This window comes from Sorex araneus, chromosome 2 (genome assembly GCF_027595985.1).
Source record: "Sorex araneus isolate mSorAra2 chromosome 2, mSorAra2.pri, whole genome shotgun sequence".
In the NCBI taxonomy this organism is placed as follows: domain Eukaryota; kingdom Metazoa; phylum Chordata; class Mammalia; order Eulipotyphla; family Soricidae; genus Sorex; species Sorex araneus.
The window spans coordinates 123,457,994-123,529,665 of NC_073303.1; the positions used below are offsets into that span (position 1 = coordinate 123,457,994).

The following is a 71,672-nucleotide window of genomic DNA, read 5'->3' on the forward strand; positions in this document are numbered from 1 at the left end:
TCGAACCCTGGCACCCTACAGGCCTCCCCCCCCCCCCCGAAGTCTGCCAGAGTGAACCCTGAGCACAGAGCCAGGAGTAAGCTCTGAGCACAAATGCAAATAGTATTTTTAAAGGGAGGGGCAGAGAGACAGTATGGCAGGTAGGGAGCTTGCCCTGCATCCCATATGGTCCCCAAGGCCAATGGGAGTGATTCCTGAGTGCAGAGCCAGTAGCTGGGTGTGGCCCAATGCTTCCCCTCCCCCCAAACAACAAAAAATTAATAACAGATGGGGCCAGGGATGTGACTCAGCATCTTTCTGTGGAGGAGGCCCGAGCCCTTGACAAGATGAGCAACTGAACAGTCAGGAGCTCCAAGCCCTGGAGGCCGCGGTGCCACTAGGAACAGGCTGGCCTGCACTCACACAGCCGGAGACGCTGGCGGACCTCGGTGCACTGCCGGCTGACCTCAGAGACTCACCCCTGCCGCCCCCCCCACCCAGGCGAGGGTCCCATCTGGGCCCAGCGCTCTCTCTCTCTCTCTCTCTCTCTCTCTCTCTCCCTCCCTCCCTCCCCCCCCCCCATCTCTGAGGGGACAGCCCTTCTCGGGCTTCTAGGTGGCCGGAATGGGTCAAACACTGATGGGTAAGCCCAGGCTGGCCAGACTCCAGACTCCTTCCCACCTTGCCTTGCCCTTGGCCTGTACCCGGCGGTCAGCAAATGTCGTCTGCAAGGGAGGTAGATGGCTGGAGAATGAGAATTTGCCCAAGTAACTTGGGGTCCAGGTTCTCAGTGAGCAGAGTTTGCACAGACCCCTGGACGCGAGTCCTTTCGCCTCCTCCACTGCAGGGACAGATGCTAAAGCCAGAGAAGTTTCTCTGGCTTTCCAGGGCGCTGAGAGTGAATGCTGGCTGCTGCTGGGACCACCAGCCCCTGGGCAACTGGGGCTGTCACAGCTGCGTCACTTATTTTGGAAATGGAGGGGGCCGCAGTAGCATCTTTATATGAAGCCGACCCCGTTAGATCCCGAGCACCACTTATGGTCCCCCGAGCACAGAGCCAAGAATAATCCCTAAGCATCACTGGGTGTGGCTCAAACCACCTCCTTACCCCACACTTAAAAAGGTAAGAGGAACCTGAGAGATAAAGAGGGCTTCCAAACGAAGAGTAGTATGGAAAGGATCAAATTTTAAGGCACAAACACCCAACCTTCCCTACCCCTCAAAGAAAATTCAAATGAATTTGTGAGAGAATAGAATGTAAGCAAAGACCTGAATTTGTAGATCTGAGATCATCTCTGTTAGAGAAATAATTCACATCTTATAAAACTCATCTATTCTGCTTATTTGATGGGGGCAGTGCTGGGTCATAGCCAGCAGCACTCAGGGGCTACAAGCCCAGGGTTGGCCACTTGGGTTGCAGGAATGGAAAGCCAGCCCTAGCCTTCACCAGGCATTCTGGGCCCTTTCAGAAGAATTTTGAAAGGTGGGCAGTGAAGTAAAAAGGTTTTCAGAAGGGGAAGGAAAGAGAAAGAGCACCCCAGTACGTATCTCAAGAAGGGAGATGCGGGTGACACGCGTGCTTGGGCACCACATGTGCTTGGCCATGTGGGCACAGCAGCACATGGGCTGGGTAGCATATGCACATTTCCTTTGTTCCAGTTGGCTTTTATAGAGTTTTCCCCAGATGCCCCATGTGGGGCTTTCTAGCTAGGTAAGAGCCCGTTGCTAGGGTGGTTGCCAAGTGGGTAGAGTTGGTGGATGGTCTTTGAAATTCCTTTGCTTGTTTAGTTTCTGCTGGAGCTTCTCTCCACGGGGTTGGGGGGTGGGGTCCAGCCTTCTTTGGATCTCTAGATGCCAGGTGAAGTCTTATCCGGCTTTTAGTCCTGGAGCTCACACCTGGGGCTGTTGGCTTTATTACTTCCAAGGAATGCCACTGCCATGGGGCCTCTCCCAGTCTTCCTGCCTACATCACTTAGCAGTGCCTGGAGCGCCCGGGTCATGCCTACAGAGCTGGGGAAGGGGGGCATTCGGTGCCAGGGCAGCAGGGGCTGCTGACCACCTTCCAGCTAGCTCCCAAGGGTCCTGAATTTGCCTCCTAAATAGGTGCGGCTGAAGAAATTAGTTACAAGTTACTTTAAAATGAAGAAGGCAAAAAGCGAAAGGGAGGAATGGACAGAGGGGAGAGTTGGGGAGGGTAGAGGGGAGAAGGAGAGGAGAGGGTGGGAGAGGAGAAGGAGAGGGGAGGAGGGGAGGGAAAAAGAGAGGGGAGGAGGGGAGGGGGAGGGGACTCAGCATTAGAAAGGCTGGTTAGCAAGGCCTTTAACTGTGTTGCTAGGAGGGATCTCTGTCCCGGGCTCTAGAACACACACACACAAACACACAGCAGCTGAACCTTCACAAGACCCCTCTCTTCCCCTCTCTTACCCAACTACCCCCCCCCCCCGCCCCCGCCACTTCTAGCACAGCCCAGGTCTGCATCCCGCCCCCCACCCCCTCTTGGGCTGGGGTACTTTGCCTCCGGGCGTAGTCGTCGAGCAGAGACTGAAGCGGGGTGGGGCTGTGGGCCACACAAAGGGGCTTTATTCCCCCAGAGGGCGGGTTTAGGGCGGGCAGCCGCCGCATTCCTCAGGCAGGGGCCGGGGTGAAGCAAAGGTGAATGGAGGCGGGGAGGGCTGGGGGTAAGACACAGGAGGGGCAGGAGGGGCGGGGTCCCTGCACGCCGCCCGAGGGGTGCCTGCAGCTGCCGAGAGGCCAGGCAGCGGGGTCAGCAGCTTTCCCTCCAGCCCAGGCGCGGTGCCCCTCCCCCACCCCCAGCCTGCAGAGTGAGTCATGTGATGCAGGGATGGAGGGCACACACACACACACACACACACACACACACACACACACATTCACCATTCACTTATACATACACAAATACAAACATACACTCACACAAATGCACAGAAATACAGACACATACACACACTCACACATACAAAAACACACATGCAGGTACACTCACAAATACACACATAAAGACACATCACTGTATCACTGTCATCCCGCTGCTCATCGATTTGTTCCAGCAGGTGCCAGTAATGTCTCCATTCGTCCCAGCCCTGAGATTTTAGCAGCCTCTCCTTACTCCTTCCCAACGGTGCCCTACTGGAGGCTCTTTCAGGGTCAGGGGAATGAGACCCATTATTGTTATTGTATTTGGCATATAGAAACTGCCCCCGACGCCATGTAATCCCACCAATGGTCAAGATTCAGAGACTATAAAACAAAGCTCCCGGTAGTGTGTGACCAACATCTTACAGTCTAGCCCACTGATATACCAAAAGCAGCACACGTGTTTGGTTTTAACATACTTCCTTGTATTCTCTGATATACATTTCCCATCCCTCTCGGAGAGCTCGGCAAGCTACCGAGAGTGTCCCGCCCGCACAGCAGAGCCTGGCAGCTCCCCGTGGTGTATTCGATATGAAAAAGATACACATACTCAGTCACAAATACACACACAAATACACACACTCACACACATTCCCCCCTCACATTTTCTGAGAACTTATACTAATAAACACTTCCAACAAAATATTCTGGATCATTCCTCTGGAGTTTTGGAGTGTTTTAAGTCGTGTGTGTGTGTGTGTGTGTGTGTGTGTGTGTGTGTGTGTGTGTGTGTGTGTGTGTGTGTGTGGTGTAGTTTGCATTTTCATTGGTATGTGAGGGTACCCGCTGCTTTTCAGAGGAACCGAGCGCCCTCTAGTGGTATAGCTGAGCTGGGGCCTTCCTGCCCAGCCTTTAGCTCCCTCTTCCCCTGACCCTACAGGCACATGCTGAGGGTAGGTTCTGGTGGGTCAGACCTTCCTGCCGTGGGCTAGGAGGGTAGGAGGGTGGTGCTGGCACGGAACCCAGGTTCCCCAGCACCCCCAGCTGCCTCCTCCTCTTTCTAAGCCAGAATTACAGCCATGTGTTCATGTAAAGCTGGGGAGAAAAGGCCACAGTAAGTTTCCATGAATTCATCTGAGTAAACTTGGATATTAGGACCCTTTTCAGGACGTTTCATCTAGAACATGGGTGGTTCTGGACTCATCTGGCCTACCGTCTTTCTAGGGGGGGAATCACTCCCCCCACATCTCCTTTGACAGTGAGAGGTGTCACTGCACTCTGGGCTGGAACACAGAAGTGCACACACCCCAGGACTGTCTCCCCATCTGCAGAAGACAGTACCCACTGCTTCTCCAGGCCTGCAGGGTGCTTCTTAGGTATTCTCAGACAGATTTGGTTATTTTGATGTCTCGAAGACAACTGAAAGGCAGCCGGAGAGAAGAAAAACAACCTCATGGCTCAGTCAGCATCTTGCATTTTATTTCCAACACTGGGGGACAAGCCCCTTTTGAAGCAAGCACGGGGCAGAGTTGACAGTGCCAGGGGACTGGGTACAGAGAGCACGTGGGTGCTGGGGCGCCTGGGTTTGGGGGCCATGCAGGATGCAGGAGGAGCAGCTTCAGCAGGAACCCCCCTGGTTACATGTGTGAGCATGGCCTACCCGGTTCACTCCCACGGGGCCCAGCGGATGCAGGGCCTGATGCACTGGGAGGTGGTGGGCAGCTGCAAGCCCTGCCAGCATTTCCAAGAAAGCAGGAAGCTTCTTGCCCCGTGCCTGGGTGCGCGTCCACAAGCTTGCAAGGTGCTTCTAGTGGCCCTCAGTCTGCAGCAGGGCCACAGGAACTGGCTCGAGAGCGCCCTCTTCTGGTGCATCCCAGCACGGCCCTGGGGGACAAAGAACTGGCCCCAACTAGCTCCAGAGAACAATAAATAGGAAGGGGATCCAATCTGATGCTTTGCCCAAAGACACGGCATAGCCTGACCCCACTTTACAGCTTCTGAGGCTTGGTCGAAGACCATTTGAGAAAGACACAAGAACTACAATGACGGGGGTGCCAAAAGCACAGATTCCCGTTTCCCCTGTCCAGAGCAAAATCACAAAAGAAAACTGACATCCCAACCTCGTCCAGAACTCCCAACAGGTAATGTGGCAGCGGGTATCCAAGTTTAGTCATACTGACCCCGGGGCCAGGCTGTTAAGGTTTGTGGGCAGAAAAGAAGGGTCTGGGCAGGGGGTGCTGCAGCAGCTTCGAGAAGCAAAATCTGAATGGGCCGAACCCACTGGGGAGAGGCGCCCAGCCCCATCCCAGAGGGCTCAGACCATCGCTATGGCTGGTGAGTGAGGGTGGGTGCGAGAGGGGCAGCGTGATGCTGGCGTTATCCAAAATTAAACTGGGCCAGAGAGATTGTAAGGTAAGGGCTTGGCTTGCATGGGGTCCCCGAAGCCCTGGCGGGAGTGATCACTGAGCACAGAGTCACAAGTAAGCCCTGAGCACTGCCAAGTGTGGCCCCCAAACCAAAAAGTCACAAATAAATAAATGCCTGTGGGTATGGCTATATGCAGTGAAGACAGAGACAGAGGCTGGCCAGGGGACACTCACAAACTTCTTGAGAAGAACTGGGGGGGTGGGGGAAGGGGATGGAGATGGGGTCTGCGGGGAAGCGGGAGCTCCTGTTTTATTCTACAAACAAAAGCCTGCATTTGTTTTTGGTTTTGTTTTGTTTTTGGGTCACACCCAGTGATGCACAGGGGTGACTCCTGGCATTACACTCAGGAATTACTCCTGGCAGTGCTCAGGGGACCATATGGGATGCTGGGAATTGAACCCAGGTTGGCAGCATGCAAGGCAAACATCCTACCCGCTGTGCTATCACTCCAGCCCCCAACTGGATTTGTTAACAAAGACTTTGAAATAAGGATTTGGGACAGCTCATCAGTGCCCTGCAAAGGAAATGCAAACCCCTCTCATTCCCCTAAGTACAAGCGAGGCAGCGCCCCGGAGGAGGCAGAGGAGTAAATCACAAAAATCTCCCTCGGGGCTGGGGAGATACAGGGGCAAGTGATGTGCACAACTCTCCCTTCCACCTCCGGCCTGTGTGAAATCCCAGTACTACACATACTCTGACCCCTGCATGGCCATGGGCCCCGGCATCTTGGTGCCAAAACCAGAAACCATCTGGTCTAGTTGGCCCAGTAGAACCAAGAGAAGCCCCCAGGCCCCTGAGCACTGCATGGGGAGCACCTCCTTTAAAAAAAATCCCTAGACTGGGGATGGAATGATAGCACAGCGGGTAGGGCGTTTGCCTTGCACGCAGCCGACCCAGGAGCGATTCCCAGCATCCCATATGGTCCTCCAGCACCGCCAGGAATAATTCCTGAGTGTAGAGCCAGGATAACCCCTGTGCATCGCTGGTTGTGACCCGAAAAGAAAAAAAAAAATCCCTAGACTAAGTCCTTCATCTCAGAGATTCTTTTAGACCAGACTCTACTCTCAGAAGATGTACCTGAACTAAATGTCAGGAGGCAAGATTTATCATTCCAGCTCTCACAGAATGTGTGTGTGTGCACAAGGACTAACCAGGGCCCCAGGCACACTAAGTAAATGCTCTAGTTCTGAGCCACACCTACAGCCCCTATATTTCGAGATCTTAAAAGCACACTTGGAGGGGAACTGAGTCATTTTGCAAGACTTTCCCGAGAATCAGCCTGACGTCCTCACATCTTTGAGGGAACCAAACGTCTAAAGTCGGAGGCCAAGGGTATCCATCTGACATGGCATGACCAGCTCCCAGTTCCCGGCTCCTGCTCCGAAAGGCATGTGGCCTGGTCCAGTCACACCCAGGTTGATACACACAGCCCTGCCTCGGTCTACGCCGCACGCCTTTCAAGGTACACACACACAACACGCCTTTGCACAGGTAACTTTATTCGCTCCTGTGGATGGCAACAGTGCTCAGAGGTTGTAATTTGAAATATTCAGCAATCACATAACCTGAATATTGTCACATTTCTTTACATCACGATTCAGGAACTATTGAAACAGTGAGCTCTACTAAGTACAGCGAACCCAGTGGCATCAACACTTACACCAGGCCCTTGTAAACAGGCTCTTTTGTGCACGATAGAAACACAGAATTAATGCAAACCACAAAATGGATGGGGAAAGACTTCTTTAAATAAACTATTCTGTTTATAAATAAACTCTGATTTTTTTTTTCCTTTTTAGGACACATTTACAGACCAATAGAAACAAGATGTGTACTCTTCTTGGAAAACAGAAAGTGTAGAGCCCTGGACGGCGGTGGGCACTCACCGAGGAAAGGGGGCGAGAAGCAAGCGGAGGGTAAGAGTTGGGGGCTGTCCTGCCGGTGACACTGACCAACACAAGGCAGCCCGGCCAGCCGGGGAGCTCGACTTTCACTTGAATTCCAGCAAGTTGCAATCAATCTTGTAGTACACATAAGGGTAGTACTCCTGCTGGCTCAGGTTTAAGCCCGGAATGTCCATAGGGGCCTATGAAAGATCAAGCGTCAGGTAAGTACTCAGGGGAATGAAGATAAGAGAAAATAAAGTACCACAACTACTTGTATTTTTTTTTTGAAAGCAGTGAGACATGGGGGGATGGTCGTGGGCCGGTGCCGGGGTGGGGGGGAGGGAGGGTGGGGAGGGGGGGATGGTTGGGCTCAAAAGTCACACCCAGTGGCAGAGCTCGCGGGACCAACAAGCATGGGCCCCAGCTCTGCATTTCCGGCCTCTGTCAATTTCACCTACAACTATTATCATTCCTACTTTGCAAGTGAGGGAACAATCCCAGGCTCTCTGGTCTTGGGAAGCAGGAAGTAGATCAAACCAGGTTCCAGGGCCAGAGAAGTGACTCCGGAGCAGAGGACCAGCCCTGCGTGGGAGGCCCTGGGCTCAGCCAGCACGTCCAAAGGATTAAATGAAGTCAGGTTCCAGATTCTCTGGCTCCAAAGCTGACATGCATTTATCCATGATCCTATCATCCCTTTTATTATGTACATATATACTAGAAAATTTTATTTTAAAACCCAGGCTCACAGTACTGAGTTTATGAGCTCTAAGACAGAGGAAACATTGAATAAGACTAAGGATTGTTTTAAACTATCACTTATTACATATGCACGCGATGAGAATTTATTGGTAGGAAATTATGAATCAAATAGTAAGACTTCATATTTTATCAACAATATTGTGAATGAACAGAAAGTTGTTGCCTACATTTCCTTTCATCACAAATACCTAATTTTTTATGAGTTCTAACTAATGTACATATGTGATACAACCATTTCAGATTAAGGAAAACAAAATCAGAAATACCTGAAAACAAAAATAAATAATGGGGCCAGAGGCTACAGTGATGGTACAGAGGTGAAGGCACTTGCCTTGAATACGGCAGATCCAGGTTTGATACCCAGCACTTGTGTAGGGTTTCCCAAGCCCTGTCAGGAGTAACCTCTGAGCACAGAGCCAGGAGTAAGCCTTATGTAGCCCCCAAACAAAAAAAAAAAAAAAAAGAAAATTAAAGGAAGCTGGAGTGATAGTACAGCAGGGAAGGCATTTGCTGCACCCACTGTGCACAAGGCTGATCTGGGTTCGATCCCCAGCATCCCACATGGTCCCCAACACCGCCAGGAGTGAGCCCTGAGTGCAGAGCCAGAGTAACCTGAGCACCGTGCCAGGTGTGGCCAAAAAAAAAAAAAAAAGAATAAAAATAAATGAAGGAAGACACAAATATTATAATAGGGGCAAAAATATTATAATAGGGATAAAACAGAGGTCGTACAGGAGCTAAGGCACTTGCCTTGTGTGCAGCAAACAAGTTTAACTCCCAGCATTGCTCAGGGTCCCCTGAGCCCCAAAAGGAGTGATGCCTGAGCACAGAGCCAAGAGCAAGTCCCCAGCACCCCTATGTGTGACCCAAAAACAAATAAACAAAAAATCCCTTTGTTTACAATACAAGGGGGCTGCAGGGCTTGCCTGGCCTCAAAGGGCCTGTCTGACCTCCAGGGTGGTACGGGATCTCCACAGCAACACACACACACACACATCCTTGAACTTGGAACAGCAGCAGCAACAAAATGCACCCATGTTACTTAGATCATCTGTTAAGGTTAGATCTGAACACCATTTCAGAAAAAGGGTTCCTTTCAAAGGCCCACCTTGGGACTCCAGTCCTTCCACCAAATAAAGTTAAACTACTAATTTTCTTCCCCTCTGCAATTTATAACTTTGCTATACAATGGCAGAGCTGATTTGTTTCTGCATTTCTGCAGCTGTAAACAGCTGATCCACATCTACAGGATAATGACCAGCTCTGGGAAATAACCAGGAGGCAAAGCCTTGCTCTGAAGCATGGGGTGACCCAGGTGAGACACCTGCCGCTGCTCCCACAGGGCAGGCGCAAGGCAGCAGCCCCCGGGACACGCACTGCCCCTTTCTCCATCTTCCTCAGAGATGGTTTCCCTGAGTCCTTACGTCAATAATAGCTGCAGCGCTGCTGTCCAGGTGCTTGTACAGTTCGTACAACACTTCTCTGAGCTTCTTCATCGTCTTCTTGTTGGGGTGAAGGAGCATCGCTTGGAAGTTCACTGGCAGGCCGTACCTGGGAAGGACGCAGACACCGTGACTCCAGAGTCTCTGCATGAAACAAGTATTCTCCGACTGTTCTCCAATCACAACGGGACGGAACAGGGCACTTTGATTTCAAGTTTCTGCATGTTCAAGTCAAGCTTTACATGTTTAAGTCATGCACCAATTTATTGAGCCCCTTCTCTGGCCCTCACTGAGCACCAGAAACCCTTTCTCTACAAGAAGCAGGGCTGAAGAGCACGAGCACAGGCCCGGGTCCTCACCCCAGCACCGTATAGTCCCCCCGCCACACAAACACTGAGTCGCAAGGAGTCCCCAAGCACCACCGTGGCCCCAGTAACCAAATAAAGAAATTAAATGAGAGTCAACTGTCAACAGGGAATAACCTTTAATCGCTCTGCAATTTTTAAGGTAATCTATGAATAAGCATCATGAGGAAAGTAACAGCACGGAAATGGAACAGTTTCATGATAACAAGCAAACATGAGATTACCTACTTCTATTTTAAAGCTAGTAGCAGGTCTGAACAGCCACATTGTAAACTGTTCTAAGAGAAGTAGCACGTCCAGAGGATTGCAAGATGACTGAGCTTTAAGTCTAACCAAACAACAGAACAGTCCTAGTAAGTCATTAATAGGCTGCAACAAGCTGTAAGACGAAGGAAGAATCTTTTGATTTCTGTTTCACTTTTGTGTGGGGCCACACCCTGCACTGCTCTGACAAGATGCCATGCGGGATGCAGCCCGCGGGGCTCTCTCGGCGGAGAGATCTTTAAACAAACAGCTCAGAGTCTATAATCCACTGCGACATCAATGACTACGGAGAGAAAATACTCAGGAGGGCCCCTGAACACCCTCCTCCTGTGTTACGGGGCAAGACTAATAATCCATACAGAGCCAGGCAGGGAACAGACCCCCTCCCCTGCCCCCTGCTGCTTGTTCCTGCAGACCAGCCCATGCCCTGAGCCGGAGGCCCCCTGTCCAGCTGTTCCCAGCCCCCCCAACTCAGCCCCTTTACCTTAACACTGACTCCACAAACACCCTGAGGGCCTTGACATGAATCCACGCGATGAACGCCTCGCTGAAGTTCACTTTCAGCCACCTCACGAGAGGCCCCTGTGAGGAAGAGGGATGGGGGAACACATGACCACACACTGGGCCTTGGAAATGAGAATCAGAAATCACATAAGGATTTTTAAAGGAGTAAGAATGCACACGTGTTGGGGCTGGAGCCATAGCACAGCGGGTAGAGCGTTTGCCTTGCACACAGCCAACCCAGGTTCAATTCCCAGCATCCCATATGGTCCCCCGAGCATCGCCAGGAGTAATTCCTGAGTGCAGAGCCAGGAGTAAGCCCTCAGCATCGCCGGGTGTGACCCAAAAAAAGCAAAAAAAAAAAAAAAAAAGAATGCACAGATGAATCAAGTCCCACTGAAAGTCACTTTTTTGTTTTGGGGCCACACCCGGCAGTGCTCATTCCTGGCTCTGTGCTGGGGGGGAGGGAGGCGCAGGGACCATATGGGATGCCAGACAGCGAGGCTGGGTGAGCCAGAGTACAAGGCAAATACCCGACCTGCTGAAACTATGGCCCAAATTGAGTGTTTCATCTACTCTCATCATTCTGGATTCCTGCATCTGCCACTATTAAGAATTGCCAGACTACTAGTGCGGCCTCCTGACCTCATATCTCTTCATTCTCAGCAATGGAAAACAAATTACCAAATGCTTTCTTTTCCGCAGGTCAACTTTAGGGGGGAGAAACTCCAAATCAATAATAGTGAATTTTTTGTTGAAATATTGAATGTAATCAAAGTAAAGTGAAAGTAAAGTGAAATTTACCAGTTACACATGCGGGGTGAGGGGCTGGGAAGGTGGGGGGAAGGGGGGAGTTATACCGTGATTCTTGGTGGTGGAATATGTGCACTGGTGAAGGGATGGGTGTTTGAGCATTGTATAACTGAGACTTAAACCTGAAAGCTTTGTAACTTTCCACATGGTGATTCAATAAAAGAATAAAATTTAAAAAAATTAAAAAAAAAGAATTGCCAGAAATATGAACTGGGCTCAAACCAGGTATTTCCCCTGCAACCTCTTACAGGCATTTAAAATATACTAAAACTGGGCCCCACAGGGAAACCGTACCTATTTTAATGGAAGCAATATTACTGTTCTTTTAATAATGCTTCTTAGGGAAGCTCCAAACTATTACAGAACATTGCCCAAACACTCCCTTTACACTCCATCTCTGGGGGAGAGAGTTCAATTTTTTTTTTTTTAATGGTCAATTTTTCTGGGTCAGAGAGACAGCTCAATGGGTTGGGTGCAGGCTTCTGCATGCCAGGCTCAATCCCCAGCCTCCACCCCCATCCCATGCTCCTGGCTAGCACCACAGGAAGTGACCTGCAAGCACAGAGCGGGGGGAATAGCCCCCAAGCACCTCGGGGAGTAGCCCAGGCCCACACACCCCAAGGTGTCAATGGCCTGGAGAGAAAATTTCAGAGAAAACTCATTCTGATTAAAACAAAAAATAACTAAACCAGGGCTAGGAAGATGGCTGCTAGGGCAGGGAGATGGTCCCCGAGCACCGCTGGGAGTGATTCCTGAGTGCAGAGCCCAGAGGAACCCCTGAGCATCTCCGGGTGTGACCCAAACAAAACACAAAAACCAAACAAAGCCAGAGCACAAGCTCTGGTGTGTGGGAGTTTGGGGTTTTACCCCCAGCACACTGGGTGCCCCCCAGCACTGCTGGGTGTCGCCCCAAAACCAAACCAAGCCTTTTCAAAGCAAAAGGAGAAGCTGTGCTTGCGGCAGGACCCAGAGGGAAACGCCCCCTCCCTCACGGCGGCCACACTTACAAACTGCTTCTTCTTGTCAGTCGAGAGTCTGGTCATTTCTTCCTTATCCGCTTTCATCTCCTCTTCATTGTACTGGAAGTCACGAACAATGAACCTAAATTGGAGGGGGAAAGGCACCGTGGTCTGTGGGCGGGGCAGCAAGGGAGGGCTGAGCTGAGGGTCCACCCCAGAAGGTCGGCCCCTTACTTGTTTTCTCTGGCTTTGTGCCGGAAGTCATCCACCGCCTTCCTGAACAGCGTCACATTACAGAGGTAGCTGTCCTGGTCCTCGGAGAGAACACTGGGGGAGACAAAGGCATGGAGAGTTTCGTGTCTGCAGCTTTCTCAGGAGCGAGGGGGCCCTTCCCTTTCCGACAGACCCCCCACCAAACTCTTGCTCTGCACTTTCTCTTGCAATGACAACAGCAGCCGGGGCTTCCACAGAGTCCCCGAACATGGGAGTGATCCCTGAATGCAGAGACAGGAGTAAGCCCGGGGCATAATGGGGTGTGCCCCCCCCAAAATAAAAAACAATAAAACGCATACTAGCACCCGGGAAAGAGAGCACTGATGGTCCCTTAGCCCAGGAGTAAACCAGCGGGAGCCCGAGACAGAGGCTGGCCCAGCGCACGTACTTGCTCGACCTGGGAACGACCATTTCCGACAGCGTTTCGTATTGCTTTATCCAGTCGTTGTGGTTTAACCTGCAAGAAGGACACTCTAAGCACAGGACAGAGAAACCAGGGGACCCAGACGCAGGTGGCTGCTGCGAGTCCATGTCCAATGCTCTGAGCAGAAGAAATGCGAGCAGAGCGGAGAACACAGCTCACTGCCGGCAAGAGCTGAGTTGCGGGAACCCAACAGCCCACGAGATTCCTCAAAGCGCTTGGAAAGGAGGTTAAACAAAATCAGAGACTCGCCGCAATGTCACAAAGGGGGGATGCCTAGACCACCCCTGACCCTGGAGAATAGGGAGGAGGACAGAGAAGGAAAGGAACCGAGGGAGCTAAGTAAGATGAGAAAGTCGAGGCCTTGGCCATACCGGTGATGGGGGCATAATTCAGTGACAGTGCCAAAACCCAAAGCACAGACTCAACAGCGACTGCACGAGACCCAAACTCCAACCACCGAGCCTCAAAAGGTGCCTGTCAAGGGCAGGAGGACACTTGGGAACCCTGAGGGTGGGAGGGTGGGATTGGTGCCAGAACATTACATGTCTCAACTCAACTATCAATAATCTTGCAAATCACAGTTCTCTAAATTTTAAAAAAAGGTTTTTTAAAATCAGGACATTATAAATTACAGTCAAACCTACAGGTAGACGAGCATCATTCTTTGTTTTAAAAAGAAACGGGGGTAGAGACGAAATCCAGAGTGGCCTCACACGAAATGGCTCCTCTGCTCCTAAAAACTATGATCCCGGAGGCCTACTAACCACTTCTGGCACCCAGCGGCTTCTTACAGAAATGTATCTAGACTGTGAACTGAGCTATGACCCCATGCCACCCGGGGAGGGGAAAGGTTTTTCTCTCTTGGCCTTTTCTTTTCACGGCAGCAGTGGTGGCGGTGGTGGCCACGTGGCGACCAACATCTTATACAGCTCACTAACCAGAGGTACGAGCTTGCAATGATGCGACTTCTGGCAGAAATTTTTCTGAACTTAGCTGTCCTGGTCCTCAGAGAGAACACTGGGGGAAATATCAGAAATCCAAAATTGCGGCCGCGCGAGCTCATATATTCTTCGTTCTCAGCATTGGAAAACAAATTATCAAATGATGCCTTTTCACAGGTTTGATTGTTGGGGGAAAATTCAAAATAGTAATAGTGAATTTTCTATTGAAATACTGAATGTATTCAACGTATAGAGAGAAGGGGGCCGAGCGATAGCACAGCGGTAGGGCATTTGCCTTGCATGTGGCCGACCTGGGTTCAATCCCCGGCATCCCATATGGTTCCCCGAGCACCGTCGGGAGTGGTTCCTGAGTGCAGAGCTAGGAATAACCCCTGAGCAATGCTGGGTGTGACCCCCCCAAAAAAAACAAAGTATAGAGAGAATAAAGTGAACATCATCAGCCACACAGGTGGGGGGGTTGGGTGGGATGAGAGGTATACTGGGGTTCTTGGTAGTGGAACATGTGCACTGGTGAAGGGATGGGGGTTTGATTATTGTATGACTGAGACTTAAACCTGAAAGCTTTATAACTTTTTACATGGTGATTCAATAAAAAAATAAAAATTAAAAAAAAAAAAAAAGAAAGGGGGGTATGATGTCACCAGCAGGTCAACCTGCACCTGCAGGGCGGGTGCATCAGCAGCCTGATGGTGCCTTCAGACATCCAGATATCCCAAAATTGCTACTGTGCCTTTTGCCGGACCCAAACAACTTCGGCCAAGTTTACCAAGAAATTAAATGGACAAAAGTTAGGTATGTGGGAGACATATCCACAAACCACCTCCAGCTCAGCTACATAAGCTCATTTATTGGCCTTATTTCAGAGACCCATAAATCTCAAAAGAGAGATCAATAGACGCAGTTAGGGCCTGTAGTGTGAAGGTAGGCAGGAACCCATGACTGAGGTCTCCAGGCCTGCTTGGATCAGGACTGGGCATCCTCCCCCTAGGTCCCCAGTTTTCCAGTAGCTTGGCAGTCAAGCCCACAAACTGCCCCTGGTGCCATGTAATCTCATTAACGGCCAAGAACCAGGGATTGTAAACTAAAACTCCCAGAAGAGAGTGCCACAGAATATCCTGACCCCACGCCAGGCTGCCTTCACCGGGACACCTCGAAGGGGGGCGGATTGAGTCTCCCTCCCCGCCACAAACAGAACCCTGGCAGACAAAAACCTCCAGAACCCAACTGCCGCCATACTCAAGGCCACTCTCCACATGTTCGGACAAGCCTTACCCAAGATGAGATGAACCTCACCAGAGAATGGACCAGCAGAAAAACCCAGATATGCAGGAACCCATGACTGAGATCTCCAAGCCCACTTGGATGAAAACTGGCCTCCTCCCCCTAATTCCCCAGTTTTCCAGAAGCTTGGTAGTCACACCCACAAACTACCGCTGGTGGCATGTAATCTCATCAATGGCCAAGACCCAGAACTAAACTAAAGCTCGCAGAAGAGAAAGAAACAGAATTTCCTGGACATTATATTCTATCAGGACTGGAGTGATAGCACAATGGGTAGGGCGTTTGCCTTGCATGTGGCAGACCTGGGTTCAATTCCTCCGTCCCTCTAGGAGAGCCTGGCAAGCTACCGAGAGTATCCCGCCCGCACGGCAGAGCCTGGCGCATTTGATATGTCAGAAACAGTAACAAGTCTCACAATGGAGACGTTACTGGTGCCTGCTCGAGCAAATCAATAAATAACGGGATGACAGTGCTACAGTGCTATATTCTATCCATAAACAATACAAAACAAATTGCCTAGCATTGCCTTTTTGGCAGGTTTGAGTGGTGGTGGGACCGGTGTCAAAATATCGAATGTAACCAAAGTAAGAGAGAGTGTGGGGGAAATTGTCTGCCACACAGGCAGGGGAAGGGTTGGAACGGGTGTTGGAGGGGGGAATACTGGGCATTTTGGTGGTGGAAAATGTGCACTGGCAAAGAAATGGGTGTTTGATGATTGTATGACCGAAGCTCAAACATGAAAGCCTTATAACTGTATCTCATGGTGTAATAAATTTTAAAAAAGAAAAAAAATTAAAATTACAAAAATTTTAAATTAAAAAGAAAGAAATCCCGGTATCACTGTCGTCCTATTGCTCACCGATTTGCTTGAGTGGCCACCAGTAACGTCTCCATCGTGAGACTTGTGGCTACTGTTTTTGGCATATTGAATATGCCATGGGTAGCTTGCCAGGCTCTCCAAGAGGGACGGAGGAATCGAACCCGGGTTGGCTGTGTGCAAGGAAAAGGCCCTACCTGCTGTGTTATAGCTCCAGCTCACTGTCAGGCATAGCTCAAAAATATTTTTTTTCTTTTTGGGTCACACCCAGCGATGCACTCAGAAATTACTCCTGATAGTGCTCGGGGGACCATATGAGATGTCAGGGATCAAACCCGATTGGCCATTTGCAAGGCAAGTAACCTATCTTCTGTACTGCTCTGGCTCTGCTTAAAAATTTTAAGGATTCCAGGAGCTAAAGAGCCCCTGAGACCAGACACAGACTGCGGGTGGGTGCTAGCAGTGTAAAGTCACTCTTGTTTCTCTGTTGGCTGCCGGGCAGGTAGGACAGCCAGGGACAGCCCAGGCCTGGGGGGCCTGAGGAGACCAAGGGCGCATGTGAGGCTGTGTGAATACGGGCACCCTCTTGCCAATACTAGGAAATTGTTTTTTTGAAAAAAAAAAAAAATCTACAAACTGTATTTTAAGAAAATTTAGCACTACTTAGTTGGATTTTATCTTTCTTTTTTAAGTAAGACAGCCCGGCTAAACTGCTAAGTGTGATATGGCATCTCAGCTGACAATGTTACCAGGTTATAATTAAATTCAACTGTTGTCCAACAGATAAATACGCATGTCAGTTTATGGAATGAAGGATGCGGAGCTCTCTACCTGGCCTTTACGGAAAACCTCAAATTCGAAGATCAGAAACTAACATCTGTCTTGCACTTAACAAGCAAAAAAACCTCTAAAAGAAGACAACGACTTACTTGGGAACTACAACCAGTAACGTGATAAGATACTCAGAATCCAGCACAAAGTCATCCTTCTTCACGATTTCGGCTAGACTTCTAGTGAGCAAACTTCCCCTGAGGAAGAAGAAAAATATACTGTATCATTTAATAGTCTCCATAAAAATCATGTGTTTCCACAACACAAACAAATGGCAATTCACTGTATCCACACAGCCCACATCTCGAGAAATTAGTCTCGGCTAGTATTTTAGCTTTATAAGGCATCAGAATATTCTGTCCCACCTCTGCGACCAAAGGCAGGTCAGCAGAGAGAGATCCACAGGGGCCTCCAAGTCCCTACAATTACAGTAACTCGGCTCTTCTCCCAATTACACAAACTGTATCTTAATGAGAAACCTGGTATCCACTGAAGCCTGTGTCCTCCGAGTGATGAAATTGTGTCATCTAAGCATACCCCTTGGGTTTCCTCCCTCTTCATGGGGTATCATTTACTGCCAGGCAATTTGGTGGGTTACCCTAATCATCAGTTCTTCCACAGCGGTCTCCATGTGGCCTTCGAAGACCCGTCTTTCCAGAATGAAATGAATCTCTATTGCCCTGTTTGTCCCACCCAGAGTGCCTGAACGACTCTTCCTCTGGGGCACGATCCCACAACCTCAACAGTAAAAATAGCGTTAAAAACAACACCTATAGATAGTAGTCTTGCCATAGGGGCAACTGAAACGTGTGTCCCCTTTTTTGGAAAACCTCATGGGAAAAAAAAATCTAAACTTGGGAAAAAAGACTCTTATAAAAAGCTCAGAAGTCCCTCAAGTAGCTGTTAGTTGATAGGCAATTAAACTATGATTTAATTTTACACTTAATTTTAGACAATTCTTCGATGAAGTGTCCCATAAAGGGACAAAGCAGCTCTGATTTGCAGGTACCACTCACAAATATTATTTACCAAACAGGAAAAATAGCCGCCCTGGCAACTGTTTCGACTAGCCTGACAAGAAAACTTTTATCTACTAAGTGAAAAATCACCCATTTAAGAACCAGAATAAACTATCATGGACTAAGCCCCAATCTGTCATTCAGGGTATGCAGAAGCACCCCCCTCAGTTCTGAATATCCAGAGACTGAATATGCTTACGCATTCTTTCGTTCCAAATTCTGAAGGTTCCCTTTCAGGTTATTATAGGCGGACGCTCGGGACTTCAGGTCATTGTCAATTTGAGTTACTCCCTTAAGAAAAAGAGAGAAAAGAGGCAAAGTTCTTTTCAATGTGTCTCTAAGCCAGGTAAAGCAGCTTTTAACACACACTGAGGCCAGGGGTGTGCCAGGGGCCGGACGGGGAACCCCACAGAAAAGTCTGAGAACTGAAACCCGCTCAAGTCATGCTGCACCTTCAAAATGCCGCCCAACGCTGCCGGCCCTTGCGTATCTGCCTCATCCTAGTCTCCTAGTTTCCTGTGAGGCGCTGACAGTTTCTCTCAAGCTTAAACACCCGAGGACAGGATGTGGGCCCCCGTGGGTTCAGAGAAGGGGTGTCCTGCCCAACAAGAACACAAGCCTAATTTTTTTTTCTTGGGAAGAGGATCAATATTGAAAGCCAGAAGCAGCCAGAAAACGAGCCGGTTGAATGTTTAAAGCAGTTCTGAGACACAGCAGGTGGCCGTCATCATCTGGCTGCAGGACTCCCACCCAGCCCAGATTCCAGGTTCCTGCTGAAAAGTGCCTGGGTAACCGCGGAAACCTACAGTCTGTCCTAGCTCAGACAAACGCGTCTGTGACTACTTCAGTCCACCGCATACATGAGAAAACCACACTGTGTGGACTGTTGTGCTTCTCTGGTCTTCCGACTCATCAAGGGTCCCTACTGCCCACACCAGCCGCCTGGACAGCAGGTGCTGTTCCAACACTGATGAATTCAAAGTCCGTGAGGAGCTTACTGTACTTAAGGCGTACTGTCAAAACCTAAAAACTTTTTATTTATATATTTAAGAAAAAAAAAACACACCAGAAATCGATGTACTCTACTTTTGTCATTGGGGTCAGAGAGTGCTGGGCTCTGGGCCTGCTCTGGGCTGTCCCCAGGAGTGGCCCCTGCGTGCTGACGACCAAATATGTCATTCTGGTGCTCCTCTAGACCCCGGGTCATTTTTTAAAAATCTTACCTTGGCAATTATTTCAGAAATATTTTTCAGAGATTGCTTGATTGGATATTTAGCCATGTCCCACTGGAACCTTGTAATATACGTAACCAGGTCAACTGAAATAAGCAGATGAATGAATTAGTAAAGAGAAGCAACAGACTTTTACTGTTTTTACTGTTTACTACATTATTAACAATGATATTAGCACTGAAAAAAATATCAGTAAAGATGTCATTTCTGAAGGGTTTTTGATTAAGTAAATGTGCCACTAGAAATATATATATATATATATATATATATATATATATATATATATATTTTGCTTTTTGGGTCACATCTGGCGATGCACAGGGGATACTTCTGGCTCTGCACTCAGGAATTACCCCTGGCGGTGCTCGGGGGACCACATGGATACTGGGAATCGAACCCAGGTCAGCTACGTGTGCTATCACTCTAGCCCCAATGTGCCACTATATTAAGTAACATGACTTAATCAAAATTTTATTGCGCATCTCTTCTTCTGTTCAAAAGGTCATGCATGAAATTGACTACAGAATTTAAGCAGAACGTTACATACATAGCTGTGTTACGCTTCAGCTGAAGGAGAAAGAGACAAAGGTGAAGAAGCTACTTCAAAGTGCCTCAGTAAGAAAAGCATCTTCTTTCTCTACCGACTGACCTCAGCAGAGAGCAATGGGATTAGTGAAACACAGTAGTAATAAACATAATATTAAACACCCGGTGGCGTTGCCAGGCTGTTTCCTACGCTTCAACAGTCTTCCAGTCCCGACCCTTCCTCTTCCCAGTGAAAAGAATGGAAATGGCCAGAGCCAAGGACCTGGCAGCTACTCCCCTGAAGTCTAGTCGCAGTACCTTCCTCTCCTTCATTGCCGCCTACAGGCAGCCAGAGAGCCAACAGCAGGCACAGCATTTCCAGAAGCGACTCCAGAGGCACTGCCCTTCTGGGGTGGGGAGTGGACAGCCCGTGGGCCATAGAAGGCCCCTGGAATCCTGTGGTCTGGTTCCTGGGGGATGCTTCCTGCAGGCTGCCCCCACCACCCCTGCCCCTCCAAGGATGTTACAAATATCCCAACGGCCACTGGCAGAAAAAACTGTTCCCCTGACCTGTTCTGCCTTAGCTCATGAACCCCAAAGCACTGCACCCATGAACCCTAAAAAATGACTGTGGCCCAAGTCTTGCCTCACCCTGGCTGCCCTCCCCTCATCTTCCTGAGAGCCCACCCCCACCACAAGGAGGGCTGTGAGTCCCCTCAGGGCCCAAGAGTGACAGACGGGTCGCCTGCCCAGCTGGGGTCCCAGTAGGGTGTGGCGGTCCCACACATACTCCTCCTAAAGAGACGCTCACTTCATTCCTAGTGTGAGGACATCAAGACTGGCCTGCTGAAGTGACACGGAGGCTAAAGGGACCATTCCTTAGCCAATTCCGGATGCAAGTGCAAAGCCTGCTTTGTGAGGGATTTTGGTTTTGAGGGCGACACCCGGAGATGTTCAGGGATCACTTCTGGCAGTGCCAAGAATCAACCCTGGATCAGCCACGTGCAAAGCAAGCGTCTTATTCACTGCCCCCTAGCTCCACAACTCCCCCGCCCCCAGCAGTGCCCAGAGGACTCCCCCACTCTGTGCCCGGGGGGATGTACCCAGTGGCGGCAGGGGAGCCATGTGGTACCCGGGAAGGACCCTACTCAGCCCTGCTTGACTCTGCCTGAGGCCAACCCTCTTGACAGAGCCACCAGCCGCACGGGGAGGGGGCGCCAGACTCAGGATGCAGCCCGTGAGTCAGTTATTTTGTTTTTTGTTTTTGCTTTTTTTGGGTCACACGCGGCGATGCACAGGGGTTACTCCTGGCTCATGCACTCAGGAGCTACACCTGGTGGTTCTCGGGGGACCATATGGGACGCTGGGAATCAAACCCAGGTCGGCCAGGATAGCAAACGCCCTACCCGCTGTGCTATCGTCCCAGCCCCCCTGTGTGTCTGTTCTAAGGCTGAGGACATGAGGAGAGACGATGAGCCACAAGCACCAACTCCAGCGGGCTGGCGAAGACCGTCTCTGTGGGGCTGCACCCGAAGCACTCTGTCAGGGGGCAGGGTGGGGCTGACACCAAGTTCAGGGGCCGCTGTTCTACCTTCACGCCTTTCTGCCCCCAACACCTCGGTCTATAGTGTCTCAGAGCTTCTCTGGCGCCGACGCATCCACTCACCTCCGTTGGCCAGCAGGTTCTCCTGCACTCTGTCCTTGCTGTCCTCCAACACGTCCGCCATGTACTGAGCCACTTTCTTAACCACCCTGGGGAGGGGGGAGCAGAGAGGAGGAAGGAAGTCAATCATTTTGTCAAGAAAAAACCCTGAATTCCCAGCTACCCATGCCCTGACCATGTGCCCTTCTGCACCTAGCTGTGATTTTTGACTACGTGCCCATCAGAGAGAGCTGGATATGACAGAACAAATGGGCCCCACCTTCTACACGGAGACTGAAGGGTGAACAGACCAAGATTCTGTTTCGTGAACTATCCAGACAAGTAACCACAGAGTTTTAAGGAAGTTGCATGCAATGTTTATGGGCCTGGAGAGCACGGAGTGATGACTAGTTAGAAGTAAACAATCTGTAAAGAACAGTGTTCTCTACGCCGACCACAGCAACCCCCAGGCTCCAAGGAGAAAAGGAAAAGGCAGGGAGCTTCACCGAGGAGCTGGACGACCTCAGACCAACCCTGCTTCCACTCAGCACCACAGGGACCAAAGACAACGGAGGACAGAACATGGGGATAAGAATGAGGTCACCCATGATTTCTTTTCGTTAGTTATTTCCAAGGCACACTGCTAAGCAAACCCAGGGCCAGACCACAGAGGCACCTAGCTATTACCTAGCCGCTCCCTTCATTCTGTGCACAGGCACCAAACACAAACCTAGAGCCGGGCCGGGTGAAGCTGTGACCTCAGCTCTGGGGCACAGCACACAAGCTCAGTGCCGTGCCACTAGGTCACCGTACTTGCCACCATCTCAGAGTACCATGCCTCACTACAAGGCAACTGATGTGGAGAGCCTCCACGGGACCGTGCTTCGTGGACAACACCTGATAAGGAATCAGGATGTCTTATCACGCCAAAGAGCTGTAACTAGTCTATCAGCTGCAGACACTTGGGCGTAAGCAAGCAGCGAGGGGTATATAAAGGAGGGAAGCTGCCTAGCTAGGGGGTTCCTTCTCGTCCCTCGTTCCTCCTCTTTTCCGTTTGCATGAGAAGGTCTCTGAATAAATCACTGCAAGAAGAATCTCCGGGTTGTGTGTTTTTTACAGCTGACTGAAAACCCGGAGAAGCACGGTGCAATTAACAAGAAACAGGTGTCCACGAAGCACAGTCCCGTGGAGGCTCTCCACAAACTGGACGCAAATGCCACTAAGGCATGAAGGAGAAAGGGATGGCTTCTTGCTGGGGACACTTCCCAGCCTGACTGCAGGGCGGTGAAGGCAAGGAGAAGACGGAGCCAAAGTGTAGGGTTTTGCCAGGGCTGCCATATGCCTGAAGATCCAGGAGAGTGGGGAAGGAGGAAGGTGCCGGAAGCCGGAGACCCTGAGGCCAGAGGCTGGCCTAGTAGACTGAAAGACTTGCACCACGCAATCCACAAACAGTGCAGGGGTTGTCGGGTTAGTCTCAGGGAGAAAGCAGCAGGCTCCAAGTGGCCAACAGTTGAACCTCACGGTTCATGCAGTCACATGTCTCCCAAACCTGCCCACTTCTCCCAGGAAGACAAACCATTCTTCCCTGGTAGCTCAGAAAGCTCCCGTGAAACAGACCATTTGTGATGGATTCGTGTGCATGGGTATTTGTTTATCTAGAAAGAGTTCCTGGTAGAATCACCCGGTAGCGAATTTATAAACCAAGGGGCCGGAGTGCGAGTACGGCAGGTAGGGCACCTGCCCGGCAAACAGCCAACCTGCGCTCGATCCCCGCATTCCGTATCATCCCCAGAACCCCACCAGGAGTGATCCATGAGCAAAGAGCCAGGAGGACGCCCTGAGCACTGCCAAGAACAGGCCAAACCACCCTCCCACTGCCCCGCAGATGTGAGTGGCTCTTACTTAAACTAGACCCAGGACATCACACTGACGGCCTGCAGACAGGCCCACAACACCACTGAAGACTTGAAAAACAGTCCAGAGGCTGGGAGATGGCGCAAAGGGCTGCAGCCCTTGCCTGGCACACAGAGGGCACCTTCAGAGACTGGCGCTTCACTCAAAAGGCTCTCTGCATACTTAAGCCCCACCCGACCCCGGCTCCGGGGACGGCCCTGGAGAAAAAGCTCCCGGGTTAACGGTTGTCTTCACAGGAACTACCTGTCCCATGGCTGCCATGACTGCACTGTACGGAGGGAGATGTGACTGCAGGGAGCACGGCTGAGGACGCCCGAGCACAACCAGAGCACCACATGAGCACTGCTGAGTACCGGCTGAGCACCGCGGAAGCACTGCCACCAGAACCCTGAGTCTGGAACACACAGGAGGGCACTGAGCCCGCCCTCACACGCACAGAAAATCAAACCCAAAGAGCCAAAGAAAAAAGCCCAACTGCTCAGCTTAGAAGGAAACGCAGACAGGCTTGGCTTCGGTCAGGAGAAAGTTTCTTAGACACAAGGAACAGAACAGAGACACTCTAGACCTCGTCAAAACCAAACAGCTTCCATCATTCCAAGGGCCTAAACAGAATCCACAGGAGGCAGAAAACAGGTGCAGGTCACCTCTGGTGAGGGTCGCGAATCCAGAGTGCGTGAAGACTTCTTCCCACTCAGTAATGAAAGAAGCCAATGTGAAAATGGGCAAAGCGCCCAAGCTGGCCTTTTTCCAGCCTGGAGACACACAAGCCAATCATCACACTGAAAGATACTCAAGGTGTCATCAGTCAGAGAGGAGCAAGCACACTGGAACGGAATGGTTCCGTGACCACAGCGGGTGGACCCCGAGCTGACAAGCATGGCGAGAAGTCAGAAGGTCCACGTGAGCAGCGGGGGCAGCTCCTCTGGTTACCAGCCAGAAAGGCCTCAGAGGGTTCAAACACACACTTGGCCCAGAGTCTCGATCCTGGGTCCACGCCAGAGAGAAAGGACAGCACAGAAATACACAGAGCCCCGAGCACAGACTCATATTCAAGTCAGAGCAGACACCCAGACATTCATCAGTGAGGAATGGGCGACGAAATGTGGCATGGACCGCTGGAGTAAGCCTTGGTCATAAGGAGAATGAAACACACACGCACGCTTCCTTCCAAAAAGCCAAGAAGCAGGAAAAGGTGGGGGCTGAGGACAGGGGGAAGCAGCCACATCCGTCCACTGAGAGAAAATGCCCAGAAGAGGCAAATGTATACCGTCAGGAGGCCTGTGGGCAATGGGGACAGGATGTGAGGATGGACGCCAGCAGGACGTTTAGGGCGAGGGACGGTGACTGAAGCTGACCAAAGCAGTCCCAGCCCGCACAGCTCCCATTACCCTGATGGTCTCCGCCTGGGCTCGGAAACAAGCAAGCCGGTGTGAAAACTCCATCTCAGATTAAAAAGAGAATCATACTTCCACGCTTCAAATGGGCACTTTCTATGTAAGCCAGCTGTCTCGGTAAAAGATTCACAGAGGAAAAGGACCTTGTTCCCTCCAACCCTCCCAAGCAGTGGTGGGCACATGCGAGGTGGCCGGGGTGGCCGCCAATACTGCTCTCTGCAGTGAGTACATTACCCTTCTACGAACGCATCCAGCTTAGCCAGTTCATCCGACAAGCCAACCAAGACATCCAGGGTGCCCACCTGAAAGGCAAAGAGGGCATCTCACTAGTCATCCATAGTTAACATGGGGACATGGGGTTGGGGCAGGAAGACCTCCCATCTTCTACGTTCACTTCAGAATGGGCAGCTGTGGTAACAGCACCTGTCAGACACTGCAGAGCTGTTTACGTGTACGACATAATCCTCTTAAGTCAGGGGCTCGGCCACCACAGAAGACGAACAGTTCCACAATGGCAGGCTGTGCCCTCCCAGTGCCACCCTGTGCCATGGCTCTAGAGAGGCGCCAGGCAGAGAGAGATGGTACAGGGTAAGACCCCTATTTCATCCCTAGCACCACCTCCGGCCCCCTAAGCACTACCAGGAGTGACCCTGGAACACAGAGCCATGAGTAAGCCCTGAGCACTACCTGAAGAGGCCCAAAAATGGAAAATAATTTTAAAGTAACCAACCTTACAATAAAGGAGGGGCCCGTGGCTCTGCACCAGAGGGGCCGGGGCTGCATTCAGCTGCTAAACTGCCGTGTGTAAGAGCAGCTGCTCTGCTGGCCGGGAGGCGTGTGAAGGGCTGGAGCACAGGTCTGAGTGCAGGAGCCCCAGGCTCGGTCTCTAGCACCGCAGGATCCCCCAAGCACCACGGGGAGGGAGAATTAATGGGTCTAGCCCTCAAACCAAACCAAACCAAAACCCGTGCCAACCCAAAAGTGAGCCCCAAACACTTCCCGGTAGAGCCAAAGAACAAAACCAAACAGGCATATGTTCTAGAAAAAAACATCCACTGTCTGTACCATGGCAAGGAATTCTTAATCCCACTTAGGTTCGCAGCAACAGTCACCCTAAGTCCTTACGTACATAGGGGTCTCTCTGGTAACATCTGGCCAGGCAGTGCGGCCTGAGGGGTTGGGACTCATGCCCTGCAGTATGGGGGAAGGCGGCACCAGGGGGGCCACAGCTGGAGTGGAGGCTTGTGGGACATGAGACTGAACTCGAGACTCTGCACACACCGGCACTAGGACACATCTTGAATGGGTGTCTACAATGGCCCCACTTTGTCAATCGCAAAATCATCACATCCTTTCTTTACTTAACTTAGTCACCCGGGTGCTGACAGTTGACTCCATGTTGAGGCCACCAGGTTACTGATATTTAATAAATGCTCAGCAAATAACTAGATCAGATATCTAGGCTAGATCTGCCAAGGAGGATTAAGGAGTGCTGTAGCAAAATCTTGACAGTGTCATCGTGACACGGTATGCCCATAGAAATACTGATTCACGGTGACATGATGGCAGGCTACAAGGATTTCCCACTTCTGAAGATCCACCTTGGGAAAGCAACACACCAAACACTTTTCATCTCACTTTCAACTACAATTCAGAAAAAAGCATAAAAAAAGAACTTCAAAAAGAAGTGTTACTTTGGGGGCTGGAGTACAGGGGTGCAGATGCATGTGCTGCACGTGGTCCACGTGATTCTATCCTGGTCCACCCCAGCACCACTCAAGGAAGCCCCGAGCATTAATGGGTCTAGCCCCCAAACCAAACCAAACAAAACCAAAACAAAGGTGCCTTCCTGTGGCCGGGGTGACTTCTAAAACATTTCTTCATTAGCTAAAATCTGAAGGGTGATGAAAGCTAGCCAGGCTTTTAACTATGCCAGCGGTGGGAAAGGAGAATGACTTCCTTTAAAGGAAGCAAAGGATCTCGTTGCAACCAAACTGTGCTCCCCTGCACGGCCGCTCTACAGGCTTCACAACACACTGCACACACCCTCCCCACCCCCCACACAGACTCGCATACAACACAGGGCACAAGCTACACACACACACACTCACACACACAACCCAGGGCGCATGCTACACATACACACACATGTGCCCCATAATGCACGTTCCACTCCATACATGCATGCAGCACAATACAGTGTGCTCCACATACAACCACACACATGCACACATGCACGCACTCCACATATGTACACACATGCACCCGGTTCACAACGCACGCGCCATTCCACAATCACGGCAACTACACATACGCTCTACTTGCTACCGAGTGCAGAGCTACCTTTAGGTCAGGAATGTTGAACTTGGAAGTGACCGCCAGGTTATTGTTCTTCGTGGTTGCCGCGTGCAGTTTCTCCCAGGTCTGCTGACATGTCTTCTCCCCAGGGGCCGAGATGAGCCAAAATTCCGTCATGTTTGTAACCAGGGATTTTTTCTAAAATCAAGAGCAGCTCTGTAAAGGAAACCAGACAACAAAAAACATACACCATCAGTCACCGAGTGACACCAGTGACCCACCTCAAAACAACTGCAGTGGCTGGAGAGATAAGGCACTTGCTTCCATGAGGCCGACCTGGGTTCAATCCCAGCACCCTACATGGTCTCTGAGCACTGCCAGGAGTGATCCCTGAGCACAGAGCTGGAAGTAATCCAAGCACAGCTAGGTGTGGCCCAAAATCAAACAAAAGGAAAATAAACAAACAAACCACAATCCAACATGGGGTGTGATCCACAGCAAAATAAATGAATTTGCCCTCGGCACCATCTTGCCATAATCAGCAGTGAAGAATCCGGGCCATTCCGGCAGCACCGCAGGCCGGAAAACACTCCGGACCACAGACCGGGCCAACAACACCGGGGTGCCAGACGGGGAAGGTACAGCCAGCTCGCCTTCTCCAGATGGAGCCCCGGCGACACTGAGCTTCTACTAACATGGCTCCGGTATGCGGGACTGGACATCTCCAAAAATTGGACATCTCCAATTTTTTATATACAAAATATATGCTCTGGAATGGCTCCGCCACTCCTGAGCATCCATTATCCCAGAGGCACAGAAACCAATCTCAGAATGCAGCGGCTACTGGCAGATATACTCTCGGACTCTGAACTAAGCTACGGTCCTGTGCAGCCCCGAGAGGGGAAGTGTTTCTGTCCCTCAGCCTTTTCCCCCCGAGACAGCACGGTGACCACCACCGTTCAGCATCAGTTGGACAGAGAGGTAGGAGTTTGCAGTGATGGGACGGGATGCATGGGGAATCTTGCAATGGGGGAGGCAGAACCAGCCCTGCATCCTGCCCAAATGAGACCCCAAGCGGTCGCCCATGGACAGCTCCTCCGCTCCTGAACAGCCATGATCCCAGCGCCACAGATACCAATCTCGGAATGCAGCGGCTGCTGGCAGAAATACCTCTGGACTTAATACCAGAATTCCAAATCTGGGCAGCCGCTTCTCGACCGTGCAACATCGTATGCTCTTTGTTACCAACAATAGAAAACATTCAATCTAATGATGCCATTCCGACAGGTCTCACTGTTGGGGGTAAAACACCAAATAATGATAGTGAGTTTCCTGTCGAAAATTGAATGTAATCAAAGTAAGGAAAGAGTAAAGTGCTAATCATCTGCCACACAGGCAGAGGGGGAGTGGGGGGGGGTAATGCTGGAGTTATTGGTGGTGGAACGTGTGCACTGGTGAAGGGATGGGTGTTTAAGCACAGTATGACTGAGACTTGATCCCTAAAGCCCTGTAACTGTTCTCACGGTGACTCAGTTAAAAAATAAATAAATAAACAAACAAACAAACCCCCCTCCCCCCAAAAAAATGAATTTACCTGGAAATAAATTCACATAATTGGTGAAAAGCAATTTGTCTATTCTCAGAAAGAGGAAGGATAAAAACCTAATCTATAGATCTCTCTCTTTAAGTTAAAAGACATGCTCGAAGGGGAATTATTCAAACAAGACTCCCCAAAGAATAGCCACAGTTTGAATCTACAAAAGGAGGGAGAGCCACAAATGTAGATTATAAACTTTTAAAACCATAAAACAAAAATGGGAGGGGCAGACAGAAGAGCAGGTAAGGCCTTGCGCTCACTGCCCTGGCCCCCAGCACTGGCAGGGGGGAACCCCGAGGCACCTCCCAAGTGCTGGAATCACTGTTAGAACACATTAAGGCAGGTGCCGCGCTCGGTGTTAACTGAGCCACACTCCAACAAGAGCCACCTGTGTTACACACCCCCACGTGTCATGCCTAGAGGGTGTGAGGTCTGTGATGCGGCATGAGATGAATGAGGATCGACAGCCACCACTGGCTGCTCCCCACAGCGGCCCACAGGACTCAGAGCTACGGCGTGTCGACAAGGTTTGGGGCAGGAGCAACAGCGCAGTGGTTTGGGAGCTTGCCTTGCACACAGCCAACTGGGGTTCGATCCCCAGCATCCCATATGGTCCCGGGTGCACCACCAGGCGTGATTCCTAAGTGCAGAGCCAGGAGTAATACCTGAGCCAGAGCTTTGCCAGGTGTCACCCAAAAATCAGACACATAAACAAGGTGTTTTTTTTCGAAAGGCTTCAGATGTGTGTGTGTGTGTGTGTGTGTGTGTGTGTGTGTGTGTGTGTGTTTGCGGGGATGGGGGGTGGGTGGCAAACCCACTCAGTGGTGCTCAGGGCTGACTCATGACTCTGTGCTCAGGGATCACTTCAGGCAGGGCTTGGGGGACCAGCTACATGTGGTCCTGAGGATCAAACTAGGGTCAAAGATAGAAACAGGTTCAGCCACGTGTGATTTAAGGGCCCTCAGCCCTGGACGATCGCCCGGCCCTAGAGAGATCCTGCTGGAATGCCCTGGGTCTCTCTCCTTTCCCCAGCACCTGTGGCCCCCTCTTCTCCCCGCAGCGGGGCAGGCTCCATCTCCGCCACCTCGTCCTGCACTCACCAAATCTAGCTTTTTCAGTCCAGACACCCTTCACAGAGAGACTCGGAACCTAAGATGCTCAGCTGAGTAGAGGCCCCTGCACTTCACGAAACCTGTAATAATCCAGACCTCCGCAGGGAGGGTCACTTTGGGAAAACAGATTTTCGTGGCAGTAGGCGCCACATAGAACCCTGTTACAGTGCTTCCGACGATTTTGTATCTCCCGTGCCCCAAACAAGGCGACAGAATCAAAGCCGCTTTTCCCGATAAACTGCAGCTACTTAAAGACGGTACCAAGAGGAGCTGCTACAGTAGATGTCACTCTTCACCACTGAGTCCTCTTCCTCCCAGGGGCTCCAAAGGGTGGCGAGAAACAGTCTCTCCTCACCTGCAGATGCCCACATGCCTGTTCCTGGCAGGTGTGGATCGTTCTCAGCAAAACCAGATTCCAGAAAGGACGTGGGAGGATCCTGGCCCCCAGTGGGGTCCTGGCGCCCTCTTGAATGCCAGTTTGGAGGAGAAGAAGGGCGCTTTCTAGGTGTGACCCCGCGTCATGTGTGTGTGACAGACAGGGCTATTTAATCCGAGGAGGGCCCTTCCAAAGCCAGGTGCTAATAATCAAATGTACTAATTCACCCAAGGTCACACGGCTGCCAGGCGGGGCGCATTTCACTGACTGCAAAGCCAAAGTCTGTTTACTGTGCCAGGGGAAGGGACAGCACTCGGAGGCCAGAGCACAAATCTGATGTCTCTGAGAGTGAGAACCCATGGCTGGAGACACAGCAGTGGCGAAGGCACGTGCCTTGAATGCAGCTGCCTGACTCAGGCACCTAAGACTGCCAGGAGAGATCCCTGAGCACAGCAAGCCCTGAGCATGGCTGGTGTGGCCCCCCAAAAAATAAATGAGCAAATAAGAGCACACTAACTCAAATCAGGGGTTCCCCGGGACTCTGGTCGAGAGCTAAGTCCCTCTCTGCCAGGGCTCATGCCCCAACGAGGCCACGCCAGGGTCAATCCCAGCCCAGGCTCCTCTGCCGGGCTCCGGGGCTGCCCGTGAGACAGCTATTTGGACATCTCCAAAGCACCTCAGAGCCAATTTTTTATTTTTTTAAGTTTTTATTAAAGAGCAAGATTTACAAAGTTACTAATCGTCTGTGATTATAAGTTACTGTATGTGTCCCAGGCATGCAATAATTCAATACCAATCCCTCCACTAGCATCAACTTCCTCCACCAGTGCTCCCTGACCCCCTCCCCACCCCCACCTGTCACCTTGACAGGCACATCACAAAGTTCCAGTGGTTCCCGAGTATCAGAGCCGACACTTCTAACCAACCGCCTCGTTTTTCCCTCTAAACTGCCTACAATTTCAGTGTCCGACGGTGACTTGGCGTCTGCAGCACCGGACACTCAGTCCAGATGGCCGCTCAATGCGGACCGCCTCCAACCTACCAAATGCACCTCACAGGCACTAGCTATGCACACTACTCCCAGGCAGATGGGATGGGTTACGAGAGGGAAACCAAGGCATGAAAAGCACTCCATTCGTGATGCTGTACATCACAACACAAATCCGGTGCCATGTCAAAGAACATGCATCACATACCAATTAATGTGTGTCACATACCAATTAATGTGCATCACATACCAATTAATGCATATCACATACCAATTAATGTGCACCACATACCAATTAATGCATATCGCAGACCAATTAGCGTGCACCACAGACCAATTAATGCACAACGCGTGCTCACACACCTTCTACTGACAGTGTTTCTCTGCGGGGTGGTTTTTAGCTGATGTCCATCCTACAGAAACATTGCCCACAAGGGTCAGCAGAAAGCACACAGCTTCTGCTCACAAGTGTGTTCTCAGAAGCTGGTGCAGATGGTGGTATAGACTCTCAAAAGGCATTTGCTGGATATTCCTGAACAACTCTGAGGGCTCAAAATAGAGGCTGGAGCAACAGTACGATGGGTATGGTGCTCGCCTTGCATGTGGCAGAGCCAGGTTCCATTCCAGGGATCCGAGCACAGAGCCTGGGGTAAACCATGAGCACCGCTGGGTGAGGGAGGGTGGAGAAAGAGAGAGAGAAAGAGAGAGAGAAAGAGAGAGAGAGAAAGAGAGAAGAGAGAAAGAGAGAAAGAAAGAAAGAAAGAAAGAAAGAAAGAAAGAAAGAAAGAAAGAAAGAAAGAAAGAAAGAAAGAAAGAAAGAAAGAAAGAAAGAAAGAAAGAAAGAAAGAAAGAAAGAAAGAGGAAGGAACGGAGGGAGGGAAGGGAGAGAGGAAGGAAGGGAGGGAAGAGGAGGGGAGGGAGGGAGGGAGGGAAGGAAGGTCCAAGTTCCTCGGCCTGAAATTGGTCAGCTCTCTTTGCTCACTTGCATTGTTTTTTAAAAAAGCACTCTTCTGAAATAGGATTTATGTACAATAAACTGTATTAATCTCTACAGTAGCTTGATTCAGTTTTGATTCATACAGTATATACGTAGCTTCTACCTCTAAAACCAGGATGAAAAGCCTCTCTCGTCCCCAGGGGTCTCCCTGCCCCCAGGCGATAGTTGTCTATGCCCGCCAGCGCGCCGGGCAGCTGATCTAGGCGGTGGATGGGCCCTGCCGGCGTGAGAACAGCGCATGCCGAGTTCTCCTGCGCATCTGGCTCTTTCTGCCCAGCATGACTAAGACATTTATCCGAGTGGTGTTTTCAGGAGCTCTTTCTGTCTCAGTGCTTAGCGTCCCGTTTTATAAATACATCCAGGCTGCCTGTCCGTTCACCCGTCCGTGGGTGTTTCAGAGGCGACTGGCCTGGGGAGCCAGTCTGGGAGTGACAGCACAGCGGACAGGGCGCTGGCCTGGACACGGCCAACCTCGGTTTGATCCCTGAGCCGAGAGCCAGGAACAAGGCCTGAGCAGAGTCTGGGTGGCCCTGACACAGGAGAAGGAAAGAGCTGGGCTGAGGAGTCTTCACAGGGCTCGAGGCCTCGGCACACAGGGGCCCTGGACCCAGCGCCAGAACAGCACAGTCCTCCCCAAGCCCCGAGCCCCTCTGGGTGTGGCCCCAAGACACCCCCCCGCCCCAGAAAGAATAGCCCCTACAACCTTTTGATGAGAATATGTCTATTTCTCTTGGCTACCACCTGGAGCAAGAGTTCTGGAGTGAAGTGATTCGAGTCAGAGGCCGGGGAGGTAGTACCACGGGGAGGGTGCCTGCCTCTACGTGGCCAACCCATGTCTGATCCCCAGCACCGAACACGGCTCCCTGAGTACCGTCAGGAGTAAGTCCTGGGCGCAGAGCTAGAAGTGACCCTGGGAGCTGCTTTTCTTTCCTTTCTGGGGGCTGGGAAGGGCTCTGCAGCCGAGCACGGCTTTGCCGCAGGCCCACGCAGTCCTCTCTCGCGCGCTACTTCCCCGCTGGAAAGCTCCAGGTTTGCTGTGGAAGGAAAGTTAAAATCTCAAGTCTGCTGCGCTCACCTTCCTGGTAGATTCTGTGCCTGTTTCTAATTCAGCGCCAGGCGCGGATGGCTGGATTTTGCTGTGCTCCTTGCAAGCGTGGGGCACTTTGTTCCACAGGTTCAGCAGGATCCATCCAAGGCCTGCTTCTAAGCTTGCTCAGGACAGGTGTGAATGCAGCCTGGCTGGCAGTGGCTGATTTGGGGGATTCCCTGAATACCCAGATCTAAACAGGCATTTAGATCCCTCCCCAGGACCAGAGAAATAGTACAGCAGGCAGGGTGCTTGCCTTGCATGTGGCCAACCCGGGTTTGAGCTCTGGCACCCAATAGGGTCCCCTGAGCATCATGAGAAGTGATGCCTGAGTGCAGAGCCAGGAGTAACCCCGAAGCATCGCCAGGGGTGCCCCCCCACAAGCCAAAATAGTCTCTCCCTTGACCAGAGAAACTGAGGCCAAAGTAGGGTTTATTCCTGGCACCACATCTGGCCCACTCTGAACCGCCATACCCTCCAAGGGCTGACCCCTGAGCACAGAGCCAGGAGTAAGCTCAGAGCACAGCTGGAGCCATCTGGCCACGGACCCTGGCAAATGTTCAGGTTAAAGCTCCCAATGATGGAATATTATTCGGCCATAAAACACAATTAAGTCATGAAATGTGCTGCTACACGGGGGACCTGGAGAGTTATCACGCTGAGTGAAGTTAGTCAGAGGGAGAGAGATCGACAAAGAACGACCTCCCTCATATGTGGATGGTGGAACAACGAATACCCAAAGGCACTGGAAACAAGGAACTGGAGAGATGGTCTTTGGTGGGAAATAGCCACTGAAGGGGCTGGGGACAGGACAGGGAGGGGGCAGTGTCTGTGGTGGAGGGAAGCGGGAGGCAGTCAACCAGAAGGAGGAGGTGGTGCTGAAAGGTGGACATGTGTTGCATACGGACCCCTACCAGCAACACTACGGTAAACCACATGTACATGTATTTTTGTAAATGCGCCTCTGGTAACAGCAGCATGGGAAGCAAGCGGGGGCCGGGGCACTCGTGGGAGGAAGTGGGCACTGGGGAAGGGACTGGTGTTGGAACATTGCACGCCTGAAAACCGGTCATGAAGAACTTGGTAATTTCACGGTGACTAAATACAGTGAAATTTATAAATAAAAAAATAAAGCTCCCAAGTCACTCTTGGCTGGCCTGACATCCATTCTGGTGGGCTTCTTGTTCTATTGTCGTCCTCTCTGCCACTCACCCACAGCCCCAGCCAGGTGGGCGTCCCCCAACTCAAAGACGCCCTGCTCAGACAGCCTCCCGAGTGCATCTCCCCAAAGGAATGATATCAAAACAGTAATAGGCCAGAGAGAGAGAGAGTACAGCAAGTAGGGCGCTGGCCTCCACGTCACTGACCTGGTTCAACCCCCTGTACCCTACATGGTTCCCCAAGCACCGCCGGGAGGAATTCCTGGCTGCAGAGCCAGGAGTAACCCTGAGCAGCGCTGGGTTGTGACCTAACCACCCCCCAAGAAACAAATAAACAAAATAAGGGCCAGGAGAGAGTAAGCAGTTAAGACAAAGGCCTAACATGCACCCAGTGCAGGGTTCATTTCTGGCACCACAGGGACTCCGAGCAGTGCTGGGCACCTCTGGCTCCAGATCCTCCAGCCCTCACGGGAGGGTCCCCGTGCCTTGGGAGCACTACTGGGGAGGCCCTGTCACTAAAACAACAGCAACAACAACAATAAAGGGGCTGGGGAAATCGCCAGGGGCTGGAGCACATGCTTTACATGCAGAAGACCCCAGCTGGAGCCCCAGGCACTGCACAGTCCCCCGAGCTCCACAGGGAGCACCCCCCAAGCACCCACCCTGAAGTATCTGAGTAGCACCATGCACGGTCCCACCCCACTGCCTCCCTCCAGCATAGGGGCAACTTCTGGAAGGCCAAGTATGAAGGTTTTATCAAAGGTCAAAAATGTGCACACCCTTTGGTCCAGCTATTCCAACTTTAATCAAGGAAAGAAAACTATGCACAGGTATAAACATGAAGTTGTTGTTGGTTTTAACTGGCTAAGATTATCCCTCGGGAGTACAGTATAAATACTGTCCTCATGTTTTATACTCCTTGCTTCCTAATCTGTAAGCGCCAAAAAACAAACCAACACACCCTTTCTGGAAGGCCAGTTCCTTTTCCTGAAGAGCCAGGGAAAGGCGAGGGAAGGAAGACCCAAGAGAACCGGACAGGGGAGCACGGGGCCAGTGGGGAAGAGGAGACTGAGTCAGTCAGAGGGAAGCCAACCACCACCGTCAGTGGTGGTACCCAGGAGCCTGACCCAGGGGCCTCCTATAGTCCTCAAGACACCCCAGTGGCCAGAGGGCTCCGTGACTGCATTGCCAACAGCAGCCAGTACGGCAAAGGCGCTTCATGAAGAAGCCTGAGCACAGCCTTATCATGACCGAGAAACCTCATGGCATCTCTGCAACCCAGAGTAAGGGCTGAGCCACAGCTGCAGTGCTCAGCGGACTCCAGCCAAGAACCAGCCTCCGCCCCAGCCCTCTCTCTCTGGTCCCCAGGAGGATTTTCATTGATGAAATTTAGAAACCTTGCCCGATCTCGTCTGATTTTGAAATTTAGAAACCTTAAGTGAATCACATCACCTTTTAAATACACTTTCTTTGGAAGCTGAAAAGTAAAGGTGGGGGAAGTAAACAAAAACCAACATGAGATACGAAATCAAGCAAAGAGTGAAACACAATCCAGGTAAACTCTTGCTTCCTCCAGAAACACACTTTTATTTCACATATGACGGACAGAATACAAAGTCTTTTAAACGTCCCGAGTGCAGAAAGCACGTACGTGACATGGCCATGGAAAGTACTGATTCACTCCCAAACCGCCCGGAAAGCCTTTTTCAGCTCCAAACAACTGCTCCACATAGCAAAACACTGAACAACCCAGAAAACACCCGCTCTAGTCTTGCTTCTTTTTTTGGAAGTAAAAACCAAACCTGCTCTCTCCTCCCTCCCAGCCACCCTGCCTGGGCTGGCCTGGGCCCCCTCCCCTGGGGCCCTTTGCTGGGAAGCAGTAAACTGCTCCGGTCCAGTTCCAACCACCTCAAACTCCCCTTAACCAACCAACGCTCCCAGCCAAGGCCGACAGAACCTGCTCAGTGCTACGGGCCTGGCTAAAGGGGAAGGGTGGAGAGCTGGGTGGGCACGCTGTAGATGGGGGTGGGGGGTGCTAGGCCATGGGGGGGCAAGAGGCAGATACAGTGAAATCACAAGACAAATACGGTCACATTTTGAAACACTATTTTGCCTGCCTGCAATGAACATCCTGCTTACAAACAGAGCTCTTTTCCACAAAGAAAGGAAGGAGGACAGAAAGGAGAGCCCGGGGTAGGAGAGAGAATAGTGGGGTTAAGGCACTTGCCAAGACATGCTCCCTGACATGCATACTGTCCCCCAAGCACTGCCAAGAGAGACCCCTGAGCACAGAGCCAGGGGTAATCCCTGAGCACTCCAACATCCACCCCGCTCCCCATCCCCGACCCACCAACAATTCAATTAGAAAACCAAATCAGGGTGACCACATCCTCTATCGCTGTTGTCACAATTCCTCTGGACCAGGTCTAGGGGCTGAAAGAAGGTAAGATGACCGGCATGAGACCAATCAGTAACAGGACTGTGAACCAGTGTCTAAAAGGGGGGAAAAAACAAAAAAGGCTGGGGGGCAGGGGGGACACTGGCGACACAGGGGGAGGGAACTATACGCTGGTCAAGGGACGGGTGTTGGAAGGCTGTATGCCTGTCAACCCAATCATGAAGAGCTTTGGAAATCTCTCACTGATGGTGCTTCGGTTAAAAAGATTGTAAATAACAATACCAGTGACCAGGGGGCCAGAGAGAGAGCTCTGCATGCAGGAGCCCAGCTGTGCTCCCTAGCACCGCCTGGCCCCCCAGGCACTGAGCCTGGAGTACCCCCCGCCATCACTACAGGTACATAACCCTCTGAAAGTCAGGGAAACAGGAGCTAGCACAGCCATCAGGAGAGCAGCCGGCACTTTCCCAGGAAATGAGGGTTTGAGCCTGACACAGCCCTGGGCACGCAGAGGGGCACAGCGCCACTGCGACAGGTCACCAGCGAGCACGCTGTCTAGAAACCAGTGTCTCGGAGACACTGAGCTCAGGGAAGCGACCACCCTTCACAGGCAGGTCACAAGCACAAGTCCTTGAAGACCCCAAGAGAGCTTGGTGACGTCATTGGTGGGCAAAGCACTGAGCCAGAAGGTTCCCGCGCTCGGCCTAAGGCTGCCCATGCCGCACCAAGGAGAATGGAAACCACAGGAGGAACTCTTAAAAGCTGAAATCCTACCCTCAGGGGCCAGGCCCCACTCCAGGGAACAAGCACGAGAGCCGGGGTTTGATCCCCAGCACTGACTGTGCCCCTCACCCCCATAAAGAACGAACAGAGCCTCTGAATTGGGATTGGGGGACAGGTAGCTCCCTGAAGTGTCCACTAACGACGAAAAGAGAACTTGCACCCTGAAAGGACAAGTTTTATGATTTCGCACAGAATGAAATGTTTGGGGGGGGGGCTTCTTCCTAGGGGCTCCTCCCACAATTTGCAGCCAACAGAGTTGGCAGTTCATAGTGAGGGCCCAAGAATGGGAGCTGCTCTGTGCCTCCAGAGCTGGGGGCCCCTGGGCCACACCCAGAGGGGCTTAGAAACCTCCAGGGCTGCACCCAGCAATGCCCAAGGGGACCATACAGTGGCCAGGATCAATGCACAGGTGACCGCAGGCAAAGCAAGAGCCCGGACACCTGTACCATCTCTCTGGCCCCAGAATGAGATTTTAAACAGGTGTACATAGACTTTATATAAATGCATCTTAGCTTTTGTGTGTTGTTTCCAAAGTACAATTCATGACTACTCTAGAATCCTATTTAAAGCTAGGTGAGTTTCCTATGTGAATTAAAGATACTTAAATATGAAATAATTTAATTCTTAAGAGAGGTGTTTAGAAAGCACTTCCATGCTTTTTATTCCTCGGCTGACTGAGACCATGTCTGAAAAGCCTTACTCTCACACAGCTGTCTACCGTGAAGACTGGGAGCGCGTCTGGGGGTATTAAGGGAACAACCCCACATACAGTGTTGAAAAAAATCTCTTCAACCTTGTCAAAACACTGAGTCGGTGTACGTGACTGGGAGAGCGTTTGGTAGAGAACCTCCAGAGAGGGTGGAGCAAAGGTGCAGCACCAGCACTCGTGAGGTAGACACTGGGATGGATCCCTTGCCTGGCCCCAGAACCCACCTTTTTGGATCCTTGAGACTGCCCGGCCTTTGATCAGGAACTCAGCAGTCAAGCTCCTCACAGGACTTCCCTTTTCTTGGGTCTTTTGTAACAGTGACTATCTGGGCACTAGTGACTCAAGCAGAGGCAGCGAGCCAGTGCCACTTGAAGAGACATGAGGGGGTCTGGCTGGAAACTCACCAAGCTCGAAATCGGGGCTGGAGGTAGCTCAGAGTGCATGCTATGTATGTGACAGTCCCCGGTTCCAGCCCTGACACTGTGTGGCGGCCTCTGCGCCATGGGGAAGCAGCCCTGAGCACAGAGTTGGGAGCAGACCCTGGCACCGCCAGGCACAGCCCAAAAGCCAACACATGAAACACTTGTTAGTTTTTCAACAATTCATCAACCTAGAAAGCTTATGATTTTGTTTACTGATAATGCAATCATTCTGAAAGTATAGTAAGTGCATGGCAGATTTACACAACAATGTCACAGTGCAAGTATCTTCACCAGCAAAGAATCTTGTTTTTAGGGACCAGAGAGATAGTACAGAGATTAGCTGCTGCTCTGTTCCCCCTTAGCACCGCCAGGAGTGACCCCCGAGCAGAGCCAGTTGCCCCAGCAACACTAGGTATTGCCTCCAAATTCTTCCTCCCAAGAGAGCTTGTTTCATTATCAAGTCTGGAGTTTGAAATTTCAGACCCAAAGATCATTCCTGTTAATTCGAAATTTTCAACAGCCTCGGAGTGATGTTAATAACCATTTCTACTATGTTTTAAAAGACTGAAGAAACGGGTCTCAAACACAAATTAGTTTATAACTAAAAGGAGATAAAATGCCACAGCCCCGGGGTGAAACAGATCTACTCCATCAAACGGGCTGACGAGGGCCGAAAGCAGGCTCAGCGATTCACAGGCAGGAGCGCCGGGCTCCATCCCCAGCACCACACGGTTCCACACACACGGGAACAGGAAGAAGAACGAAATTAGGCAGAACACGCTTAGGGCAACAAGAGCTCCCACTAAGCAGATTCAGGTTCAAAGCCAGAGTGACTTTACACACAGGGTCTGAGGACTCTGAGCCTCTGAGTAAGGTTTACTTTGGCATTTGGGCCTGCTCTTCAGCCAAAAGAATTCTTCCACAAGCTGTGAAAAATCATCGCAGGATGAAAATTTTGGAGTCCAGCAGTAAACTAGGCAACAAAAACGATCCAAAGTGCAGATTCAAAGACTAGGACTCCGAAACTGAAAACCCAGTGTTTGCCGCCCAGCTTTGAAAGTTCAAAGCCCAGAACCACAGAGCTCTGAAGCTGGAGTGATAGCACAACAGGTAGGGCACTTTGCCTTGCACACGGCCGACCCAGGTTCGAACCCAAGCATCCCATATAGCCCACTGAGCACCACCAGGAGTCATTTCTGAGTGCAGAGCCAGGACCCATCTGGTCGCCCTGAGCATCACCAAGCGTGGCCCAACAAAGAGAACCACAGAGCTCTCAGCATCTCGAGTTTGGTCCAGTTCCCAGTGGGGCTTCTTTCTTTTTATTCAGGCCCTGCCTGCAAGGCTCACAGAGTGGAAAGAGACGCTCACCCGAGGCTCACTGACTGCCACCCCCCACCCCGACCCCCAGCCACGCCCCAGGCTTCCCAACACCGATGCCTTGTCAGACCGGAAGAGGTTCCTGGGTGCTAAGTCGGGATTCCCAGGCACTTCAGGAACCGCACAGGGTCTCCTAGGGTGGGCTAGGCAGGGTAGGTGCGGGGGGGGGCCAGCCACAGGCAGAGGAAGACGGACCATGTGTCAGGCCTCCTAGACTAATCAGTCTGCGACAGTGGCGACCAGCCCAGCAGAAGAAGGGCGCAGGACCTCCCGGGGATGGTCCACAGGTCGCACTGCAGGGGAGGCTGACAGAGAAGAGTCTGGAAAGCAAGTCCAGGTGTGCGGTCCTCCAGCAGGACACCCCAGCCCCTCAAGCCGCAGACACTTCAAAGCTGCTGGGGGGGGGCATACTCCCCTCAGTGAAGGGCACAAATAGAATCAATCGCTCTTTCCCTTCCCCAACTCACAGCCCTTTCACAAGCCTAAACTCGGGCTAGTGCGCGGCCCACATGTACAGACAGACAGGCGGACCTCCAGCACAGTATGGTCCCCTGAGCACCACCGGGTGCAGCCCCTCCACAAACCAAAAACAAAGCTTAAAAAATGAAGCATTTACCTTGGGGGAGAGCCGGTGGCCAGCTTTCAGCCCTTCTGTTCTCTCTACCTGCAAACAGTTGCCAGTGCTTTGGGTATCTCGGGAGATTGCAACATGCCCCCTCCAGGGCCCTCCAAGTCCTGCACATTCTCTACTTAATTACAGCACTGCTAGGAATTGAACCCAGGGCCAAACACACACACACACACACACACACACACACACACACGTGCGCGCGCACACAGAGCATGCAGCTATCCCCTGAGCTCCATCCCCAGCCTCCCAAATCAGCTTTTAAAACTGCACCACCCTCTGTCTTTGCTGCCTCTGACCTTCAGTGGCTTCCCTGGCTTCTGAAAGGCTCAAAGGCCAGGGGTGTGAGGGGAAACTCGGGAAGCAACCTGGCCCCGGCGCTGGGCTAGCTCCCTCTGCGGCAAGCGAGTCCTCCTACAACCGTCCAAAGCCTTGATTCCTCCTCAGACCTCCGGGCAGCCACACCATTGATGGTGGAGCCTACAGCCCAAGTTTCTACTTTCCCCATCCCTAAGTGTAGGCGTCTTTCCACCTGTTTATCCACAAACACACACACACACACACACACACACACACACACACACACACAGACCTCTTTCTTTGAACCTCTCAAAAAGGCCAAGCCTCCAGCTAACTTGCACCAGTGTGACTCCTTTGACGCCGTCCCACGGGAGTGGTTACCTAGTAAAAGCTTTCAGCTCCCAGTTTCCTGCACAAGCATGCATCCTGCAGGCGACCTGTTAGAGAAGTGTCCCATTCCATAGCCCCCACTTCCTGACACCCCCCCCCCAGCCGATGGTTCTCCCTTCACAAATCCAATTCGGACACCTTCCCCCGCAGCCCCATTTCCCCTCATCCTCAGGCCTGCAAATGCTGTCATTTTCCATGCCCTGAAACGTTCTCCCCACTTCTCTGCACCTGTCCAAGTCCACTGGCTTGCCAAGCCCCGGCCGGTTACCTTCCTCCAGGAAGTAGCCCGATGGCCCCAGTCCCTCCCTCTGTCTGCAGCAGTTCCACCGAAGGAAAAAGCGCTTGTCCCCACGTGTGCCCTCCTCGACCCTCCCACCGCCCTGGTCATCCTTCCACGGATCCTGCGATGCCTGGATTTTGTAGGGTTTTTTTTCCCCCTAACATATCAGTTTTCCTCTGAAAAGACTAATACTAGTTCCTCTCTTGGTCCGCTGTCTCAGATGACTAAATTTGCCGTATAGGACTCTTCTTCTCAAGCCATTTTGGGAGATGGGAGGCATGGGGGAAAAGGAGAGAGGGGGTCCTGGCCGACCCTTGCCCCTTTCTAATTTGAAACCCAAAACGTGGCTTATGTTCTCTGGATTCTTCGACCCGCAGCCCACAAGCACCGGGCATCGCGTCTACGGGCCGCTGGACCCTGTGGACTGCCGCCCCCTCCCTCCCAAGAGAAGGCTTTTCCCCTGGCTGTGACCTCACTCGAACACAGCACCCCAGATTCCCCTGCCCCCCGGCTTCCTTTCCCGCGATCAGCGGCCGAGGGTCCCATCACCCCCCACGCCCCCACCCAAGGTGCCCCATCCCGGACCCGCTACGTCTCTCTGATTTCTGCTTCTGCCAACTGAGAACCCCCGAGTCAGGCCCCCTTTTCCTCGTCCTTGGAGACCGATGCTAGGCCCAAAGTTGCGACAAGGCGGCGCGGAGAAACCAGCCCCAGCCCCCCGGCCCCCCGGCCCCCAGCCCCCCCGCCTCCGCCCCGGCCCTGGCCCCGGCGCCCCCCCCTTCCCTGGCCGGCGGCGTCCGCAGCGCCCGCTCGCGCCGGGCCGGATGCCCCCGTGTGAGGCAGCCACGGTTCACTGACCCCGACAGGTGTCACTCGAGGAAGCGGCAGCGCTGGCAGCTTCGGAGGCAGGCGGCCCGGCAGACGTTAACCGCTCAGCGCGCCATCCCTGCCAGACCCAAGCTCCGGCCTCTCACGGCTTCCTCGACCCCAGCGCCCACGGAGCAAGTCACGTGCCCGCCCGAGCGAGTCAGCTGACCGCGGCGCGCGCCGCGCCGCCGACGCGCTCCCACTGCGCAGCCGCGGAGGCGGCCCGGGAAAGGGGCGGAGCCGGAGAGCCCTGGGATGGGGAGGGGACGGCGGCCCGGGGAAAAGGGCGGGGCCGTAGGGCCGCGGGAAGGGGCGGGGCCGCAGGGCTGGTCGGGGCCCGGGAGCTACTGTTCCGGGGTGGGGTGGGCTCTCTAGTAGTTGCCAGGGAACGTAGCCCGTTCCTTACGCCGCCGGCTGTGTCTGAGTGTCTCTCCGCCTTCTTGGGGTTTTTCTTTAAGTGCCCCGAATTTTATTTTCTCTTTAACGTGTAATTTATTTTATTCCATTACAATAAATGTTTACATTTGTAGTTTCAGAATCTCATAAAACTATTTATAAATATTTATTTTTCTCAAAACTAGAACTGTAACATTTTATATGTCATTTTGATACCCCAGATTTCTTAGTCCTCCAAGTGCATTTTGCTGATGCACCTTTTCTGGTGAACTACGTGCTTTTACTGCGCTTCAGGAATTTGCTTACTTGTTTTGTAGGGTAAGCTACGGGAGAACAGGTGGACAAGAACGCGGTTCTAGACGGATAAAAAGAACCAGGGCTTTCTACGCTGCTTAATGGGGCAGGGACTCGGGGCAATGAGTAAGCTAGGCTGGTCCTGCCCTGTGCGCCATGTATGAATGTCCAGCTGCTGTAAACCTCCTAGGACTTGACCAGGATTGAAAAGAGAATGCTTGGAATGAAGTAAGCACCTGGCATCAGAGGGAGCCCCACAAAATGCTGGGTTTTGTGATTGTTGTTGCTATGACCATAGCTGGTATATAAAGATGGGAACTGAATCTCCAAAAGGCAGTAAGTTACCCAAATAGTAACTGGCTAAGTGCAGTGTGAAGAGGAGGTAATCTTTGAAATGAAATGAAATAAAATAAAATACAAAATGCAATCTGGGGCAGGTAAGACAGAGCAAATGATGGGAGCACATGCCTTGCACGCAGAAGCACTGAGTTCCATCCCTGACACTGCATCATCCCCCAAGCACTGAGGACCCCACTAAATGAAAAATAAAATAGATCCGATTTGGGGTCCAAGCAGTGGGAATGACATTTGCCTTGCACACACCTGACCTAGGTTCAATCTCCAGCACCCCATATGTTCCCCTCAGCGCCAGAGTCAGGAGTAAGCCCTGAGTACCACAAGGGGTGTCCCCCAAATTAAACAGAACAAAAAAATCTGGTTTGCAACACTACCAAGTGACCTGGCAGAAAAGAAATTCCTGACTCTCATGCTGCTTTTGTTTTGTTTGGAGCTCAGGATACTTGAGCTGAAGGCCTGGCCTGGAGGTGCTGGGGAAGGAACCTCAGTAAAGCAGGTGTTGAGCCCTTTGAACATCTCTCTGACCTGTCTCTACATTATTTATTAGTTTTATAATCCTGAAAATATCAAGCTTCTATGTTCAATATTAGCTAATTAATCAGTCATAAGACTGACATGTTTGATGAAAGTGAACATTCTTTGAAAAGTTCTACACAATTTCCATTATGCTTATTATATGCATTCTCCAAATGGGCTTTACAAATATCCAATCCAAAAAGGTGTATTGATCAATGGAATACTATGCAGCTGTTAGAAAAAATGAAGTCATGAACTTTGCATATAAGTGGATCAACATGGAAAGTATCATGCTAAGTGAAATGAGCCAGAAAGAGAGGGACAGACATAGAAAGATTGCACTCATCTGTGGAATATAAAATGGCAGAGTAGGAGACTATTACCCAAGAATAGTAGTTTATAATACCAGGAGGTTGTCTTCATGGCTCACACGCTGGGTGAAAGTCATCCCAGATAGAGAAGGGAACACCAAGTAAAATGTGATTGGAAATCCTGAGCGGGGAGGGAGATGCACGCTGAAAGTAGACTAGAGACTGTACATGATGGCAATTCAATACCCCTATTGCAATCCACGACACCCAAAAGGAGAGAGAGAGAACAAATTGAAATGCTCTGCCACAGAGGCAGAGTGGGGTGGAGGGATGGGATAGGGGGGTGAGAGGGATACTGGTTTCATAAGTGGTGGAGAATGGACACTGGTGGAGGGATGGGCTCTCGAACATTGCATGAGGGTAAAACAAGCACAAAAATGTGTGAACCTGTAACTGTACCCTCATTGTGACTCACTAATTAAAAAATCAATAAATTTTAAAAAATAAATTAATTTAAAAATAATAAATAAATAAATAAAAGGTGTATTGATAATAGTGCATTCATCAAATGTGTTGCGGGGAGGGGTGTTTGGGGGCCACACCCAGAGATGCTCAGGGGTCACTTGCAATGGTACTCTAGGAAGCATGCAATGTCAGGGATTGAACCCTGGCCTACTACTGCAAAGCCTGCTGAGTTGTCGCTCCTGCCCCAATGGTGCATTCACTACAAAATAAAATACTCACTACAAAATAAAATACACATGTGCACACAAGCGCGCGCACACACACACATGCACATGCACACACACGCGTGCAGGTAAGGAAAGAAACCAGAGAGCAGAAGTAGAAGGCAAATTAAGAAAGGAAGATAAGGACTACAGAGACAGTACAGCCAGGAAGGTGCTTGCTTTGCACATGACTGACAAGGGTTCTATCCCTGCCACCACATATGGTCCTCTGAAACCTACCAGGAGTGATCACTGAATACAGAACCATGTATACAATACAGAGTCAGCCATGATTATTGCTGTATGTAGCAAAGAAAGAAAAAAGAGAGAGAAAGAAAGAAAGAAAGAAAGAAAGAAAGAAAGAAAGAAAGAAAGAAAGAAAGAAAGAAAGAAAGAAAGAAGAAGGAAGGAAGGAAGGAAGGAAGGAAGGAAGGAAGGAAGGAAGAAGGAAAGAAAGAAAGAAAGAAAGAAAGAAAGAAAGAAAGAAAGAAAGAAAGAAAGAAAGAAAGAAAGAAAGAAAGAAAGAAAGAAAGAAAGAAGGGAAGAAAGAAAGAGAGAAAGAAAGAAAGAGAGAAAGAAAGAAAGAGAGAAAGAAAGAAAGAAAGAAAGAAAGAAAGAAAGAAAGAAAGAAAGAAAGAAAGAAAGAAAGAAAGAAAGAGAGAGAGAAAGAAAAGAGGTAGGGAAATAAGGAGGGAAGGAGAGAAGGAAGGAGGGAAGAAGGAAAGGAGGAAAGGAAGAAGGGAAGGAGGAAGGGAGGCAAAGAGGGAAGGAAGAACATAAATTATACTGGTAACATAAAAGCAAGTATGAGTGAACCTGTAAGCTGGAATTTAGATCATTTCTTCACTTTAGACAGTTAAATAAGTAACAAATTAAGGATTTCCTTCAGTGAATTAAAAAACTTCAAGCAATCCAGAAATAATGAAGTATACTGTACTTACAAACACTTAAAAATTCCTGGTGAGGGTCCAGGAAAGAGTACGCCTCTGGATTCAATTCCCAACACTACATGGTCCCCATGGCCTCCCCGTGGAGGCCCGTAGCACGCTGGCATTCTTCCATTGAACTGATGGCCCCATTGGCTGAGAATCGACAGTGGAGACCCCAGAGCTCCTGTGCACTACTTGGGAATATCCCCCCCCACAAACACACACACAGTTCCAGGTAGGAGTGGAATTCATGGGACAGGATAAATATGAGCAGATACTTTTCATTTAATTTAAAGAACAACCTGATTAAAATCCATGGGCTTGTGTACTAAAAGCAAACAAGTGCTTTAAACTGTAAGCCCTGTTCAATAGTTGAGACAACAGTCACCTTTTCCCCCTCAGAACACTTAAGCCCAGAGGGAAAGCTTATGCAATCCATTCTTTTTGTATATATGGTTCTCTGATAAGAACTATAAAATGCTGCTTTGTGGATCCTAGCAACTACTTTACAAATATTAAGAGCGAAATTGCTAGTTCTTTAATTTGGTGAGTCATTAAATGAGAACTCTTTGAACCACACCTTGTTAGGTACTCTCCCTTATACCCAGGAGCTTGTACTGGCATCTCCCTAGGGTCCCTGTTTAAATGCACATGACTAGACCGGAAGAGGGCTCAGAGGACAGGAGGGAATGCCGGGCATGCATGAGCCACGGGTAAATCCCCAGCACCAAGTGGGCCTCTAAGACTGTCAGGAGTAAGCCCTGAGTGCTCAGCCAGGATGTGACCCCCAAGCAAAGTGGAAAAGCATATAATAGAGGTCATTAGGAAACACTGTATTCTGGGGGTGCATTTAAAGAGAACTGGACTAGAAAGAGCTGAAGCCCTTCCTCTGAGCCTTGTGGGACTTTAACAACAAGATTCAGCTAGCAGTTCAGGTCTACTGATATATTCATTTTTCCATCAAGTATTTGCTGTAGCCTACTGTGTCCAATGCAATGCTAACAATTTTTCCCATTATGTTTAATGATCCTGTTTCATCACCATGCTCATTAAAACAGGAAACAGGATAAGAACACTATTTAGATCTCCCAAAGAGGAATAGAAAGAGCTATGCTTGGAATATCACGTTTCACTCAAGTGAGAGAAGGAATCCCGAGTTCTGACCTCCATCGACGAATCAGGGACGCTTTCTCATTTGCCAAGGCAACGAAAATCAGATAGGCCAGACATGTAATGCGATTTACATGTCTGGACTAGAGCTTTTACCGACTGTATTCCACGAGATGTCAAAAGAAGGCCTGGCCGCCCACCTGCAAGATGGTAAGACTTCCTCGTCAAGACTCTGAATGAACAGTTTGAGGCTCTTAGTGTTCCTGGAGTGAGCAGATGCCATTGGGGTACACTAGCACGCGACAGGGATGAATGGAGACATTACTGGTGCCCACTTGAGCAAATCCATGAGAACAGGATGACAAGTGATAAAGTGATGTTTAATGATTCTAATCAACTGTATTTAAAAGGTCTTCTCATCAAAGCGAGGTATTAAACTATCCCAAGTAGATATGGTCAGTAAAACCATGACCTGCAGGAGCTAGGGGGTAGGGGAAGGGGCCTTATGATAACGGGGGAGGGACCTTGACACTGGTGATGGACATGGTGTAGCAACACTCAAGAATTAAAACATGGGGTTGGAGAAATAGTATAACAGGCAGCGACCTTGTCTCGCGCGTGGTGGACTTGGGTTTGATCCCAGCTTCCCATGTAGTTCCCTGAGCACCAAGATTAATTCCTGAGTGCAGCACCAGGAGTAACCCATGAGCATCGCTGGGTGTGGCCCCAAATCGAGAAGGAGAAGAAAGAGAAGGAGAAGGAGATGGAGTAGAAAGAGGGGAGAAGGAACCCCAGTTTTGTTCAGGAACCCCTCTGCGAGAGCCTACTGTTTCAGAATAAATTGAGCGCATGTCCCTCAGCAGTGATTAGCCAGAAATTTGCATGTGACCTACTTCTGGCCAATGAGGCTCAAGGGGAAGTAAGCCGCCAGGCTCATGCACTGCTGTTTCCTCAATCCTAGAGAACTTCTGCTGGAAAGAGGGGGTGGGAATAGGGACTCTCTCCCTCCCTCTCTCCTTCCCTCCCTCCCTCTCTCTCTACCCCTCCTCCTTCTATTACAACAAATGCTGATTGAGTTCGTGATCCTTGTGGACAATGAGTAAGATTAGCAGTGAGCACCCAAGATCTCACTGTGTCCCAGCTCTTTATTTTACAGTTCATGTAGCTGCACTGACAGCAACTCCGTGCCCAGGATAACATTCACATCACATCGCACCAGAAGATCCTCCCCTTTCTTCAGCAGGAAACGTGGCAGGAACTGCTGGAAAAGCCCAAAGTGCCTTAAGTTAAGCTAATTCCGAGGTACTTGATCTTTGGGGGGGGGGGGACTCCAAACAATAATAGTAAGTTTTTTGTTGAAATATTGAATGTAATCTAAGTAAAGAGAAAGTAAAGTGAAATTTATCAGCTACATAGGCGGGGGGATGGGGGGACGTATACTGTGATATTTGGTGGTGGAATATGTGCACTGGTGAAGGGATGGGTGTTTGAGCATTGTATAACTGAGACTTAAGCCGGAAAGCTTTGTAACTTTCCACATGGTGATTCAATAAAAAAATAAAATAAAAAATAAGAAAGTATAAAAAAACCTCAATGAATATGAAGGAAACATTTAAGCAAAAGGGGAAAAAAAGCCCAAAGTGCCAAAAGCCGCTGAAAGAACTAGTGGTTAGTGGTGGCCCAAAGCAGCAATACAAACAGCAGTGAGAGAGATAGCAGTTGTGGAGTTGCAGCCCCTGGAAGACCTGGGGTCCCTTGTTTATATTGATTGTCTCTCTTCCCCCACCCTGCTCTCCCATTGGATGCTCTTTATGTAAATATGTTGTACAACAACACATCACAGAGCATAAGGGACTAACAGAAGCTCTGGATTATCTGGCCCTTTCCTCTTATTTTCTCCGAAAGCTACCAGAAACAAGCCTGTGTGTTTCTGTACTTGCAGGCAGAGCACCTGAACTGAGGCTATGTAAATGTCAACTCAAGATGATACGGAGGGTCAGGATGATGCTCCAAATGATTGAAAGTCAGACTTTCATGCGGGAGCCCCAGGTCTAATCCTCACAACATGGTTCCTTGAGAACCACCATGTGTGCCCCCTCAAAAAAAATAGGGTTTTTTTAATAAGAAAGTAGTGCCAATGATTTACTCCACTGAGTGAAAACAAAATGATATATAGAGACGGTATGACTTACCATGACTGAGACTAATTTGAAGGCTCTGAATAAAAATACCAGTGCAGGGACTGGAGCTATAGTACATAGTACAATGGGTAAGGCATTTGCCTTGCACACAGCCAACCCAGATTCGATCCCCAGCATCCCATACAGTCCCCCAAGCACCGCCAAGAGTAATTCTTGAGTGCAGAGCCAGGGAACCCCTGAGCATCACCAGCTATGACCCTCAAAAGCCAAAATAAAAAATACCCAATGCAGGGTCTTCTATCTTTACTTCACTGAGTGATATCCAGAAGTAGGAAGTTGGGACAAAGTGAGTGAACCTCACGCATGCTGGGTGACTACCACTGCTGTCTCCCCTTTTGATCACCCCACAGTCCCTCACTTGACTGTCTCCGCTCTTGCCTGACCTCCCACTGGCTCACCACACAAGTTTTCTTCTCACACACCAAACTTGCTGTCTTTCTCTTTCAATGGCTCCTCTTTCCAGGGAAAGGATTCTTGTTGGCTTCTTCTGTTTGGCTTCACCTTACTCTATTCCTTCACCCCATACTTGCAGGGAGCTTAGAGGAATCTTTCACCTTCTCGTTTTGCCTCTCCTCCAGTTGTGTTTCAAGTCCGACCTACAAACTTGTGTCCAAAAGCCATCTTCTTTTCCTGAAAACGATGCTGTATTCCTTTAGGATCAAGAGTGTGAGATCATCCTGAATGTTTCCTTTCCTCCATCATTTGCCCCTGCAGCTCACCTCTTCCTTTCCAGTTTTCACAGCCGCTCACCCAGTTCAGGTTCTGCTTTTATGTCTGTGTAGCTGGAATTCCAGGTCATCTCTAAAACTCATTCCTCTGTCCTTCCTGCCTACTTCACAGCTTCTCCCTAATTAGAACCTACAGTGAGTTCCCGATGCCTTTCAATTTGTATCTAGCTTCCTTCACTTAATCAGGCACCAACATGAGACCAAAATGATCACTTTTAGCATGGTTCCAAATATACCAAAGTGCAAATGCTTATTTCCCACATTTTATAGTTTCCTTCTTTTTGCCTGGGGTTTTTAGAAGGCTACTCTTTACCTCCTCTCATCTCCAGCTATCAAAATGATTTGTTTTTGCAGTGCCAGGGATGGAATACAGGGCCTCACTATTGGACCACTGTCCAGCTCTCAAATATGGGAAACCTGCACTGAAAGGGTCCAGGGGCCGACACCCATCTATAAAGGCCTAACCTAGATTCTGGGGTGTGTGGAGGGCACCCCATAAAAATGGGCTAAATTGGTGCCAATTACACAGTGCCACTGTGAGATTTTATGAGTTAGCCAAATGTCAGGAGCACTGAGGAAGTGCTTAAATGCAAATTTGCTTGTTTGTTATTTGGACGGTGAGATTGGGCCACACCCAACAGTGCTCAGAAGCTGCTCCTGCCTCAGTAGTGACCCCTGGTGGTGCTCTAGGGACTATTATGTACGTGGTGCTTGGGATTCGAACCAGAGTCGCTTGCAAACAAGGCAAGCACTGAAATCCCTGTCTATCTTTTTTTGTTTCTAAAATGGAAAACTGGGTTTTGGAAAGGAGATAACTCGTTCTGGTTCCTCTCAACAGCCCTGAGCAACTTTCTGGGTCTCTAAAAATATAAAATGTCATGGCTTATCAAGTGATTGGCTTGTTCTTTACATGTCTCCCATGTAACATCTCACTTACTGGTCCTGGGCACCCAAATGCAGAGCTCAGGCAGCCTCAGAAAGCATTCTTTACAATACAGTGAGGGAGATGAGGTTGGCACCACAGAGGGTGGCCTGAGCCCTGCCAGGAGTGATCCCTGAGCACAGAGTAAGCCCTGAGCACCTCCAGCTATGGACCCCCAAAACCAAACAAACAAAAAAATAAAACTGAAACAGAACAATATTATCAGAGCTGACAATCACACAGAGACAGAAGGAAAAGGTTCTTTCTGCAGACCCAGAAACTCTTCGTCCATGTTCAGTCCCTTACAGGAAACAGCGGTCTGTGCTTCTCTCTCACGTTTGCTTTTGCAGAATCAAACCCAAATGTAACTCAAGAGACAGTTCCTACACAGGAATGTTAAATACAGGGATGGCTTCTTGCTAAAACCCTGGTATTCCTTCCTGACATTCCAGGGCTGGGAGATTAGCAATTGAATCTCTCTTAGGAATTTGCTGTGCATTGATCCTCAGAGCCCTCCAATTATACTAAGTTTACACTCAGGAACCATGACACTAAGGTTAGGACACTGTGATTGATGTCTTCAGTATTGGCCAACAAGGAACTATTGTCCTCTTCTATAAAAACCAAAATGGGGGGAGTGTAATTTGTTTAAAAGCTTTATCTGGTCAAAAGAAAAAAAAATTCCAAACTGGGACCTCTAAAATAACGACCCTGCCCATTCAGAGAGAATGAGGGATTTTATAGTGGCATTAAGCAGAGTGTATGGGGGGTAGGGGGTGGACTTCACCTGCCTGGTCCAGGTTATCATCGAAACCATAGGTATTATGAACTCAGCTACATGATTAGCATGTGGCAAACATGTAGAGGACAGCGATTTCTGTAAGGACGTTGCAGTTTTGCTTCTATCCCAATGTTCTTTTTTTTTTGGCTTTTTGGGTCACACCTGGTGATGCACAGAGGTTACTCCTGGCTCATGCACTCAGGTATTAACTCCTGGCAATATGGAGGTGCTCAGGGGACCATATGGGACGCTGGGAATCCAACCCGGGTTGGCTGTGTGCAAGGCAAACACCCTACCCGCTGTGCTATTGTTCCAGCCCCCCCAATGTTCTTTTAAGACAAAATCTTCTTACCTTTTATAGATTCTCCTCCATATCATTTTTTATCTCTAAACCACCAGTGGTGTCTTGTTTAAAAAGCAGAGTTTTGGAAGCAGAGTGATAGTATAGCAGGTAAGGCAGATACTATAGCAGATAAAGCAGGTAAGATAAACCAACCCAGGTTCTATCTTTAGAACAACATATGGTCCCCCAGACCCCGCCAGAAGTATTTCCTAAGCACAGAGCCAGCCAGGAATAAACTGCGCACAGCTGGGTGTGGTTCCCCCCCAATCCCAAAAATATAAATAAATAAAAATAAAATAAAGCTCCAGGATTCTGGGATTGGAGAGATAGTACAGAGGTTATGGCATTTGGCCTGCATATGGTCAGTTTGATCAGGTCCCCCAAGCACTGCAAGGTGCAGCCCTAGTGGGCCCCGAGCACAGAGCATCTCAAGCCTCATCTGAATCATTAGCCAGTGGGGTCATCCAGAATGCGCCAAGCATCACTTGGGAGAACCCACTCCAAAGAAAATACAGATTGCTACACTCAGCCTGAGGTCTGGGACTCTGTATTGGTAAGTGGCTCACACTGGAAGATCTCAAGAATTACTCTTGGCTCTGTGCTCAGAGATTACTCCCAGTGGTACTGAAGGGTTGAGCATACATATGGTGCTGGGTTGGCCTCATTCAAGGCAAGTACCTTAATCCCTATACTATCCCTGTACTATCTCTACCCAACCATCAATGTGGCTTTTGGTTGAAATTGTCAGAGCTGACAATCACACAGAGACAGAAGGAAAAGGTTCTTTTTGAAAATTGGCTCTGTTTTGTGCCAATGCTCAGGGAACCGTACAGGGTCAGGGATCAAACCAGGCTTGGCTGCATGCAAGATAAGCACCTTAACCGTCTACCTTCTGTATTTTGAGGGGACTTTCCAAGCAACACTCAGGGAAATCGTGTAACCCTCGCTGAAATGCTGTGTGAGCCTGACAATTCAGTGCTGATGCTGAGGTCACTAAAGCCACAGCCAGCCAGGCTAGGGGCCTGTGGGATACCAGGGATCAAGTTTGGAGCCTGGATTGTGCCACCTGAACTCTTTCCCTGACCCATCAAATTATTTTAAGATGTATGAGGCCAGAGTGATAGTACAGCGGGGAAGGTGCTTGCCTTGAGTACAGCCTTGCAAACCCAAGTTCAACCCCCAGTACCCCCACCCCTGAGTCCGCTAGAAGTGATCCCTGAGTTCAGAGCCAGGAGTAAGCCCTGAGTACCTCCAGTCAAAAAAAAAAAAAAAGAACAAGCAAAATGATGTGAACCATAGGTACGTTCTTTCTTAATATGTCAGAAGTGCTAGAAGCAGATCTAGCCATTTTCTTACTTCTAAACACGATGACTGTGTGTGATTTTTGAAATTCACACCAATTTAATATCACATGAAAATATAAACTTCTGCTAGTGTGCAAGTTTGTTGGTTACATTCATCAAGAACAATTCAGTTCAATGATAGTGATTTTAACTTCCCCTATCTCAGTTCACAAACTCCCCGAATTCAAGGTCCTTGGTCTCACATCCAGGTTAGTAAGTCTATTGTGCTAGAGGCCAGAGTGATAACACAGCAGGTCAGGTGCTTGCCTTGCACGCAGCCGACCTGGGTTCAATCCCTCACATCCTCATATGGTCCCCCAAGCACCCTCAGGAATAATTCCTGAGTGCAAAGCCAGGAGAAATCCCAGAGCATAACTGTGTATGGCCCCAAAACAAAACAAAACAAAACAATTTAAAAAACATTAAGTCTAGCTGTGCTGGGAAAACCCTGGCTCTAAAGCCATCTGTACAACGCAAGTGGCATAAATTCTCCATCTCGGGTGGGATCTTCCGCATGTCCACCTGAGGTGCGTACTCTCGGCGTTACCCCTCTGAAGAAGCCCATGTGTTTTCTTTGAAGTTGTACCTACCTCCCCACTTCCTGTTTCTCTAAATGAAACTATTGTGCTGAGAGACACAGCAGTGAATCCCGGAAGACAGCAGTTCACCGGAGATCTCTCTGGATCTTGTACGGAGCCAATTCCACCAGGGCACCTCAGATGGAGTGGGTGAGCCCTCTCTGCACACTTCAGATGAAACTGTGGTGGACACAAACTTCCAGAAGCAAAACTCAGCTACTCAGGTTTGGGGACTAAGGCTCCAGGCCACGTGGTGGCAGTGGAGCTGGGCCGGCCCTTCCCGTCTCCCCTGTCCCTGCTTGGGGTCCTGGCTGTCATGTCCACCAGGTGCCATCTCAATGCATCAATGATCCAGAGTCTCCCAAATGCATCTAGAAATGGATTAGCTCCCTACAGAGATGTTTCTGGACCCCAACCATTTACAATTTTAGAATCTAGAAGCAACCTCTCGTGGTATTCACAATGAGCAGGAGAAAAATAACTGATCTAACATCTGCCACTGGCAGGCAGGCTTGAATGGTGGTGGGAAAATTCGAAATAATGGTGATGGGAAGGTGTAATGGTGGTGGGATTGGTGTTGGAATATTAAATGTAATTAATTAATGTGAACAACCTTATGAAAAAAATTTAAAAAAAAAACAAATGATTGTGCTGTTAAAATAATCAAAGGAAATCTAGTTGTAACGGGCAATGTGGCTCAGTTGTAACTCGCCCATGCAAATGTTTGAGAGCCTGGATTTATCTCTGGCATCACAAATAATAATAATCAGCATAATGATGATGATGATGATAATGATGTAATCTCTGTAATCAAATGGCTGGATTATGCCCACGTCCCTGCACCCTACCCCCTCCCACCCACAGTCCTGCAGCTGCCCCGACAGGCGCTGCCCACACAGACAGGCTGTACTCTGGATTTTCAGCTATCAATCTTAGATAGTCACCACTAAATTCCCCTGCACTTGGTAAGTGATTACAAATCTTTATTGTTGTGCTTAGGGCATACTCCTGGCTCTGCTCTCAGGGATCACTCCTGGTGATGCTCAGGGGACCCCATGAGGTGCCAGGGATGGAACTGGGGTCAGCTGTGTGCAAGGCAATTGCCATCCCCCTGTACTATCTCTCCATTCCGTGATTACCAATCTTTGGAAGTTTCTCTTCCTCTATTTCTACTTCTTTATACCTATTCCACCTAAGCTCCCAGGTCACGCCACCCTCTGTTGGAATCTTTAGCTCAAGGACCCCTAGGACATCTGTGGACCAGGTCCTCTTCCTCTCCTTCCCTCCCCCACCCCCACACAACACGTGATTGAGGAAAGGTGCTTGGGTTTTGATTTGGATTCCCAGGAAGCAGATTCTGAGACAAGGAAAATGAGGTATTAGGGGGCATTCCTAGGGAAAATCATGAGGAGAATAAGGAAGTGAGGAAAAGAAGGAGAGAAAAGAGGATGGAGTAAGGAGTTGAGGCAGACCCAGGTGACAGGGAAAAGTAGATCCCCAGTGACAGAGCTGTCCCTTCAGAAGTAAGGGACCCCCTACCTGCCTGTCACTGATAAGGGCTGCTGGGGGGGGGCTTGGGAGGGGAATAACCAGCAGGGAACATTGGCTCGTCAGCAGCATGCGTGGAGAGGACCATGGCCAAGGAGGCATGGCTGGTAGAGCAGCTCTCGCTGACAGCATCTTAGCAGCAAAGCTCTCTCGAGAACAGAGAGCGTGGTCCCAGGCACAAGGCACAGCTCTGGTTGAGCTGCCTTTCAGGTCCACAGGAATACAGACAGATGTCTGTCCAAAGAGGATGTGACATGAGGAGAGATATGTCCAGTCTCACATCCAGAGGCCTGGGCTTTGCTCCCATTTTTGTCAAAGCTCCATGACCTTGGGATGTCATTGAGCAATCTCACTCCTGCCCCCAGCCCAGCTCCTCCCTTGGCTCCTGTAGCAAGCCTAGAGGCATGTCTGAGGATGCTAAGAGGAATACTTGAGGGTTGGCTAAAAGCTTGTTAGTTATTTTGGCCCTATTGGAATTCAGGTCATGGCTAAGCTCCCTGCCCCCTCCCTGCTGGGTCGCTAACAGGAAGACTTCCTCTCATTTTCCACGCTTCTGTTCTTCTCCAAGGGGTGCTTGCTTCTGCCAGTGTGATTCAGCCCTGCAGAGGGAACCCATGACAGTCATGTGAGATGTGTTTCATTTTGTGCAGTTTAACTGCATATTAGTAACAGGCTTGACCAGATGGCTCTGCTTTTCCAGTGATCCTGGAAAGAAAAACTCATTCAAGGTGGTTTTTTTTAATCTCCCTAGAAGATTTATAAGTGATGGTTTTCTTGTGATATTCATGTAATAATGAAATAGCACAAGTGTGAATGAGTGATGCCTATTTTCCACGCAGGTTGAGATTCCTGTGGTTTGACTTGGACTCTCATTTCATGATAGCTGACAATCATTTGGCAGCTGGACTGACCTTTTGTCAATACTGTTATTCAAAGCAGAATTGGGTGTGAAGAATCTGATGCCCAAAGATGTGGCAGATACTGAGAAGTGGAACTAGACCTACTCCACTTCTAAAAAGAACAGGTGGCCAGCTGTGGGAGTGTGGTCAGTCTACAGCTGCTCCAGCTGCCCAAATGAGGTCCTGTCCTTCCCAGGTAGCCTAACCCCAATGCCTGAGAACAAACAGAATATCAAGGTGCAGTCATAGGGACCTGGCCAGAAACCCCCAATAATCAATACAAACTCCAGATTTTCCTAATGGGTCACCCAAGACTCTGTTGGTTGGGCAAACATTGTAGTTCTTCCTCAATGCAATCCTGCTTCTGTTGACATTCTTTTGGGCAGGTTTGAGTCGCTTATAGTGGTGCTTGGAGCTTCCCTAGGCTCTGTCCTCAGGGGTCACTCCCCACATTACTGGGGGGTGGGAGGGGATCATGAGAGGATTATGAGACTCAATCAGAGGGCCGACCACATGCAAAGGCAAATGCCTTAAGAACCCCACACTCAGGCTGGAGTGATAGCACAGTGGGTAGGGCATTTGCCTTGCATGTGGCAGACCCAGGTTTGATTCCTAGCATCCCATATGGTCCCACGAGCACCGCCAGGAGTAATTCCTGAGTGTAGAGCCAGGAGAAACCCCTGTGCATCACCGAGTGTGACCCCAAAAGGCAAAAAAGAAAAAAGGAAAAAGAACCCCGTACTATATCTCCAGCCTCATTCTCACACTCTTTCTATGGGGGTCCATCTCTATTACACATTTTGTACCCCAGACTCCCATTTGGCTGTGGGACTGGTGCCAGGAAGTAGGGAATAAGGTGGAGAGACAGCACCAGGGTGGCTGTGAGGACTCCATCATGATGACAAGTCCTCACACATCGAGCAGAGGTGGCCAGTCCAGCCACTGAGCTGTCTGGAGGGCTGATACGGGCATACATGTGTGCCAAGAGGCTTCAGTGAAGTGCACCTGCAGTACCATGTTGTGACATCACAGGTTGTCGAGACTTGGCGGGAAAAGGTGGTGGATGTTAGTAAGAATAATGGGAGTGGTAAGGGCCCCCATACCCCACAGAGGGATAGGGTGTCGCCGGGAAGTAGGAAGCCTACGACCCAATATAAAGGCAGAGGTCCCTTGAATCTCTAGGGAAAGGCCTGTTTTTGCCTGAACAGAACAGAAATGGTTTAGAACTTGTTCTGAGTTTTTGTTCTGTTTCAGAACCAGAGCTAGTGATGCTCAGGGCTGACTCTTGGCTCTGCACTCGAGGATCACTCCTGGTGGTGCTGGGGGATCATACGTGCTGCTGGGGATCAAACCTAGGCTGGCCATGTGCAAAGCAAAAGCCCCACCCTCTGCACGACTGCTCCAGCCCCCAATGATTTATAATCTCTTTCAGCCAAGGAGCTACAGTTCAAAAGAAAAGAAAAACCAAGGCAAGTCATTGTCAAGGTCAGGATTTAAAACAAAATAAACAAATAAACAAACAAAAATACCTCCCATCTTAGCAGCCAGAACAGAGACATATTCCCAAAAATGTGACTGCCTCTGGCATGGGCCTTTCTAAGCCACAGGACCTGCTGGAAAGGGCATGAAGGAACATGGAACAGCCTCCGGTGACACGGACGAAGGTGGTGGCTTCCACCCATTGCCCTCCCCTCTCATCTGGCACAGACTCTATTGAGGTAACTGTGCAAACAGTGCTGCTGGCCCCCCAAGCAGTCTTAAAGAGCAAGAAGAACAGAGCTTATGATTGTTCTGTGACTTTAAAAAAAAAAAGTTTACTACCATTTACAAACAAACAGGGAAATAAAGTGAGAGTAAAAGCATGTTGTCACAGCACCATTAGGAACACTGCGATGAAAGTGGCTAATTTCCCTGGAGACGGGTATTGTGCATGTCCCTGAAGAAGCATCTAACTGCTCTTCTTACTGTTTGGCGGGGCAGAGACACCCAGCCTAGTGTGGTGGGGCACTCCTCCTCGCAGCTCTGGTGTTTGGGGGCTGTGGTGCTCACTCACAGTGCTCACCAGAGGTCTTGCTTCCTGACCACAGTGCTCACACACATTCTTAGTTGCAGTGTTGGCTGGGGGTTGCACTCCTTTATTGGAGGGGCCACACCTGGCTCAGGGCCTGTTCCTGGTTCTGTGCTTTGGAGACCATATGGGGTGCTGCGTGCCAGGCAATTGCTATACCCGCTCCACTATGGCTCTAGCCCGGAATTTAGTTTTTGAGAATTGTTCCCTTTTCTCTCTTCTCTGTGGTTCCCACGGTCTGAAGCCTCACACATGCTTCACTGTGAGTTCTCCATTAGTTGCAGGCCTTGCTGGGGGCATTAGTCCCTTGGTTATGGTGGTGGTGGTGCTCCACCACACACACACACACACACACACACACATACACACCTGTGTGTGGTGGAGCCAGAAATATCAGTGCTCGGGTTACAGGCAACATAACTGCTGGACCTTGAGAGGTGCATGTGGTGGTACTGGGAATCGAACTCACGGCCTTGTACATGCCAGTCAGATGCTCTGTATGACTGAACCATTCCCAAGTGAGAACAGGGATTTCTGCCATCCCCATGCCGTGCCACAGCCCCAGTTCTACTCTCTGCTCTGAGTGGGCTGGCCCTGAGCTCTGGGAGAGGTGAGAAGGCTCAACGCTTTATCTTTTCTAGTCTGTGCTTCCTTGGGCAGTCACGGCTTCCTGGCCTCTCTCTTTTCTCATCAGCTGCCGAAACACACATCTCTGTGGGAGTAGTGGCCTCCGTTGGCTCCAGTGCTGACTCACTCAGACTCATCATGCCGAATCTCATGGAACAGATGCATTTCTTGTTATTCCCCACCCACCACGCCCTCCCCCCCCACCATCCAGCAAGCAGGCTCCTGAATTGGAGGAGTCTGAGATCATCTCTGCAGGAAAAGCTTGCCACTCAGAGCAAGAAATATTATTTAGCACAGTGGATAGGGCATTTGCCTTGCATACAGCCAACCTGGGTTCAATTCCTCTGTCCCTCTCGGAGAGCCCGACAAACTACCAAAAGTATCCCACCCACATGGCAGAGCCTGGCAAGCTACCCGTGGCATATTCGATATGCCAAAAACAATAACAACAAGTCTCATAATGGAGACGTTACTGGTGCCCACTCGAGCAAATTGATGAACAATGGGAGGACAGTGCTACAGTGATACAATTAATTTTTAACAGCCCAAAGAAATATTAAGCCCCAAGGTTTTCCCATGGAATCGCAAGGGATTATTTTTTGAGGACTCTGAGACTCTAGCTTTGAGCAAAGGGAGCATGTAGATCAAGGAGCCGTTTCTGCAGCTGAAAAGAAACACCCAGCCTATTTCGTCAGAGAGGACACTGGAGAAGGAATGACAGGCTCTTGGCAGGGTGTGTGGTCCGTGGTCAATGCCAAACATGCAGTTCTGCTCTCGGGAAAACAACCCTTCCCACAGGTTCAGTGTAAAAGCAGTTCTCTGGGCATTTTGCTTCAGTGTAGCTTCCGACTCAGTGCATCTGGGGTGTGATGACGGCCACTCGGAACTGGCTCCCGGTGCTGCCGACTCAGCCCACGCTAGATGGATCCACACTGGACTCGGCAAGGCTCTTTCTCCTGGGCCGAAAGGCTCATTCCTTCTTTTCCTTCTGCCCCTCCTGTCCGTGCCACTTATATTGCCCCTCATGCCTCCCCTGCATCCTCCTTCCTATTCAGAGTCAGCTGGATCAGCTGAATTTGCACACTTACAGCTGTGGTACTTGTACACGTGGCCACACGGGACAGGTACTTTTAGCCACTGAGCCATCACCAAGGCCCCTCTTTCACTTTTGGTTTCTTTTTGGTGGTTTTGTTTGGATTGGGGAAGGGTCAGTGCTCAGAGGCTATTCCTGGCTCTGTGCTCAGGAGTGACCCCTAGCGGTGCACAGGGAACCCTTTGCGGTGCTGGGGAATTTAATCAGGGAAGCCTGGGAGACCCGATGGTGATTCTCAGCCAACTGGACCAACTTTGAACTTGAAGCCAAGACCCCTGGATAAGGTGTGGCCTGGACTCTGCAGTGCCAAGGTCAACTTGGGCCACCCTGCTGGTGTTGGGGCCATACGGTGCTAGGAGTTGAACCCTGGTTGAGTGTGTGCAAGATATGCACCCTAACTGCAGCACTCTCTCTCCGGCCCCAGGATGTAACTTTATTTGTGTAGCACTGCACTGTAGCACTGTCATCCCATTGTTCATCAATTTGCTCGAGAGGGCACCAGTAACGTCTCCATTGTGAGACTTGTTGTTACTGTTTTTGGCATATTGAATACATCACGGGTAGCTTGCCAGGCTCTGCCGTGTGGGCAGGATACTCTATATTTGTGTATTTACTTTTATTTTGGAGGGAGTGGTTTTAGTGCTTATGGATCATATGTGGATCCTGAGATCAAACCCAGGTGGGCTGGATGCAGGTAAGTGCCTCACCTGTGTACTATCTCTCTGGCTCCGTGAGGCAAGTGTGTCAACCCTTAGAATCTCTCTCTAGGTTCTGGATGATTTTTCTTTCATAGTAACCATTTGAACTCTCTCCCCAACCCTGTACGATGGTCTGTCATGTATTTTGTGCATAAAATTAAAAGTACCTAGAGAAGCTCAGCTAGAATAAGTGAATGAAGGGACGCTGTCATATTCTGTCAGGAGAGACAAATGCTCACATTTGAAATGATCAACTCCTTTGTCATAAAACTACATGTGGTGACAGCTCATGTTTTTGTTTTGTCATCTCACCTGGTGGTGCTTGGGGTTCCTCAGGACCCGATGCTGGGGATGGAACCTGGTCTGCCTCATGCAAAGCAAGCGCTCAGCCTCTGTGAAGTTCCCCTGCCCCTAACACATGACACGGGAGAAAAATGTTAGGTATCGACAGAAAACCCCAGGTACCTCAAGGAAGAAGGAAACTGTAGCTTCAAGGGATGAGACAGGCAGACAGCAGGTACTCAGAGCAGGTGCTGATACCTCTGTCCCTGTGGTTGGCTTTCCTGCAGCTGAGCGGGCTCCTTGGTGGCGTAGGTGGGTCCCATGGTGAGAAGATGCTTCCAGCCTCACATCCACAGGGCACAGGGAGAAGGCAGAGTGCACTCTGAGCCAGTGGAAGGCTGGGATTCACTCTGATGGGGATGGGATGGCAGCGTGTCCTGGGAATGTGAGCACCACTGTCAGTCTACACATAGCACCCTGAGCATGTGGACAGTGAGCGAGGGCATTGGCACCCCTAAAGGAACTCAGAACAAGGACCCACAAGGCTCGTTCCCTGTTTGGAAGCCTGTCTCATGAGCTGGGGGAGGAGGCAGATGGAGTAGAGAAGGGATCACTAAATCAAGGACGGTTGGAGGGATTGTTTGGGATGGAAAATGTGTGCTGAAAGTAGATAAAGGACCAAACATGATAGCTTCTCAGTATCTGTATTGCAAACCCTGATGTACCAAAGTGGAGAGAGAGTAAGAAGGAAGATGTCTGCAACAGAGGCAGGGGATGGGATGGGGTAGGAGTGGCAGGAGGAATACTGGGGACATTGGTGGTAGAAAATGTGCACTAGTGGAGGGATGGGTGTTCGATCATTGTATGACTGAAACTCAATCATGAAAGCTTTGTAACTGTATCTCACAGTGATTCAATAAAAATAAATAAATAAATAAAGGAACTCAGAGCCGTGGTTGGCCATAAAAGGGAGCAGGAAGGATGGTGGTTAACACATGTGGGATAGCCAGGAAGCCCTGTGTCCACACATCGTCACCTGGACTCACAGGAAGTGAGGTTGTTCCAGAAGGGGGTGAGAGTCTCAGAATGTTCCAGGGAGCCTCATCATCAGGGATGTTCTGGTCCAACCCCTTCATTCTGTGACTCAACAAACTCAAGCCCGAGAAATCAAAGACAAGCCCAAAGTTGTAACTTCTCTCTATTACTGTGTGTGTTTGTGTATGTGTGTATGTGCATGTGTTTATATGCGTGTGCAAGTGTGTCTCTGTGTGTGTATATATGTCTGTATGTGTGCATCTCTGTGTGTATGTCTAGGTACTCTGATGCTCACACAGCCCGCTCTCTCTAAAAGATCCCTAGAGGAAGGAGTTAATTAGTAAACAATTCCTGAGGTCCGTGAGATTATAAATCTTTCTCTGGGGCTGGAGATAGTGAGTAATGCACTTTTTTTGTGAGTAATGCACTTACCTTGCACACAAACAACTCTGGTTTGATCTCTGATACCACATAGTGTTCCCTGAGCACTCTCAGAATTGATCCCTGAGCACAAAGCCAGGAGTCAGCTCTGAGCACTTCCGGATGCTTAGTCCTCCAACAAAAAACCAAAGCAGAAAGGTTTCTATGAAGTGGACAAAGGTCATCAGTCACCTCTTCTCTACCACCCCAGACACTGCAATAGTTCTCTGTGTGTCTGGCAGTTAGGTGTCCATGCATGGATTTAGATTTACACATGTGCACCTGGATACTGTGTAGTCTGTACATATAAGGCAAGAGAGACTGCATGCATTTTAGACTCTTGCCCAAGGAGAAGCACTTTAGAAAATAGACAGCCTTGGAGCTGAAGCAATAGCACAGTGGGTAGGGCACTTGCCTTGCACTCGGCTGACCCGGGTTTGATTCCCAGCATCCCATATGGTCCCCTGAGCACCACCAGGGGTGATTCCTGAGTGCAGAGCCAGGAGTAACCCTTGTGCATTGCCAGGTGTGACCCAAAAAGCAAAAAAGAAAAAGACAGCCTTGTTTTTACCTTTAAAATGCAGTTATGAGACCATTATCGTTCAACACCAGGGAGAAGGAACTGATTATCTCAAAGTTCCGTCACCATCTATATTACTTCTATTGATTTTATTTTCTCCAGCTTGCTTCCAAACATCTGAGTCAATATACAAAATAAATATTCCCCTGAAGTGGTTACTATTGCCGGTAGGGCTGGAAGCATCTGTCCCCCTTCCCATATGCACCCATCAAGTGCCAAGTGAACAGATGCGGTGTGGCCTCAGCGGAAACATCATCTGTCAGGCTGGGTGGAACTGGGGTGCAGAGCTGGGCAGGGGAGCTGGGTGCCCCAGAGGCAAATCTCAGCAGCTTAACTACACAATGCTGGCACTGAGCAAAAGGCCCTGGGTCAGGAAAACGAACTTGAAATTTTTACCCTGGACACAGGAGAGTGTTTTGGTCTTGTGGTTTAAGAGACTCTGAATGAATCTAATTCTCTAAGTAAACACGGGTCCAGAGCCCAATGCTTAACTCTTTCCTCATCAGGACAGTCCCACACAGAGCAGATCTTACCTTGAGCAAGCCTTGTAAGGGTCCTTCTATCAGGTGGAAGCTCACCAGGCTGCTGTGTTGTAGCCACTAGTTTCTTTCAGAAGTGGGAATGGAGGGGTGGGGGTGAGGAAGGAAGCAGGGATACACCTGGCAGTGCTCAGGGCTGACTCCTGGCTCTGCACTCAGGGATCACTCCTAGCAGGGTCCAGAGAGCCATATAAGGTGCTGGGGATTGAATCCGGGTAAACTGCATGCAAGACAAATGATCTACCCACTGTACAACCTCTCTACCCCTTGACAGAGTAGATCTTGGGGAGCAGAGAGAAATATAATGGGTAGGATGCTTGCCTTGCTTGTGACAGACCTGGGTTCGATGCCCGGCATCCATAAGGTCCCTCAGGCACCAGCAGGAGTAATTCCTGAGTGCAGAGCCACGAGCAACCCCTGAGCAATGCCATGTGCGACCCCACCCCACCCCCACCTCCCCACCCTCGAAAAAGACAAAGAGAGCAGATCTTGGAGTCAGGAGTAACTCCTGAGCACCACTGGGTGTGGTCCAAAAACAAAAAATTATTTTTTAAAAGAGTAGATCGTAACTATCTTTTCTCAAGAGGAAAACCTTTTTGTAATTAAGTCTAGTGATGCAATGAGCATAAACTAGACTTTCTGCAGGGATCATGCCATATTGTATACAACCAGGGAGACATCCTGTTGCAGCCCTGAAATGAGAACAAAGGTTTACGTCAGTGAACAAACAAGGGATTAGTACTACAGAGTTGCCCTGGGTCTGGGGAGGTGGGGAGGGAAGGGTGCTGCTGGGGGCCACTCTGGTGGAAAGTGTGGGGTTGGAACATCGCACGGATGAAAATCCATCACCAACAATATTGTGCATCTCATTGCCTAAAATTTGAAGAGTAAGAGCAAAAAGATGAATTAGGGCTGGAGAGATAGTACAGCAGTTAAGGTGCTTGCCTTGCAGGAACAATCTGAAAGGTATATGGTTCCCCCCATGAGTGATCCCTGAGCACTGCCACATGTGGCACTCCAAAGAAACAAACAAAACTTTAGAAATAATTTTGAAAGGGGAGTCGCTGGAGAGGTAATCCAGGAGTTAAGTCTTGCCCTGGTGGGAGTGACTCCTGATCACTGCCTGCTGTGACCCAACAACAAAATGAAGCAGAAGCAGAGAAGTTGCCTCTAGCTTCTCATGGTGTGCCCTTTGCACTCCCGCCACCCCTGGGTCCCGGGCACACAGCTCCCTCTGTCCCCTGGAACGTCCGAAAGGGCCTTTCACAATCGCTCAGCTTGGGAAGGAAGTGAAGCGTTTCCAAGTGGAAAATAAATTCCTGGGACTCCAATTACCCTGAAGAGCTCCCTTTATTGCTCAGAAACGGTTGACCTCAGACACGCCTGTTCGACGTTGCTCTGTGCTGCCTCAGAAGCTAGAGTCTTTCCGGACACTCCAAATTGCCCTGCTTCTCCTCCTCCACAATTCTCGGAGGGTCCCTAACACCAAACATTCAGTTTCATCTACACGGCAGGAAGTCTAGAAGCAGGACAAGGTCAAACCCCGTGTGCCTCCTGCTCTCCTGGGCAGGCTGTCCAGGGCCACTCCAGGCCACCGGCCTTACGTGGCTGTGTCTATAAGGCCGGCTTCTTGTCCTCTCTGCATTCTCAGAGAATAATTTGGTTTTGGCTTTGGTTTGGGGGCCAGGCCCAGTAGTGCTCAGAGCTTACTTCGGGGTCACTCCCAGTGGGGCTAAGGGGACTATATGTGGTGCTGGGAATCAAGCCCCAGATTGGCTGCACACAAGGCAAGCACCCTACCTGGCCCCACCCAGGCGTTATTTTCTTGCCTCTGGGCACCCTTGAGACTTCATTTCCAGCTGCCTTCCAGGTGGAATCTCTTCCGAGAAGGCCCCATCAACAGCCCCCAAAGTGTCTCCTGCCATCTTGCCCGCAGTCCCCTTGCTTTGGGAAAAGGCCAGGAAGCAGTAAGATCAGAATCTTCCTGTTGCTGAGAAATACCTGTCCCTGGGACAGCCACGTTGAAACAGGACAGGCTTCATTTTTTTGTTCATCTGCACACTGTTGTCGTGTTAAGGAACATGTCATACTGTTGATTTACACCCTGACTTCCCATTTAGTTGACTTGAATACATTACACAGAAGTTCCTTTTGGCCCATACTTCACTGCATCTAATCAAATTGGGTTAAGGTGACATTTGCTTTATCTCTCTCACCCATGGAGGTGAAGGTAGATGAGTTATTTACATCCCCAGAGCCCCAGGTGTTGGGGGCTGACAGAAGCTTTCCTTGTACTGGTCTGTGGGTGCAGGGCCCGCAGAGATAGTGCAGAGGTTAAGGCACTCCCTGCTTGGATATTGGGCACCTCACACGGTCCACCCAGCACTGCCAGGAGTGACTCCTGAGCACAGAGCCAGGGGTAAGCCCAGAGCACCACAAGGCATAGTCCCAAAGCAACAACAAGAATGAAAACAAAAAGGTGAGTGTGTCCATTGGCGTGGCTGCTTTGAAAAATACTTTACAACTTCCTTAAGAGGCCAAAGAGAGATTCGCCATACTGTTTTAAGGGTATCTGTCTGAAAAATGTGGGAACATTATCAGAATAGGTGATATCCACCCCAGTGTTCACCACGGTCATTTTCAAGGACTAAATAATGGAAGTAACCACAGTGCCCCTCAATCGATAACTGGATGAAGAAGATGCAATGCGCTTACATAAAAGAATATGACTCTAAAATAAGAGAACTTAGAAGAAATGGATAAATTCCTGGATTCCTATAATCTCCCAAGGCTGAATCAAGAAGATCTGGAATACCTGAAGAGATCCATTAATATCAAGGAAATTGAAACTGTAATCAAAGTCTTCCCAAAAATAAAAGCCCAGGTCCAGATGGATTCACCAGTGAATTTTTTCAAACATTTAAAGAGGACCTATTGCCAGTTTTTCTTAAGCTTTTTCAGGAAATTGAAGAAAAAGAAACTCTCCCAAACAGTTTCTATGAGGCTCATATCTCCCTAACACCAAAAGCAAACAAAGACAACACACACACACACACACACACACACAAAAGAAAACTACAGGCCGATATCCCTGATGAATGTGGATGCAAAGATTCTCAACAAAACATTAGCAAATAGAATTCAATAACTCATCAAAAAGATCATACACCTTGACCAAGTGGGATTCATTCCAGGGATGCAAGGATGGTTTAACATTCGAAAATCAATCAACACAATCCATCATATCAACAAAAGAATAGATAAAAAACATATAGTAGATGCAGAGAAAGCATTTGACAAGATCTAGCACCCATTTATGATAAAAATTGTCGCAAAAATGGGTTTTGAAGGAAATTTCCTCAATATAGTCAAAGCCATGGCAAGCCTATAGCAAGCATCATCCTCAGTGGGAAAAAACTAGGAGCTTTCCCTCTAAGATCAGGGATGAGACAAGGATTCCCCTCTCACCACTTCTGTTCAACGTAGTACTGGAAGTACTTGCAATAGCAATTAGGCAAGAAAAAGATATTAAGGGCATTGGTGTAGGAAAGGAAGAAATCAATCTCTCTCTATTCGCAGATGATATGATACTATATTTGGAGAACCCTAAAACCTCGACCAAGAAACTCCTAGAAACAATAGACTTGTATAGTAAAGTTGCAGGCTATAAAATCAATACCCAAGAGTCCATGGCTTTCCTATATGCAAATAATGTGAGAAGAAAGTGACATGAAAAAAGCAATCCCGTTCACCATCATGCCTCAGAAAATCAAGTACCTCAGAATCAGTTTAACTAAGGAGGTAAAGGACCTGTACAAAGAAAACTACAAAACACTAGTTCATGAAATAAAGGAGGACACAAGGAAATGGAAATATATCCCCTGATCATGGATTGAGAGAATTAACATTGTCAAAATGACAATATTCCCCAAAGCATTATACAGATTCAATGTGATCCCTATAAGGATATCCATGACATTCTTCAAAGAAGTGGATCAAACACTCCTGAAATTCATATGGAACAACAAACCCCCACGAATAGCTAAAGCAATTCTGGAAAAAAAGAAGATGAGAGGCATCTCCTTCCCCAACCTCAAACGCTACTACAAAGCGGTAATAATTAAAACAGCATGGTACTGGAACAAAGACAGAGCCGTAGACCAATGGAACAGGGTTGAATATCCTTATACACACCCACAAATACATGATCACCTAATCTTTGATAAGGAAACAAGAAACATGAAGTGGAGCAAGGGAAGCTCTTTAACAAATGGTGCTGGCAAAATTGGACAACTACATGCAAAAACATGGGCTCAGATCTCTACCTAACGCCATGTAAGAAAATCATATCAGAGTGGATTAAAGACCTCAACATCAGACCAGAATCCATAAAATACATTGAAGACAAGGTAGGAAAACCTTCCACAACATTGAAACTAAAGGTATCCTCATAAATGACATGCCACTGGCCAAGCAAGTGGAAGCAGATTAACAAATGGGACTGTCTTAAACTAAGAAGCTTCTGCACCTCAAAAGAAACAGTGACCAAAATACAAAGACAGTCAACAGAATGGGAAAGGATATTTACCCAATACCCATCTGATAAAGGGCTGATATCAAGGACATACAAGGCACTAGTTGAACTCCTCAAAAAGAAGACATCCAACCCCATCAGAAAATGGGGCAATGAAATGAACAGAAAATTTCTCAAAGAAGAAATCCAAATGGCCTAAAGGCACATGAAAAAATGCTCTTCATCACTAATCATCAGGGAGATACAGATCAAAACAATGAGATATCATCTTACACCACAAAAACTGGCCCACATCCAAAAGAACAAAAGCAACTGGTGTTGGTGCGGATGTGGGGAGAAAGGGACTCTTCTTCACTGCTGGTGGGAATGTTGACTGGTTCAGCCCTTTTGGAAAACAGTATGAACGCTTCTCAAAAAATTAGAAATTGAGCTCCCATCTGATCCAGCTATACCACTTTTGGGACTATATCCTGGAGTCGCAAAAGAGTATAGTAGAAATGACATCTGCGCTTGCATCTTCATTGCAGCACTGTTTACAATAGCCAAAATCTGGAAAAAACCTGAGTGCCCAAGAACAAATGACTGGTTAAAGAAACTTTGGTATCTACACAATGGAATACTATGCAGCTATTAGAAAAGATGAAGTCATGAAATTTGCATATAAATGGGTGAACATGGAAAGTATCATGTTAAGTGAAATGAGTCAGAAAGAGAGGGAGAGACATAGAAAGATTGCACTCATCTGTGGAATATAAAGTAACAGAATGAAAGACTAATACCCAAGAATAGTAGAGATAAGGACCAGGAGGTCTACTCCATGGCTTGGGAACCAGCCTCAAATGCTGGGGGGGAAGGCAGCTCAGATAGAGAAGGGAACACCAAGTAAAGGGTATTTGGAGTGCAGTGAGTGGACTTTCAGCAGATAGCTTGTGGTCAAACATTCACATAAACAGGTTGAGAAAGCCATTTTATAAGAACCAGAGGACTGGGACATTTTTACAAGAGCAGGATGGCTAGCCAACAGGAACAGATAGATCAGCCTTCTGAATATCTACTGTTATCTCTCCTAGTTTCCCCAGGTGCCATTAGTTACTTCTAGTTTTACCTTAAGGCCATGACGCAAGTAGATTGAAGTCTAAGCATACATAAGCACTGTGGAGTTACAATAAAGTAGCTTTTGCTCACCTCTCTCTGTATGTTTGTGTGTGTGTGTGTTTGTCTCCCCTCTCCCTATCACTCTCGCACCCTCTCCTTGTGAACCCCGTTATCTGGTTCTGTGAGACGGGACACTGGAGGACCAACTCTGGTTGAGAGATGCGAGCGGAATGTAGACTATAGATCGAACACAATGGCCACTCAATGCCTCTAGTGCAAACTACAACACCCAAAAGGAAAGAGAGAACAAAAGGGAATGCCCTGCCACAGAGGCGGGGTGAGGTGGAAGTGGAGGGGGTGGGGGTGTGGGGAGGAATACTGAGATCATTGGTGATGGAGAATGGGCACTGGTAGAGGGATGGGTATTTGATCATTGTATGACTGAAACAGAAGCACGAAAGTTTGTAAGTATGTAACTGTACCCCACAGTGGTTCATTAATAAAAAATTTTTAAAAAAAGAATACGACTCTGCTCTGAGATGGGGCATGGCATTTTGACATTCACAGAAGAATAGAGGGAGTTTGAGGGGATGACAGGAAGCAAAATAAGTCAGAAGGGAAAAGACCCAAGGTTAAGCCTTGAGCACAGCTGGCTGTGACCAAAAATCATTAAAAAAGAAAAAGACAAACTAATGGACATGACTACTAGAATTAAGGTCACCTGATAAGAAGGGAGTAGGGAAGGAGGATAAATAGAGGAATTTAGGCAAATATAAATAAATTTAAAGAAAGTGGGGGCCAGAGAGATCAGACTGGCAGTAAAGCATTTGCCTTGCATGTGGCTGAATCAGCTGGGACTCAAATTCAAATCCTCAGCACCATGTAGGGTCCCTTGACTGAGGGTTACTCCTCAGCACAGAGCCAGGAACTGCCCCCCTACACACACACACAGACACAGTAGGATTCTGTGTGGACCAACCTCTCATCCTCCCCTACCTCACCCTTGAAAAATAATGAGTTGAATGACAGTGAGGGTCAGACAAGGAGAATTACAAGCTTCAACTCTGCTTCAAGTTGGCTAAAGGGTTTCTTGCCTTTGCCCAGCCCTGCTCATCCCTTGTATTGTGCGATGGCGACATTGAAAGATGACAGTGATGGAGCGGAGGATGAGGATGAAGCTAGAGGTGAATGCGGTGGTGCTTCATGCCTTTATAAACTTTGTATTTCAGGCCAAGTACTACGCTAGGCACTTCCGATCCTTTTACCAACTTAACAAGATCAGATCGGTTCACTAAAAAGTGTCCTTCTGGCTCAAAATGCTTTCCACCTCCCTCCCAGGACATAATGGCTATCTCTTTGTACACCAGTTCTTCTTCACCTGCAAACACTCCAAAGCATTGCACTGGGGGTACCAATTGCAGGTGTCAGAGAAGATGACTTTGGGAAAGCAGCATTGCTCCGGGAGAGAGGGGGTTCTCTGGGGCAGTACTCCGGGGGAGAGTCACGCAGCCCCAGCAAAGCAATAAAAGTTTTAAATTTGGGAGGGGCTTTTTGGGTCACACCCGGCAATGCCCAGGGATTAATTACTCCTGGCTTTGCACTCAGGAATTACTCCTGGTGGTGCTCAGTGGACCATACAGGATGCTAGGAATTGAACCAGAGTCGACTGCGTGCAAGGCAAATGGCTTACCCGCTGTGCTCCAGACTCTGAAAGTTTTAAATTTTTAAAAAATTAAATCATCGGGGCTGGAGTGATAGCACAGAGGATAGGGCATTTGCTTTGCACGCAGTCGACCCAGGTTCGATTCCCAGCATCCCATATGGTCCCCTGAGCACCACCAGGAGTAATTCCTGAGTGCAGAGCCAGGAGTAACCTCTGAGCATTGTTGGGTGTGACCCAAAAACAAAAGAAGAAGGAAGAGGAGGAAGAGGAGGAGGAGGAGGAGGAAGAAGAAGATAAAGAGGAGGAGGAGGATAGAGAAGGAGAAGGAGGAGGAAGAGGAGGAGGAGGAGGAGGAGGAAGAGGAGGAGGAGGAGAATTCAGGCTTTTGCAATATTCTCTTTCATGCATTCGACTGTGATTCAGTGGTGGTAAGGAGATACTGTGGTGTGGTGGTGTGAAGGTACAGGTTAGTGTTTTTAAAACAGCCTTGAAGAGAATTGCTATGTGCCTGACTCATGTGGGCCCCAGCTAGCTCTGTGGTGTCAGAACTCATGTGTTCAACCTGACTCAAGGGGTCCTGCAATTCAGGCATCTGGGAAAGCACACCTGGAAATCAGAAGAAAATAACTAATCATAAACATGCTGCACACCATGGCACCTTGCACTCTGCGGGCTGGCAGGCTCAGCCTCCGCCAGGGGAGTCGT

General features: G+C 49.5%; 1 protein-coding gene across 1 annotated transcript; it reads right to left on the reverse strand.

Annotated features, from left to right (window-relative positions):
• Positions 1-6,760: 6,760 nt before the first annotated feature.
• Positions 6,761-42,527, reverse strand: ATP6V1C1 (ATPase H+ transporting V1 subunit C1). The gene is made up of 13 exons (XM_004607684.2): positions 42,341-42,527; positions 26,927-27,097; positions 24,818-24,885; positions 21,300-21,385; positions 19,100-19,194; positions 18,076-18,167; positions 16,956-17,054; positions 12,931-12,999; positions 12,504-12,596; positions 12,318-12,411; positions 10,481-10,578; positions 9,350-9,476; positions 6,761-7,366 (listed from the first exon to the last, which is right to left on the reverse strand). Exons 2-13 carry the CDS (start codon positions 27,056-27,058, stop codon positions 7,271-7,273), a joined length of 1,149 nt encoding a protein of 382 aa, XP_004607741.1. The 5' UTR covers positions 27,059-27,097; positions 42,341-42,527; the 3' UTR covers positions 6,761-7,270.
• Between the last annotated feature and the right edge of the window lie 29,145 nt (positions 42,528-71,672).

Excerpts from the sequence above, each read along its gene's own strand:
- ATP6V1C1 (XM_004607684.2), bottom strand. The coding sequence starts at position 27,058 with ATGACGGAATTTTGGCTCATCTCGGCCCCTGGGGAGAAGACATGTCAG. Across the intron at positions 12,597-12,930 it reads GTCGTTCCCAGGTCGAGCAA|TGTTCTCTCCGAGGACCAGG; the intron begins GTACGTGCGCTG and ends TGTCTCCCCCAG. Across the intron at positions 9,477-10,480 it reads TTTGTGGAGTCAGTGTTAAG|GTACGGCCTGCCAGTGAACT; the intron begins GTAAAGGGGCTG and ends CGTCCTTCCCAG.